Genomic DNA, 71230 nt, shown 5'->3' with positions numbered 1-71230 from the left:
TCACTGTTTAACACACCGCACCCTGTGGCAGCAGAGCAGCCCTCTGCCCACCCCACACTGTGTGACCACTGATGAGTGGTGACACCTGCACCAGGGGGTGTAAATATAACCAGCTCTGCAGCCACGTGGATGTCAGCTGCTGCCACGGGAGCCTACCCAAGCTGCAGGGCTGTATGCTGCAAGAAGTTCCCCTCAGGGTGCTTTGAGAGTAAGAGAAATAATGGCACTGAAGCATCCCCAGCCTGGAAGCGTTCTTGGATTTGAGCTGAATCAGTGCAGAGAAACACAGAGCTTGCAGCAGCACAGCATCTGACAGCAGCTTTATCCCCTGCATCTCTCAATGCTAAGAAAAAAAGAGAAAGTTTGGTAATTAAGTATTTCTTTAATGAAGAAGGTCATCTCAAATGATGAGCCACGTGCACAGGAACTGGGAGCTCTGCACCCTGATGCTTGGCAAGGCAGTGCAGCAGGATTCCCTGTGCCCATCAGACTCGATGGCCTAAATGCTGAGAGCAGTCTCAAACTCATTCTTATTCCCTCATGGGTATTTCTGAGGGCCAAATCCCAGAGGGCTGGAAATGAGAGGAGCATAAATAATTGCAAGAATGAAGGAAGGGAAATGAGACTCCTGCTGAGAAACAGCAGCACAATGCTGCCCTGAGACTGCTGCCACAGGATGCTGCAGAGGGGAGGGAAGAATCTATTCCTCACGCTCACGGTAGGTTAGGCAAGAAATAATGAGATGAAATTACAGCTAAGGAAACTCAATTTGGACATCAGGAAATACTTCATAATGGGAAAAGACGTACACCCTGGAACAGATAGCTTAGAGAGACTGGGGGATGTATGGTGCTGGTGGTTTTTCCAAGAGTCAGATGAACTAAATGGCCTCCTGAGGTCCTTTCCAAGTCCACTGTCTTTAATTTAGAGTAGATCATCTCCACATTTCTCAGACTCTGGCACCTGTACAACCTCCATCTCCCCAGACCCTGTGGATGTGCTTATTTCTGAATCCACAGTGCCATTTGGGTTTTCAAAGAAGAGTATATAAACCGAGTGATAATAAAAGTGCATTAGAAAATATCGTAATTAACAGTTGTATATGAACTATAACTCAGTTTGATCCAAGAATAGCATTAAGCATTAGGCCACACAGCCTTCATTCAGTCAAGAACATCAACCCCTGCAAATGCTTTCCAACTGCTCCCAGGCAGTGCTCAGAGGTTACACAGCATCAGACTCCATACTTCATCAGCTCAGATGCTTTAGTGCTGCTAATTGGAAGGGCTCTGCTCAGCATTCCTCCAGGTGAACAACTCATCTCTCTGCATAAGCTCCTACATTTTGATAGCATGCCCTGTAAATATTCTGCACTTTCAGGGGGTGATTTATTAGAAACCATTGCTTATTTTTATCAAAATCCCAACTTGAAGAGCTGGCCTTAGAGGCAACAAGCAAAACCACACAGATCTCACACATCCATAAAGCAAAGCAAGACCTCAGTGCTCGCTATGAACCCAATCTTGCCGTCCACTGCACACACTGGCACCCACCCAGCAAAGCACTTAAGTGTGTGCTTAAAATTAAGCATACAGGTAGTGCCATTTAGGCTAATGGAGATGCTTAAGTGCTTTGTTGGATTGGGGCCAGTCTCCTCAACATCTTGCAGTGTCGAGTACACCGAGCAGGGGTTCCATTTAATCGCATCAGACTTTAATTGACAGAATCAAAGTAATGCAGCATTTAGACTGAACCCATCTCTCCAAGGCAGCTATTATAATTACAGTGAGTAGGACAGGGATTATTCGTGCTGTCCCGGTGCCTGGAGTACCCTTGTGGATTTGATCCACTTTGCCTCATCTCTTATAAGCCCTTTATCAACAGTTCCCTTTTATGCTTTCATCCAACATAGCTCTCACTGAGACATTGATTCCCCCCCCCCCATCCAAAAATTACTCCAGCTTCTCACATAACTGTGTGGCTCACCACATCAGGCACATCTCATTCACTACCCTCTCCTAATACACACTTGCACCAAGGCTGCAGACTCTTTTGGAAACCTCTTTTGGAAAGTGCTCTCACAAGTACATCACAGAGTTTAAGAGCACAGGAACCGACCTGAAGTTTGACTCAACAATCCTCGTAAGTCCCTTCCAACTCAGAACGTTCTACAACTCTACGTGTATGAGAGCTCCTACTGATGCTGCCCTGAGAGCAAATCACCTAATGGACAAGCCAAACATCCCCACGGCCTTAAGAATACCACTCCTGAAATATTTAGTTGATTCAACTCCTGGGCAGAGGAACTGTGTATATAGGGAACCATTAGCTTCACCTCATCTCTCTGCATAAGCTCCTACAGTGAGAACGCAGCAGTCCTGAAACAGCCACTTCAGAAAAAACAAAGAACAGAACAAGGCACTTCATGCAGCACGGGTGCAGAATGAACTTCTCACCATGGTGTACTGCTATGAATAGTTATGGAAGGAAAAGAAATGACAACGTGCTGAAAGCAACAGTCACGATCAGCAAGTTGGAAGATGTCAAAACTAACCAACTCAGAAGACATGACCATTTCCACAGTGCAAACAGACACCGCAGAGAACAGGTTTGGTGTATTTGTAGGTCCTTTACTAGACCCACAGAACATGCCCTCGATGCCCTACCTGAAAGCTTCAGCTTCTAGCAAGTTTGTGAAGAGTCCCATCTTCTACTCAAACTACACTGTTTCCCCAGTGCACCTACACCTCCAAAACAAGTGAAAGTGAGGGAACACCAACCACCCCTAGCAACTACCTGATGTGCACGATCAGGTCCCAAAACACACGGGCAAGACAAACAGGAGGATATAAAAAAAAAAATCAATTTCAAGATAAAAACTGATCTTAAAGTGTCAACAAGAGCGTCTCCCATTGTTTCCACAGCCGTGGCTGTCTCTGCCAGGGTGTGCCCCCTGAAAATAAAAACTCCAGTGGCACAAAGAAGGCATTTCTCCCTTTTGTGACTGCCTGATAAACAGGAACTTTACTCAGTAAATCTGCATTTGGTTTTTAATTGCATCTGCTCCAATCAGGGTCGAAGCAGAGATGCTAAGCACAGCTTCCCTGCACAGCACATCATATTTGGGAAGCAAGTGGGAGGGGAAGAACGACAGACAGGAAGAGGTTCAGACTTCTGCAGCCTCGGGTTTGCACTGCATGGTAATTACACTGAAGAATTCATGACTCACTTCAGCACACTACTGTGCACTGCTAAATTAGAACTTTGGCAAGGACACCGGACAAATGATGAAAGATGTAACGCTGGTTTCTCTGGTGTAACTCACTGCTAAACTCTCATGACACTTCAGTGGTCTTTCTTAGAATGCTAAATTTATAAGGCTAACGTATCTAAAATACACACTGAATGGAAGCTTACAGATATAGCAGTATCCCTCTTAAAACAAACAAACAGCCTTGGAGGTAAACTGGTCCTTAAAGCACAGCCTGCACTGAGCATTCTCACACAGACTGCTTAGAAGTGTTGTGTGTTTGAGCAGAAGTGTGAAGAGGAGATGAAGCTCTCCCGCGATGTAACACGAATAAAGGAAGAAAGTGTTCTCATGACACCAGCACACAAATGTGCGTTGTCAAAACGATGTGCAGAAAGGCCCCCCATCATCTGACAGCTGCAGCAAAGCCAGCCACATCGAAGCTGTACATATGCACTGAGAGAGCACTCAAATTAACTCTTAAAGACAAATCCTCTTCTCCCAAGGATCGCAGCCAGCCGGGAGTTATGCAGCACGCTGGAATTAATCCAGTTTTGCCAGATGCAGCCAATCCCCCCCACGTCATGCTGAGCTAGCTGCTGGGGTTTATAACAAGAACCAATTGGGACCAGCCATAGAGAAGAAGTTCTCCTCGTGACCATGACTTCTTTACCCCAGCTGCAAAGCAAATACCAAAGTTCCCACCTTCCAGGTAGGACAGTGGTGGGAGTTGATGTACTCCTTCTCTCAGAAGCTGCTGCAACACAAGTAGATTTTCACAGCTCCCTGCAGTTAGAGAACAGAGAGACAGCTCAAAATGTTTGCAAAAAATCCGCCTGCAAAACTTGTCATTAACATCAAGGCCCCCTGCACAAACCTGGCAAGCTCTCAGGAACAGCAGAGGCAATTATTAACATTAACGTCTTCATACGCCAAACAACCTCCCCTCTGCATGTTGGGTATTTTGTTTTAAGGCAAGCAAGGAGATGGCAAGCAGCTATTTTTAACTCTTTTCAGCATACAGTACATCTGTTGGGCTCTCGATTTCCATGAAAAGTCAGAGATCTTTAGTGAGCTGGCCGCCAGCCAGGATCCTCCATTGGACCGCATGGGCTGAGCACAACACAGAGTTGCCTTGCATGCATGGCTGCATGCACTGCATCCATCTGCCACGAGAATAAGGGCAGCTGAAAGTGCTGGGGAGGGGGGTCTTGAAGGAACAGACCGCCTAACTGACTTCCTCAAAGTCTCTGGATTAACAGTGTGAAGAACGCAGCCATGAAACTTTAGTGCTGCTGTGACACATGGCCCATTGACTTCACTCTCTTGAGCGGGGGATCTGAGGCTGCAGAAGGGAGAGGGATCGGGGCGTACCCGACCTCTCAGGCAAAGCTCGAAAGAACACACATTGAGGAAGGCCTCCAGCAGAAGCGAGCTGCTAAAATACCTGCCAACGTGGAGCTGGGCCAGCAAGCTGAGCAAGTTCAAAGCTGCCACCCCTTCCCTGACAGTCCTCCAGAAAACTGGGAGGTTTCCAGTTCCTGGTGAAGAACAGGAGAGGATCAGTCCGCTCCCAAAGGGCAGTAGGGTCAGACCATCTGAACCCAGCAGCCTCACACCAGCTCCATGTAATGCACCTTGCACTCCTTCCACAGCCCCTGGGTCACATCCTGCCTCCTCACCGCTGGTTTTCAAGGTGCCAAAGCAAGTGAGAAGAGGGAATCTTCTACACAAGTGCTGAAATGGGGCTTGAGACATCAACAACACTGCTCTCACTGAGACTCAGAGCCGAGGCAACGACAGAGAAAATATGATAGCCATTAGAATTTGAAAACAAATTTCCAGGTCATTGTCTTGGCAACCTTTCAGCATTGTTTCCCATGCCACGCATGCATGAAGAACAATTTCTAACCAAAATCCTTGCAAAATCAGCCAACCTAAAACATGAAAGGCCAGATGTTCAGAGGAGATGAAATTCAAGTTATGTATTTGATTTCTGATGTGGCTACACAACCTGTCCAGCAAGAAGGAAGGGCTGATGCCCCACAGCTTACGCAAGCAACCCAGATGGAGCTTCACTTGTACAGCAACTCCTGTTAGTATCAGCATAGACACATCTGGCTGCCCAGGCCAGCCCCACCACACGCAGGTCTCAGCCCATGGCAGGCAGAGCTCTGCAGGGTGGAGGAGCATGATGCAGAGATGCCCAGATTAGCAGGAAGCTGCGTGAGATGGGATGGTTCTGCAGAACTTGTCAGCTCCAGCCCAGGCAGAGCCCGGCTCAACTCCTGCAGAGATGCGCAGGAACTCAGACACCTTCCAGCAGAGTACCACAATGCATGGATATCCCTTTGCTGACACGAATTCAAGCTAGCTTGCACACAGCCAAGGTGGAGGTTCTGCTCTGTGCCCCCACGCCGTGCTCCAATGCAGCATCCCAATGAGGAAACCTGAGCACTTTCTGCATCTCTTCCCATGCCACGCATACCAGGTGCCCCCATCCCAGCAGCAAAAGCTCCACAGATCTGCTCACCCACAGGCACAGCAGAAAGCAGCATATCAACACACATCACTCCACACTTCCCCCTTTAAGGGCAAAGGGATCATTTCTCTCTGTGACTTATCCCTCCAGCCTTCGTAGGGAGGCAACACAGTACTGATTTCATACCCATTTTCAGAGGATGGGATGAAATTAAGTGACAAGGCCACAGCCACACAGGGGTGGCAGGGTTAACGTGGACTCTGGCAAGAACCCATCCTTCTTCTGGGTGCAGGTGTGCCCTTTATTCAGGGCTGTGTTACCACCCTGTGACCATCAGGCTTGCCAGGCTGAAAACACCATTGTGTTACCAAACATACAGTTGTATTTAATTTGAGTGTCCTTCAGAGGTTAAGCTTCTGTATTTCTACAGAAATAACCCACGTGGATGTTTGTGCCAAGAAAGCTGTTTCTGCTGCCTTCCTTCACAACTGCAAAGTGCATGTTGTTTTTTTTTTTAATGACCCAAAGACTAAATAAGAGTATGGCTTAGGTTTCAAGAATGCAAACGTGCACGTTGAGCACCCAGAGCAAGTTCCCCCGTGCTGGCAGCAGCGTGCCCCAGCCAAAAGCACAGCACTCGCAGAGGATCCAGCTGGCAGCACTCAGAGCTGCTGCCCTTTGAACACCGGGGCTGGAGCGCAAAGCAAAAGAGAAAGTCATTTTCCAGATCTTTCCATTAAAAGACTTCAGAGGTGATCACCACTGCTGTGCCTCTCATCTTTCTAAGCCTCTGTTCCTTTTTCCCCTCCTTGCTCCTTTCTGTTTCTCAGCCGCTCTGGCTGCCAGTCAGCAAGGAGCTCAATTACTCCAGTGGCACTTAGTGCAGGGTACAACAGGAGCACGTCTGCAGCCTCAACCCATTTCCTTGCTGCCACTGCAATGAAGAAGCAGATGAGAAAGTGCTGCTGCATCAGAACACAGCCTCTATAAATTTGATGGAGGAAGAGAGGCCAGCGGGGCATGCAAGCTGCCAGCGCTTCCGTCTGGGTCAGAGATTTGTACTGCACAGCCCTGCAGCATCCTTATCCCTCCTGAAGTACTTTGCAGCAGCACCAATTTCTCCCTTCTGAGAATAAGCACCAGGGAGGGAAGGGGTTTTCAGCCAAGTGCTCTCAAGTCCTTCACAAGAGAAACAGTTTGGGTCCTGAAATCATGTGGGAAGCAAAGTGGCCATTTTGCCACAGGTTTGTAACACAAAAACAGGTGGGGAATGGCCCAATTAATCTCTTGACTTTTGCACTGGCTCCGTGATGGGTTCACCCTGGAGCATGCTTTGGCATCTGTCACACGGTGCATGCGTGCAGCACACTCTGAAGCCTCTGTGCTCTGAGCAGCAGAGCAAGGGGAGCTGGCTTGCAGAGGCTGCACAGCACAACCTCACAGCCTTCGTTTGTATGCTGGCCTCCATACCAAATTCTCAAGTACTGAGTATGTGCCAAGGCAGTGGGAAACAGCATCTTCCTTGGTGCATAAAATAACCCTATGACTTCATTGGCAATGGTACTTCATACGTTCTTCTGCACCTCCGTAGGTGGCAAGACAGGACCAGTCATGCTTCACAGATCTGCAGGGCTCCCCCAGGGAAGGCAGCCTCCTCCCAGGCCTCACTGAGCCCCCCACCATCACACACACCCCACTCCTAGCACATGGCAGTTCTCTGCCCTTTGCCACCCGTGCCCCCCAGCACAGTTCTGCCACTGCTGATGGCACAAACCAACCTCCGAGCAGTTCCCCCCCTACCCACAGGGCTGCTGCCCCACAGACCAGAGGTGAAAGGCACAGCCTACCTGAAATTATCAAAAGGAACCTGTAATTACCTTCTCTAGGGTAAAGCACAATAAAATGAAAGACAAAAATAGGAAGTATGGTGCAAGTGTTCACATTGCACCATGAGCACCCCTGCTAACGATACTCGAAGCTGCATCTCACTGTTTACCCCTTGTTTTATTTCTTACCATCCTTCATTCTCAGTCCTTCTGTATAAGACATTGTGTTTTTTCACTTCATAATTTTGTTCTTTTTCTTTGATGTTGATCCTTTTAATATTTCTTTCTAAAGTCTTCTTAAAAAATAGAAAACGTTACCAGTTTCAATGCTCTGTCTTTGAAGCATTTTTTGCATTTGTTACTACTTCTCTTCATGGTTTTTAGATCTTGCTTGCTATCTGTGGACCCAGAAGCCACCAGGCAGCAGGAACCTGACTGCGTTACTCTATATCAGAGAAACACAAACATTCAGTTCTCAGCTTATTACCCCTCAGTCCTCAATTCACATTTGCATCATTTCCATTTGTAGACCAGAATGGTACTGCAGTCCTTTATGGCCCTGTACTCTACGAATGTCTCCAACACTATCATTGAACTCAGCAATGCCAGGCTTAAGCAGCCCTCTCTTCCCACTGCTAACCCCAGGCATCACCTCAAGGGCTCCACCAGCCTCTCAATTCAATATGCTCAATCATCTGGTATCAAACTGCCAAGCTGAAGACCAGCAATGGAGCTCCTGCAGCTCCAGCAGCTGAGAACAGCTGCTGCTCTGCCACCTCCAACACAGGACCCAGCCACTCCAGTTCTCCATCCCATCAAGGCAAGGAGCACCCTGGACATGGCACTGCCCCCTTGAAGATCCCAATCATTTGCCTCTTCCTCGAGAGTTTTCTGGCTCTTTCAGTGCCCAAAAGAGCAGCACCCATGGAAAAGGCACAGAGCAGTCCAACCTTCGTGCCATAACTAACCCAGCAGGTGAGCACAGCCTGTATTTGAAGACAGCTGGAAAAGGAATGGGGAAGGATTCCTTCACACAGCAACTGCAAACAGAGCACTGCCACTGGTTATGGAAAGACCCCTCTCACCTTTCAAATTCAAGCTCTCATAGACTGAGCAGATATGTCACGTGAAGAAATATTAATACAAAGATGAGTCACTGCATAATAGAGTGTTTGAATACAGTGTCTGTATTTGTATGTATGGCAGCTATGTTTAAGAGGTCTGGACCACACCTGGCACTGCTCTAACTTCCCTTCAGCTCCTGAAATATTTTACAAATCAGCAACTATTGCACTGGCTTGTTCTGCATGTTTTCCTATGAGAAAGGACAGAAATCAGAGCAGACAGCCATGTGCAGAACATTGATCTAAAAGATAATGGGAAATGCTTTGCAAGGGGAGAATTCAATTCGCTTCAATAATGAGAAATGTTCACTTCACAGTGACATCCAGAATGGTCAGCACTGGGCTCCTGCAGGCTCAGCTCCCCATACAAAGGTCATGGTGTTCTGTCAGCAAAGAAAACAAAGGTGCTGAGATGGGCTAGTCAATAATTGACTCAGCCTTGTTACTCACTGTGCTCTCTATCTTGTCACTCTGTCCCTGTTTCAGGGTTTCAGCCAAAACCAGGGGACCACTCCACTGAAATGGACTTCTGGGGGGGAAAAAATACCCTCACCTCCACTGACAACAACAGTGAGATCCTGTCTGTTTTGGACAGAGGTCACCAAGCACTGTTAGGTCCATTTACACTGTGACTTGTGATAGCTGTGAGGCACACAGAACAAAGCACACGAACATGCACTGCTTTGGTTTCAAAATTTCGATGGAAATCTTTTATTTGTTTCTTTACTTTTAAGACATTGCCTCTGATCTTCAAAGAAGAAAAGGAAGAAGCCTGCACACAAAACCTCTCCCTGTGCACATGTCCAACATCCCAGCACAACCCACCTGGCTGGGAGTTATAACCTCAGCACATCCTCTGGCAACTGCTCAAAGTGTTCACCCTCTGACACAGCAGGTGAGCAAGCAGCTGCTTTCCCCATCAGACTGCTGGGGCTGTGCACACAGATCATCCCCATCCTCATTGCTGCTCCACCTGAGGACACTGCTCCCCTGCTGCAGGCACTGTGCAAATGCAGAATAAAGGACAGGCACTGCTTCAAAAGCCTCCCCACTCTGCAAGAAGTGGATCAGACAGGATGTACTATGGGTGGAAGTCTCAATTGAGAGAGACCAACGCAGTGGACAACCCCAAAAGCAATCAGGTCTGACTTGGAAGAGATGTGGCAATTACACTTCCATCTCAGAGACTTAAACAGAGTCAAGTGTTTGAATCCATCTCCAGGAGAAGCCCAAGGCCTGACAAGAAACAAGAGGGCAAGAAACACATCCCAACACACTCCTGCACCCATACATCATCCCTGCCCTGCAATAGCACAGCTGCTTCTACAACAGGGGCCACACACATCCTCCCACCTCCAGCAGCAGAAGCCAAACAATTCCCTTTAAGGGCTAGAGTTTATTATTGCAACACATCAGTAGAAAAACTACCAAGACAGTGATAATGTGTGATAAACCCCTTAGGGAAACAGACACATTTAGTATCACAGGACGGAAATCACCACCACCAAAGGAGTTCCAGGAAGACCCATCCTGAGAGGAACCAGAGCTCTCGGTTGAGGTATGGGGAGTGCAGCAGAATGGTGCAGGCTGCTGGCAGCCACACTCAGCACAGTGACAGCAGCACCAGCAGGAATGGGCCAGGAGGGCCAAAAATCCCTTAGGAAAGAAGCTGACACCAACCCTGTTTGTTAATGACTGGAGCACAGAAGATGCACATTCTTAAGCAGCAACAAAAGCCTTCACACCAACATCTACTGAGCCAAAAGAGGGCTGCTGGGAACTCCAAGGCCCTCCCAAGCTCCTGCTTTGCTCACATTTCTCTCTGCTTGCTGTGAGCTTTGTGGTGAGGCTTGATTAGAGAACAAAGTGTCATCATCTGTTGGGAAATGGGGATTCCTTATGCGATAATTACTGTACAGGAATTCTCCACAGCCAAAGTTCTCGGCTGCTTTCATATCAAGTCATCAGAAGCAAAGCTGTGATTATTCTGATCAGCGTTCAGGAAAGCACTTCCGTAGGGACAGCAAGCAAGAGAAGCACAGGAGGCCAGACTGCTCTTGCAAGCCTCTGGCTCACTGTGCTTTGTGCTCCCAGTAGCATCACACAGCCCTTACATACAGGAGCAAACCCACAGCCCTGAGGGCTCTGCTGAGTGCAAGAGATCTCTTGATCCAGGACTCACACAGAGCCCCAGTGTTTCACGTTTCCCCTCTACAGAAGTACTCTTAAAGGTTTGAGTTCCTTGAGAGGTTGAAGTCAAGAGCGTGAATTATACTCCAAAGAAGAGAGGCAGAAAATATCAGCATCTCTCTCCTGCACTGACTTCCATTAACACATGACACCATGCTCTCAGGTCTGCCTCCAACAAATAAAAAGAGGCTGAAGTGACTTCCAAGCATCACAGAGCCAGGAGGAGCCCTGGTGTCCCCCAGGGTGGAGGAACTCACAGCCCAGGTTACACCACCTGGCTGCAGGGATCTCCCATGAGATTTCCCTATTAGTATTTTAATTTCTATTCCAGGCTGTGGCATGCTCAAAATGTCTTTGTGGTTTACTCTCACTTCCTCAGCTTGTTTTTTTTAAAATGATCTGATTGAAAGCTTAACCAGGAAAAAAAAACCTCAAGGTAAGAAGTCAAAACATCCATAGAAATCCAAATTAGACAACAACAACAAAAAAAAAGACTCCCAAAAGAGTTTTTCCAGTGTACAATTGAACTCCTCATGTGTGCATCTGTTCATGTATTGGCACACTGAAGTGTGGCTGTGTGACCATGTACCCAGTGCACACAGGCTTTCCCATGAGGATGTGGGCTGCACCTTGTTTTTAGCATCAGGGCACGTTTTCTCCAGACTTAAATCACATAGCTCCCTTAATTTGAATGAATCTGCAAGATGATCATCTAATTCAGGTCTAAAACACAGCTTGCTTTTTAAAGGAGTCACGTACTGCTACCTGAACACAGAAGGTCCACGAGGAATGCAGAATATTGGGAAATAATCTTTTTAAGGGAATCAGTTATTACAGGAAGATGAAATTACATTACAGTAACTGAAATAGCACGTGGCCTCGCATCTTGCAAATTGAGATAACTCATTTTGAGTTAAATAATTTTTAGATAAGAACAGTTTTTTTCTGTCATCCTTCTGCTGGAGGAGGGATGTGAAAGAGCTGCTGGAGCTATACAGAAGATCACTGCTCTGCCTGAGGGACTGGAGCAAATGCAGCACTGCCACAGGCCAACCCCATCGCTGCAGCACAACAATGCCAGGTTTTGTTCCCACGTCGCCAGGCAGCTCTCTGTTCCAGCCAACAGAAGAATGGAGCATTGTGGAGCAGATCCTCAGCTGATGCAGTGAGATGGCATTTCATTGAAGCCATGGCCAGCTGATACCAGCTGAGGAGCTGACTCCTGATCCTCAACAGCTGAGGAGTAACAAAAGGGACAGGGAAAAGCCTGCTTCGTGGTCCCAACATAATGGGTTCTCTGCTTTCAACAGCAAGCAACTCCTGGGGGTCACACAGAGCATTTGAACCCCAACGTATAGGACAGAAAGACCCCCAGAAGCTGAGGCTTGAAGCTCAGGCTCTCCACAGTCAGTTGAGGCTAGTGGTGCACATCCAGGCTGTGCTGACAACAGGGAAAGCCTCCTTTCAGCACTACCGAGCTCAAGCTCAGCGTGTTTCCAGTCAGCCTTAGCAAAGCCATGATGGGAAGGAAGGACTGGCCTCGCTGCCTCTGGGTTTGGGAACGGACTGGGTCAAGATCTGGACTAAAGTATCATCTAACTCACAAATCTTGGGCTGGAAACCAAGTGGAGAAATTTAGAAGAGATAGACCTACAATGTTGTTTCAACACATTATCATACTGCGTTAAACGAGTCCCACTGGTCTTCCACACACCAGTGAGAAGCCGACCCACACGGTGCTGACGGGCTTGCCTTCTATGCAGGAGGCAGAGCAGGCATAGTTCTCAGCATTACAGGTGGTTTCCATAGCGTGGGAGGTTAATACACAGGAAACCCTGTTTTCCCATCTGATGGAACAACAAAACCACATCAACAGAGCTGTGCAGCCAGGCCTGCCTTGCAGGCTGCCCTGCTGCACTCAGGTTTTACATCAGAAGGCCATAAGCAGTTACAACACAAAATAGCTGGATCTGTTTACTCACCCAAAAGCACGCTTCATTTATTTACCTGAATGCTTTATCACATACGCTGACCATTGTTGCTGCTCAGTGAGGTGAGCAGGCAAAGTGGGGGAAAACAACTCCAGCACAGTTCTCCCCAGCAGAAAAGCTATTAATTCGTGCACAAAACAATGAAGAAATGCCAGGATACGGCTGCTGCTCCTGAATTCTTGATTGTATTGTTAAATAAAAGCAATGCATTTTTGCATGTCCTGCCTTTAAGTGCTAATTTGAAACATCAGAAAAAAGCATGTCAGATCCAAAGCAATCCTGGCTTGCGGTTGTAGTGGTTTAATGTCACATTTCCAACAGCATTCAGATAGTTCCAAGAAAGTGAAGAAAGAGCCTTTTAATTCAAGAATCAAAAAGGAATGAAGTTGATGATGAGGAGCTTGATTTTATTGAAATTATGAAAATGAGCTGCACGCAATAACTTCTTAATTGAATATTATGACATTGAGAAGTTATTTCCATGTTAACATAGATTAGCTCTTAAGAGTAATGCTGGCCCAACTAAGCACAGCCAAAGTGAAAAAGCTGTTGGCCGCATTCAGAACTCCATTTGAGGGTATATGGAGTTTAAATAAGGAGAATCATTACATTTTCGTTACTGGGTTTGGGACCTCAAGACTGGGGTGTTATTCTTGCACTTATTTCAAGGAAGAAAGTCAATAAAAAAAAGCAAGAAAGCTACTGTTACACTGAGATGTGCTACAGATGGAGCCCACATTGCAGAGAGGAAGCTGGAGGCACCCGAGTTTCATTCCCTTGCATTACCAACCAATGCAGCTCAGAGGGAATATGAAATAATACTGATCCCAATCATTAACAGCTTTCAGGATAGAGGATGGAAGATTAAGGGAATACAGCAGTAGGAATTACACAGTGCCCTTTACTCTGAAGCAAAGCCATATATTCACCCTCCCCTAGTGTTCACCTTAGATGCCCATGCACCTTCCCCCATCCATGTCACACGTGAAACAAAGCATTTCTAGATACCAAAAATCAAGAAACCAAGAAGGAAAAAAAAAAATCAGGTAATTCTAAGTTTGTCTTACTGCACTGACTAAGAAGACCAAAGACAGATTTGATCCTGGTAACAGGATCTGCTCATCCCTGCTGGGAAAGTCCAAAGCAGGAAAAATACTGAGAAAAATGTAAGGAAAAACACCCACTGACTGACAATGGGAACAGGGAACTCCAGGAGGCAGCCCAAGTTAACCAGTGCATAGCATTACCCAATGCTTCCAGGAAGCCAGGAAGTCCAGGACCAGAAGCAAAAGTGTCTCTTAAAAGCAATTAGCTGCAGGTGAATGGAGTCCTAACTCCACTGCAAACCCTCAGAGGAGACTTTCCAGCTGGCGTTGCTCAGCATTTCAACACCTTGACTTGACTAGCATATGGGTGTTGTCTACACTATAAAAAGAGTTGCTCAAAGAGGAGTACATCTTGCAAAAGAGACTTCGTTTTTCTGAAAGCCACCAAAGCAATTGAAAAAAGAATAAAGAATTAAGCAGCTCTCCTTTATGCACATCTCCTGGGAACTTCAGAGCTGGAGAAACCCATCCACAAAGAGCAGTTGCAGAGAGAATGCCATACACCCACCCAGCAGCCTCCCATCCCCACACAGATCTGCACTGCTTGGAAGGAACAAAAAGAACGAGAAGTCCAGGGAGGGATTCAGTCACTAAGTAGGTAAGATTTAGATAAAATCATATTTAATATCCAGTATTCACAAAAGCTCATTCTGGTGAGGACAACAACAAGCAGTTTCAAGGAATCAGTTGCCTGTGCATGATACCTCTCTTCCCTTTCACCTTCCAAAAGCCATGTAATTAGTTACACTTAATTCTCTGTGTTATACATCAAAGCTGATCTCACATTATGTAAGTCTCCAACACGCAGTCAGGATATGTTTCTGCAAAATATCACATGCATTCAGACAACTTCACACAGTTCAGTCTTTTTCTACCTCCCTGGTGCCTGCTAAGGGCTTCCCCTCTGGCCTGAGGGGAAGCCAAGAATCCCAGCAGGTACAGCCTGTACTCTCTAAGCCCTATTGTGCCATACCGAAGCTGATAACACACTGCACTCCCCAACCTTACAGGGACCCACAAAGAGTTAGAAGCAACTCACTCAGAAAGCCTGAGAAAAACCACAGTAAAAGGGAACGCAGTTGAAGCACTGCTTGCACTCACCTCCCCTGGAGCACTGCCTGCTCTCCTCCATCGCTGCCCTCCCCAGGACACAGGTGCCAGCTCCCAGCTGCCTGCTTTTTGTCTCCCTGGGCTTGATGGTTAATGCAGCCCAGCTGGTGGCCTGGAGGACGGCGCACCAAGCTGAGCAGGAGAAAGGCTATGGCCAGAGGTAGGTAGAAAATCACAACCAAATGCTTTTCCAAGTAATTCCTTCTGAACCCCTCCTTGCATGTCACACTCAGTAGAGGTGGGTTCCTCGGTTGAAACAAAGCAATGTGTTTTTCCTGGTGGGATGAGAATTGGAACTTCCTGAAGTAGGTTAAAATAAGCTGGGTTTCAGCTTGCTGCATGGAAAGGCAGTTAACTTACAGCCCAAACTCTGCCAACCATACCAGTGTATTGGTATTGAAGGGTCCCGTGTGACACAATGGGAATCAGTGTGCTGCATCTGAACCTTGGTACCAAAATGTCCCCCAAGACACCAAGTGGGTCTTGCTCCTCAAGAAGGCACGCATTAAGCCCATAGGATGTGGCCCTGTCATATTCTTGGTCACTTTTTTTTTTTGCCCCTTAGAGAAGCTGTGAGTTCCCTCGTGCAGAGCACAGTGATGCTGTTAAGCACGTGGATGTGCTCCAGGGGAGCACGGTGGGCTCTGTAGGAGCTCCCAGTGAGGGAACAGCACTGGATGGATCCAGGGGTAAAAAATACTTCTGAAGGGGGCAATATTAGTTAATCCTGGGAAAAAGGAGCCATCACAATCAGCTTTGAGAGGAGTCTACACGAAGGCGGCTGGGGAAGGAGTGTGTGCCGCTACCCTTCCTGCTATAGCTCTGATTATCGAGCCTCGCTCAGGACCCCGAGCACATCAGCCTGGTAGCACACAGCAGTCAGCAGCCCTGAGCACACCTGACCAGCCCCCCCACCACCACCACCGCAGTGCCCCATCCCCTCCTCCAGCGCCCACCACCACCACCCGCTGGGCGCAGCACCAGCAGCCGCAGATTACCCCGGGATTATCACAACCCACGGGATCCGGGATTAAAAAATAAAGACTGCTCGTCTGCAGGAAGCCGAGCACGGCTTTCCGTCCTGACCTTGCCACGGCGAGGGGCTGGACGCGAGGGGAGCCGTGCCCTCCCTGCAGCCCCGGCAATGACGGAGCAGAATCTCCGCTCCCAGCCCGGCACGGAGCCCGTGCAGCACTTTACAACGCTACTGCAGATTCCCCTCTCCTCCGCCGCTTGATTGTGATGATCTTTTATTTTTTAAACGTTATTTTGCAAACCTTCGTGGAAGAGACGCCCTCTCCTTGCTCCAGTTGGAGCTGCAGCAGAATGAAGGGGGGGGGGGGGGTGGGAAGGAGGGAGGAGAGGAGGAGGAAAAAAAAAACACTTTTGGTTGAGGTTTTCCTGTTACTATCACTGTAGCGTTTATTTAGCCAATCTCCTAACTGTGACGTGAGGAAGGCAGGAATCATGGCTCGCTCATAATATTTAACACACCCACTGGAAGCTGGAGCTGCAGAGCTACTAGTCCAACCCGTCCCCAGTACCCAGTGTGGCTGAAAGAGGTTTTCACTCTGCACCTGCCAAAGAGCTCTCCCCCCCTCTCCCCTTCTCTCCCCCCCCTCCCTTCGTCTCTTCCTTTCTCTAAAGGCAGATCTGTAGGACCCAGCAGAGATCAAAGACGGGACCTCTTTGCCATAAAGAACCGCTACCGAATTCTATTAGTTTCTTTCCTCTAATCCTCCCCCTCCCTCCCCCCCCCTCTTCCTTTTTTTTTTTTTCCTGTGCCATATTTAACCTTTATGTTGCAGTTGTGCCATCCGACAGTTTTGCAGCCAAAAACAACCAACCCACGCCAAAGGCAAAGCCCGGCTCGGATACAGCAGCCGCCCCGGCTCGATCTCAGCTGAGCGCATTCATCTCTCCCGAGCGTTGGACAAAGCGATGGATGAAGGAGCTGGAACCGCTCGGGGAAAATGATTTTGCAGCCAATGTTCTTAAGCGGTCTCACAGAAGAGAGGGAGCGAGCGGAGAGCGCTTCTGCTGCATCACTGGGCAGATTCAAAGGAAGGAGTCAGCGTTTCCTGCACTGCCAAACGTTATGGATGATTTTTTTCCTTCTGTCGCCTTTCCGTACAGGTTTTCTTAAGATTCTTCTTCCCCCCCTCCTCGCCGTCGCTTTTTGAACGATTATGATTTAATCGCGGCCAGCGTCAGACGCCGGTTTCTCCTCAAGAACCGGCTCTCGCTATTTGTTGTGATCCCCGTAATAAAAAGCGAGAGAAATCGCGAACAGATGGCTTTAGATATTGCAGTGCCGCTGGCTTTGTTTTCCTATCGATTTTAAAGGCTCCTTTTTTTTTTTTTCTGATTATTATTTTTTTCCCCCGATTTTTTTTTTTTTCCCCCCCACCTCCCCCCTTCCCCCTCCCAAGTTCTTGATGATACTGAGAAATGAGGACCTATCGCTTTTAGCCTGTTTCCGTCGCGGCGCCTATGGAGATAACTTTATTGACTTGATCGCTCGCTGCCCGACCCTCGAGGACAGACCCCGAGCCCCGGGGGGGTCGGAAGACCCTCGCCCGCTCCCGGCCGACCCCGCCGCCTCCCCTCCCTCCCTCCCCCGCTAAATTCATCCACCGCTCCCGGCCATGAAAATGCTCCTGGTCCGCAAGTTCCGGGTGCTGATCCTCATGGTGTTCCTCGTCGCCTGCACCATGCACATCATGATCGACCTGCTGCCTCGCCTGGAGCGCCGCGGTGCCGAGGGCCGCCCGGGCTGCTCCTGCCCTCCGCCCGCCGCACCGCCCCGCGCCGCCCCGCGCTGGCCCAGCAAGCACACGCTGCGGATCCTGCAGGACTTCAGCGCCGAGCCGGCCTCCAACCTCTCCTCGCAATCGCGGGAGGCGGCGGAGAGAGCGGCGGGAGGCGGCGGGGAAGCGGCGGCGGGCGGGGATGGAGGGGCTGCGGCGGGGCGGCCTCGGCGCCTCATCGCGCCCGGAGCCCCGCGCCCGCCGCCCCCGGCCCACGCCGCGCCGCTGGCCGCCCTCTTCCAGCACCCGCTGTACCGCTCCGCCCTGCCCCCGCTGGCCGACGGCGACCTCCTCTTCAATGTCAACAGCGACATCAGGTTCAACCCGCGGGCGGCCGAGCAGAGCGAGTGGTGAGGATCGGGGGGGGGGGTTGGGGGGAGGGATGGGGGTGCTGCCCTGCCGCGCTGCCTTTTTGCGGGGGGTGTTTCCGAGAATCGGGGTCGCGGCTCGGGGTTAGAGGGAGAGATGTGGGCGTTGGGGGTGTGAGAATGGGAGCAGAAGCACGTCTTGCGGGCGTCACTGCTTGTTTGCCTTCCAAATTTGCACTGAAATGCGGGACGTAACGCGGCAGCCCTGGGAGCAGAGGGTCCCCGGGATGCTGCCCGAGGCAGATGCTGGCAGAAAAGCAGTGCGAGGCCGAGGTTAGGCACACCGCGACCCCTGCTGCCCCACTCCTTCTCATTTGCAGGGGCTGAGCCGTGCGTCCCACCACCACCATCAGCCCCACTGCTCTCCAAAGTCACAAAGTTCTGCCTTTGGGCTTTGATCAGCGCTCCAATTTTCATCCTCAATTAATTCCCTGTGCCCTGGCACCTCCGCTGCTCTCCAGCCTTCAGAGCACTCCATTGCCTCTGTGGACTGTTTGTTGGCTGGTGAGAAACGCTGGGAAATCTCAATGAGTGAGAAATCCAAAGGCTTGTCTAATCCAACAGCACCCTCTTCCCAACATGCTGACACTGTAGTGTTTAAAGAGCTGCATTGTACCGTGCAAAAGCTCTGTGAAACCCCAGAGCAGCCAGCAGGATCTGAGTGTTCAGACATGAAGAGGATAAATAAATACACTTTTGTGTGGGAGAATTGTGGCTGTGTCCGACAGGTGAAGGGTGAAGCTGTCCCCGATGGCCACAGCACCACTCTGCTGTGTGTTTTCCTCCCAAGTTCCCCGAGCCAACGTGAAATGTAGCACTCCCCTGTCATCCTAACATCCCTGCTCCGTATGGGTATGGTGCACTGAGGACCCACCCAGAGTTACTCTCCAGCAGCTGCTTTCTTCTCCTTCCCTACGATTAAAAGGAAGGAGTGGGAAGGTTGGGTCCGAGAGCTCAGGTTCCTCCTGCGCCAACTTCCAGCCCCGGCTCTGTTAAATAAAAGTTGAGGATGATGCTTTTCTTTGGGTCCAACACAACATAAAGCCTGCAGCTCCAAGTTTCGGCTGTATGAGGGCCTCCACTTGTGCTCGGTTATGTCACTGTCAGTTTTCCTCCTGACTTTTATGGGATTTAAATCAGGCGTGAAGAGTGGAGGTGCCAATCTGGCTGCACTGCTTGGGTGGGAGAGGGCTGGGGTGTGCTGGGCCTTCCCCCCACCCAGGGCTCTCCCTCTGCAGCCCCACTTCTTGTGACATTATTTCTTTCTCCTCATTTATGGTTTTCCTTTCTTTGTTTTCTTTTCCCCTTGTTTTTGGTGGTAGGCATAACGAAGAGAACGAAGAGTTTTTGCCAACTGGAGAAACCTCCGTAGACTCCTACCCGAACTGGTTAAAATTCCACATTGGCATCAACCGGTACGAGTTGTATTCCAGACATAACCCCGCAATCGAGGCTTTACTACAGGACCTGGTCTCCCAGAAGATCACCAGTGTTGGTATGTTTGGTCACTAATGGATTTTAGGATGATTTGCTTGTAGTTCAGATCTTGCTGCTGTTTGAGTATGAATGGCTGTTTTGCACGGCTTCTCACGGGTGTGCCTACAGCATTGCTTCTTGAGTCCTGTGCTTGTTTTCCTTGTTAAGCATAAGGAGATCTTGCTAGCTCTGTATTAACTGAATAATTGAAAAGTCTGCCAGCAAGGCAAGCCCCATTCATTTCTGATGTCCTCCGGTTATCAGGCTGTAAGAGCCCTATTTAAAAAAGAAGAAGAAAAGGTTAATGAAAAATTCACAGCCAAAAGCAGATAGCATCCTGCCTGAACAAAGTGTCTGCTGTCTGCTGGTCATTATTTAAGGCTGTGACTGGAGGGAGGAGGGCAGCACAGAGCCACAGCCATGCAGGGAGCATCAGGTGTGGGGGTTCAGAGGGGCTGCACCCCCCGGCCACAGCTCAGCTCTGGTTGTTCCACTTGGAAACCCACCCAGGGCTGTGGCCCTGTCAGCCTTTGGCTCTGGTTAAACAAGGTGACAGAGTCTGTTGGGTTTTTTTTGTCTTACTTTTTCCCTCTGGGGCTGTTTAATGACAGCATGTGTCTCTTCGGATTTAGCTGCTTTAGCTGCAGAGGGAGCAAAAAGAAAAACCCACGGCCTGAATGAAAGCCCTGCATTGCTGAACAAATGCACAGCCCGTGGGTGCGGGGGGAGAGCTGCACAACCGCCGGCCTCCGAGCAAATGGAGCGCCTTGTGCTGACCACAAAGTTGCTAAGTCTGTTTGGGAGGCATGAAATAGCAGCTCTGTAGAAGTGCTGATTGCACGGTGCCGCTGTGGGATGAAGTCACCAGGTCCTTAACCCCGCAAGGCAGAAATTCCCCTGGCTTCAGCAGGAAACAGGCCCTGCAAGAATAGCACCCAGAAGGCCCACGGTCGATATTTCCACCACGTGAATCCCAGCGGCTGCTGAGGAGAAATGAGAGGAGAAATGAGAGCTCTTTGCTCATCGGGGGTGGGCTGAGTGCTGCAGGGGCCGGGGGACACCTGGGCTCAAGAAAGAGGACAAATGCGGGCTCGTTTGTTGACGAGTGTTGGGTTCTCTGTCCCTGCAGCTCTGGACTGGGATGATTAATTAAGGAGCACAGGTGTGGTGGTGAAGCCGTGAGTTTTCCCATCTCTGGCTCAGAGGTGGCAGTGCCCGTGCTTTGCCCCACATGCACGTAGCCTGCAGTAGTAATGATGTGTGAGCAGGGTCCATGCCTGCTTTTTCCAGCATTGGCATTGCTCTGCGAGCACATCCCTTAAGGGAGGGGAGGAAGAGGTGCTCTGCCCTTCCTTGCCCTCTGCACTGAGTGTCTGTGCCCAGGTCCTTGCACTTGGGATGCTCAGCCAAGCCACCTTCTGGCTCAGCTACTGAGGCTCACACAAAACACATCAGCCCCAGCCATGGTTTGGACTGCGTGGCTGCTGGGTGTCCCTCCTGCAGAGCAGTGAGATGGTTAAGGCTGATGTAGGGATGCTCAAGAAGGGAGATGGGAAGGAGAAATAATAGCTTAGTACTCACTCTTTGCTCAGTGTGTGCTTCTGGGCATGTTGCTTAACCTCTCTATGCTTCAGTTAACCTAGCAGCAGCATTGTTACAATAAAATATAGGAGTGAAACCCTGACTGTGGTGACGTAAGTGGAAGTTTTGTCATTGGCTTTCCTGAGGCTATGATTTCACCTAATGTGTCGTATAGATGTGTCATGAGGTTTTCATTAATTATGGTTTTGGTAGAGCTTTGAGATCAATGTGGGGAAAGGGCCAGAGCCCGCAGAGGAGGACTGATGATTAACAGCCATTTCCTACGGGATTGTCTCTTTGCTAATGTTTGAACAAGTTAGGGCCTCTTGTGCCCTTAACATGAAAGCACGGAGCTGTGGTTTCTATCAACGATTCAGTATTATTTCCATAAGCTGAAGTATGAAGTACATTTGATATAGGTATCAGTCACTGTGGGAACTGACAGAGAGTGATTCCTGGACAGAAATCCCAGCTCGGGGGTGGGAAAGGACTCCTGCCCAGCTCAAGAAGCCAGATAGGAATGTAGCTGGTAGCTCTGTGGGGCTTCAGGGGCCCTCGGTCGGGTTGCAAAGCAAGAAGAGCATCTTGGTAATATACGTTTTTTAATCCATCTTTTATTTCCCATCACAAATTCTTTGGATGTTTAAAAATATGTTTTAAAATAACATCTGCCATTTTTCAGCTTTACTGCAGAGCCACAGCAGGGATTCAAAAGCATGTAAGCTGATTAATAAAGAGTAATATATTTGACCAAAGGACACTTATAGGACTTTTACAGTCTTTTGAATATTCCTGCTTACTTTCCAGTTTGACTGTGTTTTTCTTTATCCCCTTTGCTCTCCGTTCATTTTCTTTTAAGGCAGTGGCAAAGATTCTAGGTTAGAAGCAAAAAATAAATGGGACTTTTCGAAGCACCCAATCTTCAGGCTTCTTTCTGTAAGCAGGACAATTAAATACGCGGGCTTACATTAGATGAAATGGGATATTGCTCCATCCACTCTTTTCCCAGCGTTCAGATTTGCTGTGGCTCTAATAGAATTAGGTGATGTGCCGTGTGGGTTTTTGATACCTCCAGTAATTAGATCCAAACGGCAGCTAAACAGCTTTCTTACCCACGTTGTGATTTCCCTGCTCTGCTCGCATTATTTATGGTGGTGTGGTGACCGGGTTGACCCCATCTATCTGCACCACTCACACAACTCCGTAATGCACGGCATTGTTTCAAAAGGAAAACGGTGACAGAAGCAATTCCCGAGAGCAGGGAGCACCAAGGTGACATTTTCTTGATGTTAAAGTTGAAATGGAACAGAACCACGGATGGGAAGGAGCATCGCATTCAGCTCCCACAGTGACACCTAGAGCTGGCCTTGAAAAGGACAAGGTTACGCAGGGCTTTGAAGCTGAGGATGCGTTCTGTGCCCCGCATCAATATATATAGTTCCTGTTCATTTTGAGCAGCAGAAAGCTCTTAATTTGATTTAATTCAGTGAAAATTTCCCCCTGCCATAAATAGGAGCCTGGAGAGAATTGTTTTCCATTGAGTGCTGAAACCCAGTTGTTAGAGGAAGCACACGTGCAGGCAGCGCACGCTTCCTCTGCCTTTCATAACTGTTTACTGCACGCATCAATAACCATAGTTAGCTATTGCACATTTACAAAACGTCTGTGTGTAAGTGTGCAGCACCGTCAGCAGTTTAACAACAAGTATGGCATGGTGCACTGCAGATCTTCATCTCTCACGTGTTGCTGTCCCAGAGGGCTGTGCCGTGGGACAGAACTGGCTTTGGTGGTCGCTGGGTTGAGTGAGGTGGGTGTTAGTTTTTGATTCTGTACATTCTCTGATTGGAAAGATTTGGGACCGTACCTGACTGAGTTCAGTTCTGAACCGGCAGCAGCTTCAGTTTGTGCAGGCAGAAATTAGGAAGTAAGCACATGAGGTTACTCATGCAGCGAAGGAATGCTGCAGTTATAAGCAAGGCGGACTCTGCTTCAACTCAGGATAAAAAAAAAAGAAAAGTAAGGAGAAAGGTAGGCAATAAATATTAAACCTAAATTCTGGTGCTGAAGGAAATTATAAAAATCTCATCAAAGGAAAGGGAAAAGTGCTGCTGGAAATGTAATGCAATGTAGCACCATTGATTTACTGTATAAGGAAGCAGTGAATCAGCCAAGAGTCAACAGATTGATTAAATGTACAATTCCGGATGAAAAGAGAGGACTTAAAGTGTACAACAAAGCCGCTGAACGGTTCACAGATCTCTTCCCTATCAGAAGTCCTTACTATCTTGACTAAAGCGAGAAAGGTCTTTAAAAACAAGTTAGCAAAATTGACTGAGCAGGAACAAATTGAGAGATGATGATGGTTTGAACTCGCTTTGAAATCCGTTCTTCACAGCTTGTATGGGGCCATGTCTTTAGCCCAGGGCAGAGTATTGCTCGTGGAAGCTACAGAATCACAGAATGCTTTGGGTTGGAAGGGACATTTAAGATTATCTACTTCCAACCCCCTCCTATAGGCAGGGACACCTCCCACTAGAACAGTCAACGTGTTCATGCTAGATTTAAGCTTGATCTGTAAAATAGGGATCCAAAATGGATCTGAACATCTATTTCAGGCATTTGCACATCCCAGGCTTTGACTGGATCTTGCTGCTCATGCATTAATATTGCATAAATAACAAAAACAAAGCATTCAGAGCTTCTTTTGGAGCTCTTGCTTTCCATCAGGAGGCCATATAGGCTAGAGGTAAGATTTATCATACAGCAAAAGTGAGGAGCTGGAAAACCAAATCAATTCCAAGTCCTTTTGGGTCAAATCATGTTGGGCATCATTGGATCTCTACTCAGTGAGTACCAGGGGATTTAGAAGAAGGAGATAGAAACCATGCAGCATACAGGTGTAAAAACAGGCTTGAAAGTTGATGGGTAGTGCATCTTTTACACTGGTAGTATCTGTGGATTGGGAGGGGAATTTATTGGGAAGTCTAGTATTGATGAGTTTTCAGAAGGAGTAGGAGAGGACAGGATGGGGGAAGTAGCAGACACGGTATGTGGCTACGTCAAAAAACTCATTAGGTGCAAATACTGAAGGGATTTTTAGAGGCTTGGTTCAAAGTCCATCAGAAAAAAACAGAAAGAATCTCTCTGATTTCACTGGTGCTTGGTCCTTATTCCCTCGGACCCTCCAGGAAAAGGATATCTCAGGGGATTTTGTGCAAAGCCTCATAAAGTTAGGAAGATTTCTAATCACACCTAAAAGATCTCACCCTGGGTTAAGAGGAAAGTTTAATGGTGCATTCCCTTTCTTTCTACTTTGTGTGAAAAGGAAGATTTTGAACTGCCTGGAGGTAAAATAGCAGTGGTCCTACTGGGATTTAGTTTGAATACTGTGCCAGTATGTTCAGAAGCTATAGAAGAGGGAATTTGAGGTATTCCTTTTCCAGAGCAGCTCTCAATGTTACAGCATCTTCAGAAACCTTAAAAAAAAATAACAAACATGAAGTCAGAGTTTGACTAGAGGCTGCCTTTGGAATCAGAACAGCATGACATTGTGAGACCTTTTAAAAATTATATAAGCCTGCTGATCATAGAGAAGACAGATTGCAATGGCGTAGCTCTTCCAATTTCTTGAAAAATTGTGTATTCTGCTCCAGGGAATTATAAATTCTTCAGAAATGTTCTTGCGGGCAGTAGGTGACAGCACAAGGACATCTCCAGATAAGCGAACAATGTTTGTCCAGGATAAGGTCCTGGAAGATGACGTGGCTACCGCTGTTTGCCTGAGATGGCAAAAGGGATATATGTAACTGAGGTTAGAGCAGGAGAGGAATACAGCTCAGAAAAGGAGAGGAAAGCCAGTACTCAACTGTAACAGTAAGGGACACGGAAGGCAATCAGGCCTCGAAGTGTGAGTGAGTGATCTCCAGTGAGACCTGCTCTTCTCCAGCATTGCCACCCCCATGAGTTGGGCACCTGCCTCAGGCTCCACTCCCCCTTCAACTTTAATATTTAGAGATGCGTGAAGGATCTCTCTGAGTTCAGCAGGATGGTCTGGGCTCAGCACCACGTGTTTCCCTCTCTTTAGGGAAGGAACACTAGGTGTTGGACTTGGTGGGTATCTCTGGATCACCTCTGGCCTGTCCAGTGACTAGCTGGAGGGGGAATATCTGGGAGCCTTGAGAACATGGAGGGAAGCCAATGAGGAGCTCTTGTGGCATTGGCCACAGTGCCTGTGGCTGCTGGCACACTTTGTCTCAAGGCCCCATGCAACGCAGTTCCCATCAGTGTCACCCTCTGGTTTGGAAGAGCCCAAAGTTTTCTCCTGGCAGCAGCAGTGGGACAGCATCCCAGCCAAACTAATGGTTCGAAGCTACTATTGCAACCAATTAAGGCAATACAATACGATGGATCGCAAAAGACCAAGAGATGCTTTTGTCTTACTTCAGCTCAGTTCTTTCTGACAGGAAACCAGGCCTCTGTGTCTCATGGAAGAATCATGCTGAATTGTTAATCTTCTTCGTACATTCCCCTTCTTGGTGATGACACACTCTCTGTTGAGTTCAGCTGCTAACAAAATCATTATCTGTCGAGTGGCTTCAATTGCTGAGAAACCAGTCGGCTTAATGCATTAGATGCTTTGTGCTTAGAAATAGGCATGCTGGAACATCCTTTTTCTTCTCTTTGCATTCCTGTGGTTTCCCAAAGCCTTGGCTTCCAAGCTGTACCTCAAAATAGGCTCTGTCCTTCCCACTTCTCTGATGGCCTTGCAGGATATTTGCTACGTTTTCAACTTACATGTCTCAGGGAGGAGAGGGAGCCAGGGTGTAAGCCCTAAGCCTATTCCAGATGCAACCAAGAAGTGCACATTATGTAAATTTTAAGGAAAAAAGCACTCAGTCTTCATTTGCTGCAATCAGTTTGCAAGCAGCTGCACTGAGATCGGTGAGCTAGGAAGGGTTACACCTGACAGAAGGGACAAAGTTCTGCCCTTTTGTTCCAAGGTATATCACTGACCTAACGGAAGACATCCCACATGAATGGTGTTGCAGGTACAGGTTATGTGTTAAAAAAGCTGGGTGAACTCTGCTCCTTTGGCAGCAGCTGGGCTGGGATGTCCATGGAACGGTGGATGGGCTGTGTGGGTCCATTTCCAGAGTGCATGGCTGGGCCGTGGTGTTTCTGGAGCAGCATGTGTGGTTTGGGATGGACGTTTGCTGCTCTTCATCGCCTTCAGGCTCTGGGCTTGGTTGAAAAAAATACCTATATCCTTCCCTCAGGTGCAGATCAACTGACCTGCTCTGCACAAGAGAGAGTTTGATCCATGAAAACCACATGCTTTTCTTGTTTGGTGCGAGTTATTTAATGCCCTTTACTTACTAATTATTTATTTGTTCCTTTGGGATCGGCTGGTAATGCAGGAGAAAGCGGGGGTCAACAAAACAGCAAGGCAGAAGGGATTTTGTTCTAAGGGAAGTGTAATCACACAGGCCAGATTTACATAGCATTTTGTTGCAAGAACGTGGATTACAAGGGTTGAAAGAGAGCTGTTGACCTACCAGTAATATGGCACAGAGAGGGGTAATTAAAAATGGAGTACAGCTAGTGGCATTGCTTAGGGTAAGAAAACGTACTGGTTATATAGGTTGAACTCAGGCTTTTTCAGAACTGCATAGCAAGGGATTGATGATGTGATCAGCGATGGAAGCGTTTTGATTGACTCCTCCCCACAGATAGGACTGTCATGGCTCTCCCAACACAGAAGTGAGTTGAACAGTTAGGGTGTAGGTCATGTCATTTATTGAGAGCAGTTTTGACTGAGATGGTGGAAAAGCAGCTGGTTTGATAAAGTATATATTTACCTTTTTCAGTAACCTTATCATCAAGTAAAATGCATTTTAGGAACTCTCATGATTGAAAAAAGAGGAAGGCTTTGACTTAAAAAAACACTATAATCTGGCTGTTAATGTGATACTGTTCAAATTGTACAGACTGGTATGAGTGAATGTCAGTGTTAAGTTCCCATTAGCTCCCAGCTGGGGTGTGAATTCAGTGTCTGAGCCATCGACTCCGGGTGCACGGGGTGGACTGCAGCCCCTGCCACCCCACGTCCTCCTGTCCTCCCAACACAGCCAGCAATCCTCTGTGCAACTCTGCTCTCCTCTGCACCACTGTGGGGTCCCCTGAAAATTAGTGGGTGGTTTTGGATAAATCTCCTTGGTGCAGAGAGGAGGTGGATTTACATACTGCTCAGCGGCGATGATTAAAATTGCAGCAGAGATCAGAGATTGCTCTGGTGTCTGCTCGTACTTTTAATTAAGGAGATGTCTGCTGCGCATCGGACCATAATCCCAGCCACAGCTGTCTGTGAAACCATCCGACCTGCCTTCCCTCTTGTTAGCAGGAAGCCCAAAAGGAGTTGAAGATGAAGAAAACAGGACTCCACTGAGCTGTTCCTATACCTGCTCCTCAGTCAGGGTGCTTGCAGAGCCCATCGTGGTTGTGACCGTGACCAGACGTGTCAGGGAGTACTGTCCATTTTTAGTCCCAGCCAGCAGCTCAGAGCTGTCCCCTGCTCTCTGCACCCCCACCCACTGAATAATCTGTTATCCAGTTAGGATTGCCCTGCTCGGTGGCTCAGATGCCTCCGTGCTTCAGCTAGTACAGAGCAAAGATATGTGCTTTCATTTCAAGGAAGCTGAATGTAAGTAGATCCATACGTAGCATTTTAAAGGGGTTTTGCTTTTTCCCACAGCGATGAAGTCAGGAGGCACCCAACTGAAGCTGATCATGACGTTCCAGAATTACGGACAAGCATTGTTCAAACCAATGAAGTAAGTGAAAAAAAAATGTCTGGATGTGTTGTATAGCCTATTGCCTTTTTCAAAGCCATTAAAAAAAGCTTGCTCTGGTATTCCTTGAGGTTGGTGTGGCTGGTTGGCTAGCCTGGCTGCTGAATGTAGGGCTGTAGGGTGAATGGAAACCTTGCCCTGCCAAACTGGGCTTTGGAAGATAAATTTCAGATGTATTTTAGTCTTCTCGGGAATGTTACTCACTCTGATCTCTGTTAAATCTCCCATCATAAGTATAGGGTGTTTTCAGCGTTTCTTTTTTATGTAAATGTATTCTGCAGGTCTGAGCTTTAATTAATGTCAGTTCTCCTCTGGAATATGATCACATGTGGGGGATGGCTTGAAACAGTTTTGGGAAGACCTGAATAGTATTTGTCTGATAAATTATAACGTGATCCACTGATTTATTGTTGTTTGCATTGAAGAGCTGTGTTAGTCATTTGGCTGTGGCTGTGCTGACAGTGAAATGTGTTCATTTGAGAGTGGTGCTGCAAGGTAATAGATCTGGAGAAAAGGGGAAGGACTGGGATGAGGCAGCCTTCATTTGCACCTGCGTCAGGCTGGCCAGATCCCACTGAGATCAGAGAGGTTATTAAGACATAAAGTAGATGTAAAAGAGTTCTAAACCCTGACCTCTGTGTTTGTGTTGTAATAAGGAAAATGACTCTGTGCTTGTTGTAGATGGTTTAGCAAAGGCTCTGGGTGTTGCAAAATGTTTAATGAAGCTACTCGATATCTGTGTCAAGGGTGCTGCTGGAATAATAAATTCATTTCCTTCTTTTGTTCCCGCTGTAGAGAAGATACATTAATTATCTCTAGGATGGTCCATAAAAGTGTAAAGTAACTCCGAATGAATGGTGTGGAATACATTCTAGCATTGAGTTATGGCTCTAGTGGGTAGCACAGCTCGTGGGGTAAGCTGCTGGCTGGGGCCTGAGAGAAACTCCCAGCTTTACTACAGATTTTGCTGTAGACTGACCTCAGACAGCTACAGACTTTGCTTGATCTTATTTGACTGCCAGAAGGGACAAGTAATTGGTTCCTGCTTCCTTCAACTCAAGCCTGAGTAGCAACTTGTGTGCATTTGTCCCAGGGTTTACATGGAAATCCTTTGAGTTTCAGGCACAAGGATATTGTGCAAATGCAAGATGCCTCCGTGTTGTTTCCCACATTATGAACAAATTCCTCCATGTTTCTGATGGGTCCCAAATTCCTGGAAAGGGTTCAGACAGATCACAGATGACACAAGTCAGAGGGAAGGTGCTATCAGAGAGCATCTACTCCAGCATCTTCCCTTTCCCTCTCTGCCTCTGCTCTGAATCCTTAGGTCATCAGATGTAGGGGTTGGTCCACGAGTCTGTAATCTACATCTGTAAGTTTGGTGCTTTTAAGCACAATTCCTATTCGTTTTCCATCCTCCATGGCAAACCAAGAACTGGGCACATCTGGGGAGCCTGTAAGAAGTAGGAAGAATCACAGTGGTGCAGTTGGCTTTTTACATGAGATTTGTTTCTTCTCTATTTGCTGAGATGCAGGTAATTTCTATCTCTATCTTCAGCATGACATTGTAATTCTGGGAATGCTAATGAGGTTAAATCAAAAGTTTACTGCTTCTACGCAGCCTTGGCAAGATGATGGATGACAAGGGATGGATAGCCACTTTCCTGTACAGAAGCAATTACTACCATCCACCAGTGCAACAACAAAAGATGACGATGTCTTAATCATTCCCTTTGCTTAATGCGAAGGGCAGCAACATCTTATTTTCTCCCCGATCTTTGCATTAAATACACATCTGGAAAAAGCAGCTTTAGAACATTCAGCATCTGTGTTCCCAGGCACCACACCTTACAGCGGCAGCGCTGCTTCGTGTCGGTCGTTGCCGAGCACATTAGTGATTTTGAATAAGGATGTTTGCAAGCATTTGTCTTCATTCTGCTAACAGTGAGCAGGGAGCCAGATGCTCGCCTAGTGTAAATCTTCTGAGCTGCTTTGGCATCTGGTCCCATTGGCCCCTTTCACCAACTTAGAGAAATGTTTGTAGCATCATTTCTTGATATGGAAATGAGCAGCCTAGAGCTGAAAATGAGCAAGCAAACAAAAAAGTCAGGCTTTTAAAGCACTGAGACTCCTTGTAGGACCTCACTGAGTGCACAGCCTGTTTCTGGTGCTCCCTCTTTTCTGCAGGGTACCCCTCTGATCCAGGCTTCGCACAGTTGGCTGTGCCTTCTCAGGGCAGCACACCAGAGGAGGCTCACAAATCAGAGCCATACATCTCTTTGTCACAGCACTGATGGTATAAAGGGGGTTTAAAAAAATAATCTAATTTGAGAAGCGTGAAACCTCATCTTGGTGGTTACTTCTGAGATCAGCTGGTCCCTGGGTGCACTTGGATGAAAGTGAGGAGGTACCCATGTAGTGCATCCCGAGTTCCAGTTGTCACTGTGATATCAGCTGCTTGGCTTTTCATAGTAGCAGAAATTACGTTTTCCTTTCTCTGGAGATAAGAAGTCCGTTCATACGAGCAATATTCATGAATCCCAGGTCATATAATTGTTAAATGGCATTAAGTGCCCAGCTGCAAATGAAAAACTGGAGCTTGAGTTCATCCCTTCAGTGCTGGAGGAGGCAATAGGAGTTACTTCTCTATATTGGACTGAACTGCATTTCTGATTTTCAGGGAACAGAATTGGCATCAGTGGTATTTCAAGCTTGATTGCAAAGAATATTGTTAATCCTGCATTTCTCACTCTGTCTGGAATCTGAAGTTCTGATAGCTGAATGGTGTGAGGTCCACAGAGGGTAATATGCACGGGTGGGCCTGTCTGCTTGGTTTTGATTCGTTTCAACTTAATGGAAAGCTGGTTTTGCTACATATAGCTGTGCTCAGCATCCCCCAAACTGAGCTAATACCTGTTTGGGCGGGATACCTGCACAGCAGGAGACATGGGAACCCTTCCCTGTCACAGCCAGCTATCTGCTTGTGGAAGGAGAGATCTCCATCCTGCAAGCAGTGCTTTCTGGAGGAGAGTCACAGCAAAATGTCCTTCCTGGGAAATCACTTGAAACCTGCAGAACTCACAGGACTCGTTTTGCCCTGTCCCAGCCTCCTAATTCTGCATTGCTTTCATCCAGAGGGCAAGCCAGCCCTGGAAACACCCAGAGGGCTTTGGAAATCAGGGAAACAGAATCTGCCTTTGGCACCTTTTGTGCTCCGTGCTTGGCGTTAGTTGACAGCTCTTCATCTGGTCATCAACTCAGGGAAGTGAAGCAGATGAGAGGCGGGGAGCTTAGCAGCCAGGGAAATGTGATAATGGTAAATAAAGCCCCATCAGCTGCAATTATTTTATTTATCTGTGGCTCTGCATCTTCGTTGCTGAAATAATTGCCCATAAAGGATTGCAGAGGAAGCCAAATCTATTTATAAATCCTATGGCCCAGTGTAGATCCCTTTGCTAGTTCCAAATGCATCACAGAAAAAGTGAATATTTGCTAAAACTCCAGGGAAGATTTAATGTATTTGCAATGTATCTTACAGTTAATGCGTAGTTTTATTTAGCTCACAATACTTCAATCATACAAAATTATTACCATATGGGACAGGAAAAAAATAGCAGCCTCCTCTTCTCCCATGATTAGTGTGTCTAACTTCATTAGTATTGTAGAGCATAAAAAAAATGTATGTACGTGATTGCTGATAACTGCAGCCACAGCTTTCTGCGTGACTTAGCAGCTGAGGGTGGTGTAGAGCCATAAATTTCAAAGGGTTTTGGCTTATTTGTCCAAAAAGAACATGTGCTTTGTAGTTGTATTTGGTTTCCTTTTGTTTCTGGGAGCTGGTGGAGTTAAATAGCTGTCTCAGCAGCAAAGCCAACACACTTTTTTTCCTTCCCAATGCTTTATTCTTGAAGAGGGAGATTCTGCGCCAGCGGTCACTGTCAGGACTCCTCTCAGAGCCAGGATTTTGAGAGAGGTTTTTACAGTTCCTTATGGAGAAGCCAAATAGAATTGAAAAGAAAACGTTATCTTGTGATGGGAATGGTGAGCAAAGTGTCGTGAGGTCTGCGTTCAACAACGGCATTTCTCACTGCCACTTTTATAGGCAGCTTTGTGCAAATGTGGAGGAAGGGCATTCATTAGGAAATCTTTGAGGTTTATACTGTACGTAGTGAAACCACTTTTGACTGTAAGAGGTTAAAGCCAATTCTGTTCCAACTTCAGATGTTGCCTGATGTTTTTAACATCTTCTTCTCCTCCTGTTTTTACAAGTCCTACTGCAGGACTGGTGACAGCCACGTGGCTGCTTCTCCCAGTAACTGCTGCTCACAGTTAAAATCTTTAATAAAGCAGAACTAATTAACGTCAGGGTGATATCAGGCCAGAAGAGGCTTTTAGGGTCATGAAGTCCAGGTTCCTTGAATCACAGGCAATCATCTCAGGAAATCTCATTCATAAACAGATCCAACCTTGCTGACACCATTTTCGTACCCTTTGTCCCTTCTGCTCCTCCTGAAACCCACTGCTGCGGTGTCTTTGGTCATTTGCAAGCTAATTATTAATTGCAGTTCAGCAGTTTAATCACAGGAGTTTGTTTTTGTGACTTCGAAGAAGAAATGCTTCACACTGGCACCTATTTTGCTGCAGTGCCAGCAAGCAGGGTGCACCTTTCAGCATGGACAAATCTCCAGGGCACAAAGGCACCACTCTTCTTAGTGCCAGCTGCAAGATAAGTAGTCAGCATGTACAAAGGTGGTGCCTTATAGAAATAAACCCAGCCTGCTTGCCTTCTAGCTTCTGTAACATTCCTGTAGCTCAAAGTTGTAGGCACTGTTAGCTGGGTTGAAATCTACCAGCCAAGGTCATGGGAAAGATAATATATTTGCTTCCATTGGCAAAGCACTGCTTTTTATTGACTTTTAAATGCCATGCTTACAAAGACAAAGGATTAACAGCCTTCTTGAAGCTTCTCTTTGATTTCTTTTTAGGAGTGCTCAACAAATAATGCATCTTTTGATAGGGTTATTAAATAGGGCAAACCACCCCCATGATACAAACAACTGTTTATTGTCTTCATTTCCTACTCTTATATCCCCTTCTTGAAGCTGCAGTGTGACGGCTCTAGGCCTGATTATCATATCAATTAGCTCAGTGCAACTCTTACGACTTAGTCAACTCCTAAGTCAAGGCATAGTCCAAGTCAGAAGAGTCAAGCTCAGCATCGGGGCGGCTGGAAGATTGCTTTCCTTACTACGCTGCATATCATGCTGTTTTGAGGAAATACATTTTGCAGACCTGTTGCATTTCATCTGGCAGGCATCCAGTACAAACACGCCGTTAGAAGTCAACGTGGCAATTAAATCAAATTGCAGTGTTTTCACCGAGCTGCTGCAGTAAGCGAGATGTGCGTACAGTAGCTGCTACTCTAGAAGCCTTCCAGGATTAACACTTGGGCAGGCAGGAATGTGCTGTGTGAAAGCTGGCAGCGCGGTCAGTGGTCAAAGTGCAAACGCTGCCATTGGGATTTGTAGCCTGGTTTTGCTGCTGAGCTGCGTTGCTCTGCTGCTCCCCAAAGAACTCTGTTTCTGCACAAGGTGGGTTGTTGGAGACCTGAGGATGAGGGAACTGCTTGGGAAGGCTGGAGCTAAGTAATCCCAACATTCAGCTTATATAAGTGCATCTTAAAATCAAGAGAAGTGCTGTTTCATAACATCGTAAAGAAGGAATGCTTTTTCTTTTTTTTTTTGCTGCTGGAAGCAGCAAACCATCATCAGATATTCTGTGAACCCCACCCATGAGATTTTTGTCTTTATAAAGATATATCCAAATCCTTACCTACCAAATCCCTGCTGAAATGTTGACCTCACTCGGATTGACAGGCAGATTCTACCTCAGGAATAAGCCTGGAGTAAGCTAGATGAATTGCATCACTTGATATTTGAATTGTGTGAGATCTGAATGTGGTACTTAATGAAGACAGCAGAGGTTGCCGTGTAGCGTTTTAGCTCTTCAACATGTTGTGTATTATGCATGAATTGTTTTTCTCTTTTCTAGCTAATCCTGTTCCCCAAACCATCCTGCAGTATCTCAGTGCAAATTGTGTTTTAGCACTCAGCAGTGCCTGTGGTCCATGTCTCATTTATGCAAATTGGAAAATTTGCAGTGACTTCAAGGAGAGTTGGATGGGGATTGATGCTGACTGATAGCACTGGACAGTAATGAAACTCAGTCTTTTGTCTGCCAATGTGAGCTGCATTCCCCCTTGCCACAGTTCCGCAACTGCTGCCTGAAATATTGATCAATCCCATCCAGCCCAAGAGCAATCTGTTCTCCAGTTCTGCAGGCGTGTTTACGAAATGACCCCGGAGTCAAAGTCTGCGAAGTCCAGGTAGCTCAAAGGTTATCTGCTTGGATTATGGCCTGTAGGGACCAATGTCAGAGGCATTTCACCATCCAGAAAGAGGAAAACAGACCTTTTTTCCTCTTTTTGGCAGCAGCCCTGGGTTTCTTCTGCATATGCTGAGATGGTGCTCAGTGTCTATTCTAGGCTCTTGTCTTGTACACAAATGGCCACAGGTACAGGCTGTACCTGTCCCTTATCAGCTTTTCAAGAGGAAGCTGGGTGGGCAGTCCTATTTCTCAGTTAAGCATCTGCATGTATGAAGCCATCGATCAGCCTTCTATCTGGGTGCTTATAGACCTCGCTAATTAGTCTTCAGGAAGAGAGACACGCTGCTGTATTTTTTCTTCTTTAACAATCAGATATTGCTGCAGCTATTTTTTTCTGAACCTGTTACTATAATGTATTAGGAAAGAAGCATTTTTAGTGTCTGATTTTAATCAAGCTATTTCTCCATTTTAATTTTCTACATCCCGAGAAGTGCAGTCCTGCGGATTTGTCTTTTAATCAGAGGCTCATTTTTAGTTCCTCACTTTCCTGTCTAACACATCTTGCCCTATGCTGGCAGAGCAGAAAAGCAGCAAATGTAACTGAGGGAAGAACTGGCATGAAATGCATAACCTGTGATTTACTGCAAAGTAACAGGGCTTGGCACCTGGGGGACTCGGTGTAGCAGTGAGGTGAGATGCCCTTAGTAAATCTAAGCCAAAAGGATGTGTTCAAAATGTTTTCAGTGGGATATGCAGATATTGCTACCCTGAAATATTTCATGGGAATTTTTCTCCATTGCTCTGCAATTTATAATCCTTAAACTAGGCTCAAGAGACTGAAATTCAGGAAGGGAAAATGATTTGTGCAGGAGTTGTGGCATAAACCAGAGGCTGAAGCCGCTGGGCTGTGCCGTGTTTTATCTCTGGAGCAGTATGCACAGGTTTGTCCTGGCAGTGAGTTGGGTCGGGCTCATCTCTTCCCTTGGGAGGAGTACATCTGGGAGGCATTTATGGAGCAGCATCGCTCTGCTGCAGGTCCCTGTGCTCCAGGCCACCACTTGGAGGATGCAGGTGGGGATTTGACCACTGCTGCTGAGACTGGAAATTCATTTGTTCTTCTAACAGTCACCTTGTTCCAGCCCTCAGCATTTCTGCACTTACCCTGTGATAGGGCAGGCTTCTTGCAGAGATCTGCAGGAAGGGGCAGGGAATAAGCAGCAGTGAATTGAGTTTGATGAAGCAGTTTCAGTGTCTGAGGCCCCGTGCTGAGCATTGCCAAAGGGCAGCGGTTCTGGTCCCACGGTCAGTGTCAAGGTGACAGCATGGTGACATTCGGGGGGGACCCACAGCTGAAGTGGCAGTGTCTTGCAGAAGGAGGCAGTGAAGCTTTGGTGAACTGAGAAAGTGCACGGAGTACATCCAGATTATGCCACTGGCACGGTGCTGTTGGTGACTCACTGCTGTAAACAAACGATGTATGTTTAAAATAGCCCTAATAGCTGCTAATAACACAGCTTTAGGACATGCTGAGAGCCTCCGGTGGTTGGTTTGGTTTTGCTTTAGTTTTCATTTTCAGCGTCTGATTCAATAGTCTTCTTCCTTTTTCTTTCTAACTTAACATTTTCTACCCCGCATGTGGGCAAATGAAAGTGAGAAAGCCTGCAAGATTCATTTACATGTGAAGAAACGGCAGAAACCCAGAGTAAATAGCATCTACAAATGTGTGGGAGCTGGAGACCAGGGAGGGAAGCAAAACTGTTGTAAACAGAAGCAATTTAAAGAGCTGGATTATGTGCTGTGGATAACAAAGTACCCCCAGCAGCAGAGTCCGGCTGATCCTGTTAGCACTTCGAGCCCCTGCTCTGAACCTTTTTAATCGTTGCTCTGAGTCCTCCGTGCAGGGCTGGACTCCCAACCAGAGGATGAGCAGTGCCATGGATGTGCGTGGCAGCAGTGCTGCACAGGCTCCAGCACACCGTTGGTCTTTGGATTTGGAGCTGCTGTGATACATTGGCACAAAGCAGCAAAGGAGATGCTGTTGAATTAATGTGTAGGCTTAGAGAAAGTACAGCTGTGATTGTGATCATGATTTCCTTCAGTTTTCGGTGTAGCCTCGTTGTATTTTGTTTAGTTCTATCTCGCGATACGCAAGAAGAGCTTTTCTACCTGGTGTGTTTGTATTCTGTGTCTGCCCGAATCACAGCAATATGACAATCTGTGCAAAATTTTCAAACAAGACTCTTTTGCATCTGATTCTTTAGGGATTTATGAAGCAGAAAATCTGATTCCCGGGGCCTTAAACCCAGAGGGTTTTCAGCCTTTCATGTTGCAAGCCCAGGTTTTGTGTGGGGAGGAGGGGAGCACAGTGCTGCCAGTTCTGTCTCCCGGGGCTGCTGATGGCAGAGGCAGCTTAAAGCAGAATTCTGTTTTCTCCGCATAAGATTGAGATGTGGGTCCTGGCGGGGACCTCAGATTGATGCTGGCATGAGGATATGGCACAGCCAGGAGGGCTCGTGCCAGCTCCGGGCAAGGTGGCTGTCCTTTACCACATGGTCCCAATGCCACCCCAGGCCTCTGTCTCCCTGCGTCCACACCAGCAGCCAACCTAACATTTCAAGTCTCCAACACCAGCAAAACAGAATGCCAAAAGAGAGGAGAGCTTCCCTTCCTCACTGTCTGCCTAATTACCCTGTCCTCGGAGCCAGCTCCAAGTTAACGCCATCTATTTCTGCAGCCTCCTGGCCTCGGGTACAGGAGGAGCAGGGTAACTGGGAGTTTAGCCCAAAACGTGCCCTTCTGGCTCTGCCTGACCTACTTGTCACCGCCTGCGGCTGCCGCAGAGCTGTGCCCCTCTCGCTGCTTTGCTTCGCACTCTGCCTACTGCATCACGGCGCCTTGAAGTCGTTCCGCTGCGCCTTGGGTGTTCGGGGACAGGAGTTGCATTTTATATGCTTCTGTAGCACCCGAGGTACTAACACTGCCCAAAGCACTGGTAAAACCTCCGCTGTTTTCCTACAGCCCTGCAGGGCAGCACGGACCCGCAGTGAGCGTGTGGCTCCAGGAGGTGTGAGCCCCCTCCCCCAGGGGCTCCCGGGCTCTGTTGGCACTCAGCGAGGCCACATGGAAGAGCAGGGTTTTGCAGCATATCCAGGCCACCTATTCAAACCCAGGCTCTTTTGGCACCCGTGAAATTGTCTGACAACTTGCAGGCAGGCACGGTGCCATGCGAGCAGATGGGCACGGACAGCCCGGCAGCCAAGAGCCCGGGATGTTCATCTGGCGGAGGGGACGCAGGGCAGAGCTCCTCGGTGCGTGTGGCCAAATGCCAGTCCCTGGGAAGTCACCAAGGGAAAAGCTGGCACGGTGGTGGGGCTCTGCTTGGGCCGTGGGGTGTTTTGCAATGGGGTGATGTCCCCACGGCTCCGTCCGGCTGCACTGACACGGGGCTGCTGACGCGGCGGGTTCGAGCAGTCTTGGTTCAAGCAATATGAAGAGAAGAGAGGCTTCCTCAGTTCAACACGTCTTTCTGCAGGGAATTTCATCGTTATTCGTGGCTGTAAAGTGCCTCGAGGACCGCTTAATTCTGGTTCATTTTCTGAGGCAGAAAGAGAGGGAGAGAGGTTCCCCATGCACACCGAAGTGCTGCCCATGCTATGGCACGGCGGGTGGGAGCCCAGACCCCTTCGTGGGCAGGAGGTGGCAGTGGAGGAGCCGTCCTGCAGCCGGTGTGTGACACGGCACTGCCACGCGTGATCTGTCAGGTCACGGGATTGCCACGTCCTCCGTGGGGCACGAGGAATTTAGAGCATAACTCCAGCGAAGGCCTTAATGCTGATTGACCTCACGCAGGCAGGCATTCCATGGCAATTGACAGGTCATTAATTAACTGTTATTAATTAACCCTCTAATCTGAAGGGAGGGAGACAGGGAGAAAGGAGCTCCTTGCAGGCCTGGGTCCCGTCCTTGCTGTGAGCATCTCTGCCTCTGGGGCTGAAGGAGCTCCCAAGGACAGCACGAGGAGCGGTCCTGCTACCACCTTTCCCTCTCCAGCCACCTTTAATTCCTGACTGCCACAGTTCAAACCGACGGTCTGCAGGAGCGAGGCTGTTTGCGTCTATTACTCTGAATGCAGAGGAGGAGAAATGTGTGAAAGTAAATCTGTTGTTGCCTTTGAGCCTCCCCTCATCCCCTGCTGCACAGGGTTGGAAGGGGTCAGGGTCTCTGTGTGGTACAGCCTAGCTCTGCTGGTGGATGGTCACGTAGCTCCTTTAAGGCTCACCGTGCTACAGAAGGTTTCAGGCTGAAATTAGGACAGGTGATGTCCCTTCTGTCTGCCATAGCCCCAGCTGTGCCTGAGCCGTACTGAAAGGGGCCAGTGCCTCTCCTGCTGACTGCAGCTGGACTTCGCTGGTGTCCTTGAAGATGTCATTTTGCTCTAATCTTCCTGAGCCAGCCCATATCTTCTGCCAGTTGTGCCTCTGTCTACCTCATATGTCAGGCGATGGGATGGCGATAGCTTTGTTTCACTTGGTCTTTCAAGGAACAACAGTGCGGCAAATCTGCGGCCTATGTGCGGCCTAAGAGAAGGAACCGTCCTGTTTATCCACAGACATCAGAGCCTTAGCAAGTTCTTGGGGCCGTGCCAGCCTTGATAAGACGTCAGTAGTGCTGATAAGCTGGTGGTCATCACCTCCGATGAGCGTTTTGCTGATGGCTGTGCAAAGTTTTATGGCCAATACGGGACCCTATAGGGCTGTTTGGAAAAGCTCCCCGATCCCTCTTATCTCACTGTACCCTTAATGAGATTATTGGTTTCTCTCTTCTCTCCCTTCTCCTCAGAATTCATTATACAAAGTGGGATTGCAGTGTATTGAACCACCAGTTCCTTACTGCAGTATCTCGCAGATTTTAAGAGCTAGCGTTCTTCCAACTGTTTTGGTATTAGTGAAAACTTGACTTCTGTGAGCATAAGGAAGGTATTTTCTGGTGCTCAGCAATGGCTGCAAAGACCCAAAGAATTACACTCAGCAGCCCCGAGTTTCAAAGCCTGACATCACTGCGAGCAAGGAATACAAATCCATCAACAGGAGCAGGATTTTAATTGCTTTTGAGTGATTCTATAGAAATCTAAAATTGCTTTGTGGGATGAAAAAAATCCCCACTTTTATCTGTGAAGAGGTTTTAATTCTGGTGAATAAAATAAGTGGCTGCAGTAATAATACGAGATTTTTTCCCTCTGACTGTGTAGCTGTTCCTTCAGCCCCTGCCTGCTGGGATTTTATCCTTGAGCAGTGAGACATCAGAGTTCATCAGATATTATAGGCAGCAATTGCCGAGCCAGGAGAGGCTCTTTGGTGGCTGGAAGATTTGTGCTTCTATTACACGAGCTGTTAAAAAATGAGACCACCTGCATTCTTTAGCAATGTGACCTTCTCTAGCCAGTCACATGCTGTATTTTCTCTGCGATCTGATCTGATTTGAAGGGTAATCAAAAGGCCAACAGTGCTTTCAAACACCACGATAACTTGACTGTTGCTTTTTTTCTTCTTTTTTATATGAAAAGGACCCAAAGTTTTGCAGACGTGCCAACATTTCGCTTAGCTTCTGGGTAAACGTGTCCTCAGGGAGTGCTTCAAAACATTACTTCTGTTTAGAAGAAAAATAAATGAGCCATATTTTTCCAAACAGTTTTCAAGGAAAGAGATATCAGAAGTTGTCTGTATTTTCCTGTTTAATAGATAGAGGGAACAGCTGAACACGGTCTGGGTCCGACATCACCAACAGTCTGAATATTTCCACTGCTTTACTGAACGAAACAATTATTGAGCTCACTTTAGGGATGCAGCAAAGAGAAGGAGAATGTAGGATTTGTTCTTGTGGTTAATATTATTGAAAAGAGACGGCTGGCAGTTGCACCTGAAGTTCTGCACCCATGTTTTTCCTGTGCTTTGAAGGATGACGATGCTAACACACATTAAGGACAGAAAACCTTCCTATAGCGGGCTTGAAAATATCTTTAATTATTTGCGGGAATAAACCTAGCCAATTATTGTATTTTTCAAGGACAATTATTTTGTCCCTTCTTGCATAACTACACGTTTAAAAATGCATTTTAAAATAATTATTTTTAAATTGATTTTCTTCAAATTGACCATAGCAAACCAGACAAATCTCTTCGGGATTAATTTTCCACCTAGCTGAAGAAATTAGCTATCGCTTTCTCCCTCCCTCCTCAACACTGTGGCAGAATGGTTACCTGGATACCCTGCCTGGAAAGGATGTATGTGCTGAAGCAATTTAAATAGCCTGATTTGTCATCTAACTGCAGACATCATTAGCAAAGCATTATTTGGCTGGAACATTGTAGGCTGAGCAGGGAGAGCTCCTCTGTGTCGAGGAGATGGGAAATTTAACCACCTTGTGACCAAAGAGGACCTGTCCTGAGAGCAGGGCTGCAGCAAGGCCAGCGTGAGGACCTCTGTCTGGGGGGGAAATGCTCTTAGGATTGTACGCAGCTTTTGGAAACGTACTCTGCATCAGAATGAAGTCAAATTCGTTCACATTTATCATTTTAGAACTCACTTGTTTGGGGGCAAGGATTTAATTTTCGTATAATGGGGTGAGGGAAAGGAAGGAAACGTGAACCTGGCACCTGCTTTTCTTCTCTATAACTTTCCCACCTGCTCAAGACTCCATTTCAACATATTCAATGACGATTACCTCAGGATGGAAGGCCCTGCAATGATGGTTCTTTGAGAAGAAAATAAGTTGAATGACAGCCGTGTCTTGTGATTAATCTTACTGTGTATGACAGTGTGCAAAGCAGAAAATAGGCAGCTGCTCTGATCAATACCCAGTATCAGATCGCTGCTTAGGTCTGGGCTCCACCCAGCACGTCATCTCCAGGCTTCATCCCAAATCAGGTGCTTTCTGATTTATCCTGGCATGATGTGGAAAATTCCCCTAGGGCCGGGGGATTTGTCAGGTGGGCTCAGTGACGCTGCGCCCTAATCCCGCAGCTGTGGCGGTGTTGCAGGAGCACGGCGATGGCACGGCTGCCCCGTGCATGTCCTGAACATCCTTCTTGGCACATCGACTCCAGGATGGTGTTCAGGAATCATAGCCTCAGACGAAGAGCAGTTGCAAAGTATTCTGTCGATCTGCGGCGCAAATCTTTTCCCCTTAAGTTATAACTGACGTTACAAAATCCGTGTGGCTCCTGTCATTAGTATTCCCGGTTGGCTCGATCTACAATTTATTTCATGCTGTAAAAATGCTACGAATTTTCTACTGATTAGCAGCAGCAGTAGGGCGTGTTTCGGGGCTTATCAACAGGGGCGGGCACGGAATCTTTTGTCTTTGAATTAAAATGCATCTAGGCAGTTTTTTTGAGACAAATTTAGCAAAATGAAGATACTTTCTAGGTAGTAATTAAATTCCTTCAGTGACACGGAGTCTATTATGCACAAGGCTTTGGTATAATGAATGTATTTATTTCCAGGAATACTACAGTCTTTTCCTTGCCATTTGTAGGACTTGGCATATAAATAATGCAGGCCATGCTGTGCTGCTTTTCAGTTCGTTGTAGGAAATTATGCCATTAGAAATGCCGCGGTTCTTTCAGGCACACACAGACACAGCAGGTAAAAGGAATATTCATGTGATGAACAGTGACAGGAGCGGCATCAGCCAATACAGAACACAGCAAAGCACAGCTCAGGCAATGAAATCGTTTGCAGTAATTACAGCGTGGAATGAGACTGTTGTTTAACTTAACACCACAGTAGTCAAACTGTGATCCATCAGAGTGGGCCCTGAATTTACGACCGAGGTTTAGGACTCGGAGGTGCAAACTGAAGGGAAATGGAGAGCTCTGCAGCTCCCCGTGCCACTCCAAACATCCACCGCCAATAGCCCTAGTGAAAACAAAACTTCGTGTGAGCAATTTGGGAACTACGAGGTCCCCATAAATGCCTCCGAGCTTGCTTTCCTTTGAGAGCACACGTTGCTGTTTGAAATGTGTGATGCAGATGTTAAAATACCTCCACTGCTAAACTGGCAGTTGCTCCTGCTGTGTTCGGACAGCAGAGATCAGGCCGTGTGTAGAGGCACGGTTGCATCCCTTTTCCCTCAGTGAGGTGGGAGCGTTTCGTATGACCAGGAAAATTTGCCATCTACCATTTGCAGGCATTCCTTGTGCATAAACAGAGCTTCAGAATGCGTTGCAAATGGAAACTGAGTACTTTACGAGCTTGGAAAGAGTTTATCTATCTGTTTGTGGGCTGATGGCGTTTTGAGCTGGAAGTGACTCGGTTATTTTTAGTGAAATATTTACAGTAATAGGTGCACTTCTGCAGGAGCAGAACATTTCTCCTGTCACGTGGCACTGCTGCATGGAGCGACTCTCAGACAGTTTCCAGGTCTGATTTCTTCGTGTCCCCCAGCTCAGTGTTCCTGGAGGAGAAGCCAAATCCCCATTTCTGCCTGGCTAAATGCAGATCAATGAGCTGCAGCTTAGAGCCAGACTTAGGTCTCTCTAAATCATGCTGCATGCCTTTGTGCTTTTCTTTGCCCTCCAGCTATGTCCAGAGGACTTGGTCAGCTTTGGCCAGCTGGGAGCCCTGGTTTGTAAGGGATGCATGGCTGCTGCTGGCAATCCAGGTTAGGTTTTTCCACCCTTAGAGTGCCCACACAGAGTGCATGTATTTGTTTGCCCCATGGTTTTGGAATGGATTAATTTCCAGAGCTGGGGTTAGCTGGTACAAAGGAACTTTGTACAGGAGTAAGTTCAGCCAAGTATGAGGCTCTTGGATGCAAAGTTTTTGTTGGACCTGTTGGAACAGTACAAAAAGCCAAAAGAGTTCACTGTCCTGGGAAAAAAGGGCCTCAGTCTGCTTTCTAACTTTTCCTTTCATGACAAGAATCAATAGTTTCTCTCAATTGCTCTTTGGTAACAGCTTCAGAAACATCAGAGATGCGAATATAAAGCAGCACATCATTAGCACGAGTGACTACCCCTTTTTTTCTAATATGAAATGCATGGAAAACCATTAAAACTCCTGAAATAATAAGGCAGAAGCACATAATTTAATATGGTCATCTCTTTGGAAATGCACATTGTGCATGAGTAAGTGGATGTATCAGCAGGGAATCTCTAGCCATCTAGCAAGTAAGTTGTTCTGCAGTTGTTCTTGCCATCTGACCTGTAGATAAGCGCAATGTCTTCATTAAACTTACAAAACTTCACGTTAATCATTAGCAAACTCAGCACTACAAGATGTAGGGGAAGTCTTGCTATGGTCCAGGGAGCTGCAGGCATGTACCTAATAAAAGGATTTAATTGTTATGGTCATATCCAATTTTGGCATGCTGTTGGCATGAAGGTTCGAGCCACAGTGCTTATGTGCTCGCCCTGAAAGAAATCCAACGTAGAGTATAATTTCTAGGCTTATTGTATGCTGGGAAGGAAAAGCTGTAACTATAAATATGTCCTCAAAGACTTGACTTCACAACTGGTTTCCTATGAAGATGATTTTGGGGGGAGGAATTGGGCTGATGCTGCACTAAATGCTCCATTGATCCTCATCCTTTCCAGCAGGCTGTGAAGCAATCTGTACTAGTGCAGAGCTTTTGGAAAGCATGTTTTCCAGCTCCACCTGAGTCTGCTTAAGTCCAGTCTGATGTGTAAAGGTTTCTCCAGTGCCTTCCAATAGCACAGAGCCAGAAGACTAGTATGTGTCAGGTGTGGTTTGTTCTTTTTTCCTCTTACCCTCCTTGGAGTGTAAAAGATTAAGAACAATGCAGAGCTTATTTTTTATAGGCCTTTCCAGAAGTGTTTTGTTTCATATTCAGAGCTCACAATGCTCTGTCTTCTGTTCCCTTTTAGAGGAGGAATGGACGATGGGGCAGGAGGTGGTGATGCCCCAAGATCTGTGGGGAGTTCACCTCATCCTCCTGGACCACACGGCCATTAGTGGAGGTGAATTTTCTGATGTACAGACTATCATTGATAGGCTGGGATGGCTCCTGCGTGTGCAGTGCTGGAAATCGAAGAGTGAAGCTAATATTTGTAAACACAACTAAATAACTCTACCCTCTGTGTAGGATACAGAATGGCAAATCTGATCCTGCATTCCACCCTTGGGTTATTTTGCTGGTATTTCTGTAGGTGAGCAAACCCTCTTTATGTTGTTTCCTCTGTTTACCTCTCCTGCTTGTTTCAGACAAGGAGCTGATTTAGTGCAAAAGTGGTCTGTCTGTCTGTAACTAATCCTATAATGCTTTCCTGACATTCATATTGCTGTTGAGCGTTTTTGTCGATAAAGTCTTTGCCTGTGAGCTGCGTGGAAAATAGTGTGCCCAGGCAAAAAATGCAGGTGTCGTTCTTATCAATATTTTGATAAAATGAAGATCTTCACTCAACTTCACTGGAATTTACTCGGGCATTTGATAATAGCAGCCTATTGGCCACGGCTGAGGAGGGAATTTCAGGGATCCATACTGAAGTACAAGAAGGCCTGCATATTCTTTTTTATCCAAGATCTGAGTCCTGAAAGTGTCAAACACGCAGTGCATTTTGGACAGAGTAAAGAGTCCAGTATTAATTTAAGATGCTATGCTCTACTTTTGCTTAATCCTACACATCTGCCTTCATATCAGCAAAAGAAGATGTCAAGGACAAATTTACACTAAACACTAAGAACAGATTTTACGTCTTCTTTCCTCCACATTCAGCCACAGACAAGAATGGGGAGTTTGCCATCGTAGTTGGCTTGTTTTGGTTTCTTCCCTTCAATCTGCATCTGACCACACTCCACTGAGGTCAGTGAGGGCTTTGCTGGCCTTTGAATTTCAAGCATGGGCTGGCTGGGTCGCATGGCTCTGAGTTTCCTGATCCAGGTCACCTTGATCTCAGCGTGAGACCTCTCACTGAGTAGAAGGAAAGTTGGATCCAACCCAGGGAAAAAAAATCTTAATAAGTACTACAGAAAAGAAACAATGAGGTTCAGTGATTAAGTCCTGGGATCACTTTGCTCTGCCATATACCTGTCCTCACAGTTCACATTAAGAGGCAGGAAGACTGGGAAATGCGAGGTCCCTTGCTTTTGGAAAAACATTGTCCTCTTTGAAAGCAGGCTCTCAGAAAACTCATGTGAATTGAGCGCATATATCTATCAGACTGTACAGGAGATAAGCTTCAGATTTTGTTGACATTTAAACACGGTTAAAAATTCAAGGAGAAGCAGCCAGACATGCACGGTTGGAGAAAAGCAGCTGCATGTCGTAAATTAGGTCCATAAAAAAGTTGGCCGTGGTGACGTCTCACACAGTGTTTTACTGCACATCTTGTGCAGAACTTTCCTCCCCTCATCCTCTGCTCTTCTCCTCTTTCCCACACTGTTTTCCTGGGCTGTGCTTTCATTGCCAACCTTTGCATGCTCTGTCGCTGTCTCACCTTACTGATCAACCTGAACGTGGGTAGGCTCCTAGGTTTAAATTAGGCTGAGCTAATTCCTGACTCTTCTCAGAAGGTGCACTCCTGTTTCCCATGGAACATGGCTCAGCCAAGTCACGGCGGTGAGATGTGTTCCTGAGCACACACGTGCTCACAGGCACATGCATGCTCCTCTGGAGCTTCACTTCAGGTTTGCATTTATGCATTTGGGTGATCTGCGAAGTATGTATCTCGCTGCATCTTGAGCCTGGGAGTTCACTGAGCACGGTGCACTCAGTGGGAGGTATTTATACAAAACAGCAGTTGCCCTGTGAGTGCTGCTGGGAGCAGCCAGGCCAGCCAGGGTCTTTATGTGGGGTGTTTTTCGAAGGATTCAAGAGATCCTTGCTTATGTGTTACTTAAAAGCAGAGTTAGGCCAGGCATTGAAATGGCTTGTGTTGGAAGGGACCTCAAGGATCAGGTTCTGACCCCCGCCACCGGCAGGCTTGCCAGCTGCTAGATCAGAGTGCTGGATCAGATTGCCTAGGGTCCCATCCACCCTGGCCTGAAAACACCTCCACGGACAGGGAATCCACACCCACACTACTGAGCCCTTTCAAAATCCTGCTTCTGCAGCCCTTGCAACAAATGCAGAACCTCCAGCTGCAGGTTTTCCATAATGCTCTCTTTTTGGCCAAGATGAAATGAGGAGCCACGGCTGCACGGGGAGCAGGGCTGCTCTGCTTCCCTCACCCCGCTGCAGCCTCCAGCTCTGGCCCGTGCCAGAGGTTAGAATACTCCTTCCCTGTGCAAAGGCACGAGAGGAAGGAGATGCTAATACAGCTCGATTTTCCCCTCAGAGTAGTGCAGGGACTCCCTGGGGGCTCTAGAGCATTAACCCACTCCTTATCCAGACATTTGCAAGCTAGAAGGACCCTGATGTGTAATTTCCAATCTAATCTGTGAGTCATGCAGTGCCCTTAATAGAAAACACAGATTAGCGCTGAGAGTTTCCAGCCTAGAAGAGGAGAGGTTCAGAGGAAAGTGAGATCTTCTCATAGTTTCATAAGGCAGAACAACTGATCCATGAAATAGCCAAAAAAAAAAGAAGTCTCCCAACCTATCTGTATCATTAGGGAATGGCTTAGTGGGCATGGGTTGGGTTGACAGTTGGACATCCTAGTGGTCTTTTCCAGCTATGAGATCCTATGATTCTATGCAATATATGAACAGCCAAAGCAGAGAGGAACATGTCTGTGACACATCTATGAAACCTGCCTCAGAGATGTACTGACCATTTCCTTGTCTTGGCAGTGGGATGGAGCTGGTGCCAGTGAGCAACACGAATCTGGTCCCATCCTACCCAGGGAAACAGTGAGCAGCAAAGTGATCTTCTCTATTCCTTGTTTAGGCAAAATCATCTGGGGGAAGAAAATACATTTAAAAATTTGAAGAAAGCATATTAAAAAAATAAATAAAAATGAAGGGTTACTCATGGACCCCTGATCCAGCTTAGGGAAAAGTTCAGTGCTCCTCACAGAGATCATGGTTGCTGTTAGGTGCAGTAACAAGAAAGGAGTAAAAATTGGGAGGAAAGAAAGAAGAGGGAGGTGGAATAGTTTCCTTTATTGGGGCAATGAAATACCTCACCATATCAAAGCAATTCCCATTTCTTTTGTAACCACAAAGTAGTCTGAAACAGTCAATTACATCTTCTTTCCAGCTCAGAGAGGCACATCACCCTTTGCCACACATTAAGGAATGTTAATAGCAGCAGTAACGAGTTCAGGGGTGCGTGTGCTTTATTGGGAAATCACACCTCCGAGGAATTAGAAACACTCAGCCCTGGGGAGGGATTAGCTCACAGTAACCACATGCCTGCTATCCTTTGTGACACAATTATTCTTGGAGTTTGGCACTGAAACACGATGGCAAAGCAAAACTTGCAGTTCTCCAATGGAATAACTCAGCACCCAGATGTGGCACAGGGTCCTCAGGTGCTCTGTGCAGCTCTGACCCTGCTGCTCTCTGTTTGCCTCGGGAGGGAGAGCAGCATCCAGACCTGGAGAGCCTCAGCTGGCAACAGCTGGGCAGCGCAGTGCTCGCTCCACAAATGGGAATTTCACACTTTTCTTTTTCTGTCTCTCAGTCCACGCTTGTAGATTCTGTCCTCCTAATGAATTTTGATGATATCGATTTATCTGCAAAATCTTAGGTGCCTGATTCAGGGTAAAGTAATATCGCTTAGCTCTCAACTGATAAATGGTGAATAAAAGCCGAAGTACTTGGTGTCTGCATGGGGGAGTGAGGACAGAGAAATGTTAGATCAGTCTTGCAGAACTTTGCTGTTACTTGTGCACTCAAAGTCATCCCGATATTAACTGGAGAGGTGACCTCTGGGTGCCACAAAAGCCCATGGCCAAAGCTGATGTGTACTTCTGGTGCACTTACATGCTTTTCCCAAAGCAGTCATTGTGATGGGTGGAAGAAGAAAGAAAAATAGCACTGAATTTGGAAGCGAAGGGGGAGAGCTGCTCCTGGGATCCCGCTCATCACTGCCTTGTTTTTGCAAAGTGCTGAGCACAGAAGAGCTCCAAGGAAGTATTAAGTCTGTGCTTGACTGTCAAGGACACACATAGTTCACTGACTATATGCGTGCCCAAAGTTAAGCATGTGCTTAATGAGGCTAGAGCACTTTGCTTGGGGCAGAGCTGAATCCTTAATAGCTCCATGTTTTGCAGCTTTTGCCGGAAAAATGGGGCTGCTGTTTTCGTGCTTCCTGAGATATTTTGAAGACAAGCTTACTAGAAATGAGTAAAACCAATGAACAACAACAACAGAGAAAGAAGTTATGTATCATCGCTTCAGGTTCAGAGTAATAAGTTTTCCAACTCACTGTGAACCCTGGGGATTCAATGGCATTTACATCATGTGCAGAATGAAAAAAAATAAAATAATTTAAAAAAAAAAAAAAAGGATCCAAGAAATCTGTGCTCTGTGATGCTTCTGATGAGCTTAATGTTATTGTTCCTTGAGATCCCTTCCCCCGATGACCGCAGACATATTTAAAATCATTCTCAGGGCAGAAGAAATGCTTCTGACTAAGAATTTTGCACCTCTTTTTCCTCCCGTGCTCCAAAAAATGTTAGATATTGAAAAGGCTTCTCTGCAGAAAACATGCTGTAGCCTTCCTCCTGAGGAGAGGCTGACAGTACCTGGGCTCACACTGAACTCTGCTTGCACTGACTGCTTTTTCAGAAATAGCTTTTGCAGCTGGATCTTTTTTCACATCTTTATGGCCAGCAGGCAGTGTAAGGCTGAGCCTCAGAGGGGTAAATCGAGGGGAAGGATGACAGATTTCATGGGCTTGGCATGGCAGAAATGCTCACACCGCTCTTCCAGGAGCACAGGCAACTCCAGGACGGAAGGGCTGGGCAGGAAACAGCCACAGTGGTACAGCTTCTTAATGAAGAAACCTTAAAGAACAGCACAGACTGTCACTACAGCACTTCATTAATTATCTCTCCTGCTTATTTAATCGCTGTGAGTCTTTTCCTCCCTGCTGTGGCAACAGCATTGGCCATGTTAATGTTGGTGCTGGGAGCTGGTCTCTAGTGCTGTTAAGTACCTCTTCATCTTTCAACTCCCATACACCGAGGCAAGTTTCTATCTCAGGGATGAATCAAACCTTATTCCTGCATTAAGTATTTTATATATATATATATATTATTTTTTTATCTGCAAAGTGAATTAGTGACAGGAGCTTCCCAGAACTTTCTGTTCCCTGCATACCGTGACTCATTTGTTTTTCTGTGCAAGCTTTTCATTTTCTGGATGGGAGAAAAATGGTCCTAGGCAGAGTGCTACTGGGACAGTGACATCTGTTCGTTCCCCACCCCATGTCCCCTCTCCCCATCAGCATCACAAAAAAAACAGGGAGAGGAAGGGGAGCTTGCAGCGAGTCCCTCACATTTGCACACTTGCAGTTTCTGCTTCCATGTCACCTCCTGCACCATCGATGGCACGGAATGGATTCTATACCTTCATGGACCCTGGGCTGCTTTAAATGAACGTGTGTGGAGATCCAAGCTTCAAGCTTTGGAAACACACAGTTCAGTCCCTGAAGCAGCCATGCATGCTGATATGTGCAGCAGAAGCAGCTCTTTACACAGCTTTCAGAACAGTCATCCAAAGCATGGGGGAAGATCTTTACTTACCCCAGTGTTCAGTGACGTTCGTTTTGGTAATAACCAAGATCACATGTTATCCAGGAAAATGAGATGAGCTAGAAAAACTCATCTCATTTTAAGTCTTTTAAACACAGTGCCTGGCTTTTGAGATATCTCGGGGACAAGGGGGAAATATAAGCAAGTATTACAAAGAATGATCCTGCCTGTCTGATCACACTGCATCCTGTACCCCAGCAGAGCTAGAAGACATTGATGAAGATGTTGGGCTATAAAGTGCACCTATGTGCATGGACTTACGTGCATTTACCTGGGAGTGCTGGAGATCTGCTCTCACGTTGCCTGCTTTGTAACAGCATTTTGCTTGGCTTTCTTTCCAGACATCTTCTAACCACATAATAATAAATAATAATTAGTAGCAACACTACTACTACTAATAAAGAGCTGTGAATCAGATATCTGGCCCACATCCCTGCTCTTTAGTTGAGGAAGGGGAAAGGGACCACTGTCTGCTGCTCCAGGCAGTGCAGGTGGGGATGGCATCCTGACAAATGCGCTTCCACCAGTAACGTTTCTGCATTTGCTGTCCCCATGTCAGGCAGCTATTTACTAGGGAGGACTGGAGGTAATATTCTGAATTGCTGAAAGAAATTTTCCTGGTTGATCAAACTCTGTGTGTTGTTTTTTTTTTTATACTGATCAAAGATTCTCTGCATGTTGGAACGTTATCCTAATGAAAGATTGAACAAAAAAGAACTTCTGAGCCGGTAGACAATGAAATGATGACTGGGGAGATTATGCCTTGACTCTACTGTCAGCACTATGTCAGTAAAGGCAACAGTGTAGAGAGGGTGCGTTTTGAGACACGAGTGCCAAATCCAGATCTCCAGAAGGAATAGAAAAGCCCCAAGGTGGAGGAAAATGTCTGGTTTTATTTATTTATTTTCTGTATTTATTGGAGAATAGAACAAATCTTTCATCTTCCCAGATCCTACAGTTACTCTGATTATTCGTCCCCTCATATCCTATCTGCTGGTGTAGTCTGGAGGGGCAGCTTGTGTTTTGCTCAGGTGGAAAAGTCAATATTTCAAGGCTGTGGGCTGGAGAGAATTTCAGTGAATTAAAAATAGATGAATGGCTCTTAGTAAAGAAGGGGTCTCTGAGCAGAGGAATCTCAAGGCATTAAGGTGTAGTTCCCAGGTCTCGGCTGTGGGGTGAGCTTTTCAGGAATGGGAGCCAGTCCCTGTAAGTCTATTGCATGTATTCCTTCACATATGCTGCAGTAGGCCCTGTGTGATGGCTTTGCCTCGGTCATGGGGCGAGGAGGAGAAGGGAGAGGGGAAGTGTGCCAATGTGAGGCCAACACGTGGGGATGAGGAGAGGGCTGCAGCCATGGGATGGGGAAGGGATGTTCTGAAGACTGTGTTACAGCGACGTCTGTCAAGATTGGTTTGGGTCAGGCTGATCTTGCCTTGGGGCCAGGGGCTGGGGTAGGTGACCTCCCCAGCCTTTTTCCTTGGACTCTGCAATTGGAAATAGAAAAAACACCTCTTCAGCATACCGATTCCCTGAGGATTTTCTCTCCCTCTTCCCCTCGGTACCCTCCTGTGCCAGGTAACCAGGCACTCATACATACAAATGCTCTTTTTGAAGCTTATTGTTATGCACTGTCTTAGAAGTTAGCGATTTCTGTGGCACTGACTGGTCCTTGAGCATGTGCTGCTGTCAAGCTCTCCTCATCTTCTCTGGAGAAAAGCACTCCGGGGCTGGCATGCAATAGCATCATCTCGATATTTATCCTTTTGGCGGTTTGCTAATTATTCCTATTCCTAGCACATCCCTGTGCGAATTTCTGTCTTTCTGCCACAGTAAATACTCTCTGGTTTTTCTAGCTGCAGAAGTGCTAGCTAAACGGGAGAAGCCTAAATATTCTGCAGAGGCCCATATTGTCGTTTGGATGAGAGCAACAGCATGGGCCAAACATCTTTTCTGTACCACTTAAAGCGCATGTCTTTGCATTCCTGAATTGGCCACTCATTTTCTGGACTGTATTCTGCTCTTGTAAACAGCTCATATCGTTCCTGGGAGTGCTCTTTGCAGCACAGCACTTTGATAAAGCCAAAGCCATCAGCTGCCAAGACTCCATAAGGAGTCGGAAACAGGCACCAGATAGCTTTGCTACTGTAGATGTAACTGCATTAACAGTGTCATTTGTCTTCCTAAGGACTTATTAAGCTACTAAAATGTATTCTAAAATTAAGTGGCATTTTTTCCACCTGTTCCAACTGGTGCCAAATGCATAGGAAGCTCTCCCTGGTGATAGGGCTCTGCATTCACAACCTAAGTGCACTCCTAAGCACTGCAGAAGCCTCAGAGACGTTGTTTTGTTTCTCTTTTTTCTTTCTTTCTTTCTTTCTTTCTTTTTTTTTTCCACGGGCTGCCTCCTTCAGTTAGAATAATACGCCTTAGATTATCTCAGGGCACTCTGGATCCCAGTGCTGCACAATCCAATTTGACACAAGGGTTGCAGTGGGGGGAGGAAATCCTGCAAGCAGACACCGGACTCTCAGTCTGCGTTTTCTGCAGTACAAAGAAGTTCACAGGCTGTGGATTTTCCTGCCTGCCTGTGCTGGGAGAAGGGCTTCCTGGACTTGATGGAGCATCTGTGGTTACATCAATTGATTGCTGGAGCAGAAGTGATGCCAAAGAGCCATCTCTGAATGCAAAAAGTCCCCAGTTCTTCCTGGGTTAGCTCAGGTGCTAACTGTATTTTATCATTTAGATATCGCTGCATATTAACTGTTAAGCCCTTGATTTGGCTTAGGAACAGAGGAAAGCTGCTTTATATGGGAAAAGAACAGTGACCTGTAGCTGTGGCTAATCTCCTGTTCTCTTTTCCATATTACTCTCTTTCCAGTGTTAGCTGCATCCACGGCAATGCACGTACTGTGCCCCCTTCCCTTATTACATTACAGCTGATTCTGTAGCTGCCAGAGTTCCCCAGCAGGATCAGGGTCTCTGTCTCCCAAACTGACCCCTCTCTGTTGCAGAACCATGATCTGTAATCATCCCTAATCCCTTTTGCTGGTTCCCCTGATTATGTGTGGGAGCAGGAGCACAGCCTCGTTAGGAGGAGCTGTTTCTAGTCATCAGCATGTCCCTTGATTAGCTGAGGTACGTGCCTTTGAGACCAAGGTGTCCTGAAATATCCTTGGACTGCGGCACACACAGGAAGGCGGTGTGTCTGTCGGAGTAGCATGTGAGTCAGGCTGGGCTGTTTGCCCTATTTTCTGTCTTTTTGGCTGCTGCACAGATAGTAGGACCCCTCCAGTGCAGGGGAAGTCTGGCACTGAGGCAGAATTCTTTCGAGCAATGCATGGCCCTGGTGGGGATCAATCCAGGTAAGTTAGGCAGGTGCACGCAGGGGACCCTGAAAGGTGAACAGGATAAGCCGCTATGTTGGCTTATCCAGAAACTCCTGAGCACCACAACAGGTCCCAGCCACGGTCAGAGGGAGCTGCTCACAGGATTTACTCACGGCTGCGTTCACTTAGCAGAGTATCTCCATTGCTCCTGTTTTCAGGCATGACTTACTCTTCCAGCCGCAAGATCAGACAGTCACATCTCATCACGCAGATGTGTTCTTACCCCATTTGAAATCCTTCTTTACTTCCTGTGTTTTCTCTTGAGTTGGGAAATTTTGCTTTCCCCTTAGTTCTCATTCCTCTTACTTCTTCCCTACGAGTGCTAGCGGTGCTGATTTCTCTTTTCCTCACGCAGTAATTGGTCTGGTGCCACTGTGTAATTTTTAACTGTGTGCAGCACCAACAGACCTCCATCTGTCTCTCCTCCAGAGCTTCCCAGCCTGCTGTTAGAAATATCTGCCAAATCCTCCTCCAAAGAGAGGATCACCAGATTCCAACTGTTTGCAAAATAAGAGCCGCAGCCAGAAACGCTCTCCCACCATCACCCGCCTGCGTGGGACCCCACTCCTGTGTGCTGTGGGTTTCTGTTACTGGTGCTGAGGAGCTCAGACCAGTGCCTCCAGTTTGCTGTCCATCAGATGTGTATCGCATTCGGCAGATTGGTCTGTGTGCTCAAATATTTCACTGCATGTGTCGTTTTATTAGACAGTAACCTTCAATAACCACCGGGTGATAAAATAACAGAGAGGGGTTTCTGGCTTGGGATTCTTTTTAGGTTTGTTTCTTTTTTTTCCTTAAAAACCCAGCTCTGATTTAAAACACGCTATGGGATGGATCAGCTCCAGTGTTGTTTTATAAGTTATTTTAATTGACTTTGCCTCAGAGTGCATGCTCCTTTCCCAGCCTTTCCAGTAGGGACTGAGGTTGTTGTACTAGAGTAACTGCTGTGCTTGCTGACTGCCCACCCACGTTACTGAGAGAAGAGTTTGGTTCATAGAGTCATCGTATTTTCCACCTCTCCCTACACACGCATCAGGTGTGCGTGTACAAAGATTGTGTGTGTGCGTGTGAGAAGATGATTAGAAGAATTAGCAGCAAGCCGGGAGATGACTAGACTGCACACACTGAAACCATCAGGTTTTCTAATACAATAAAGTCACGTACAAATATATTGAAACTAAAAAATCAAGACTATGCCGTGGGTATCCTGCAGAAGCTGCCCTCCTAATGGTCCATTGATTCCATCAACTGAACACAGCATTGGGCTGTTTAAACATGGTGTTGTACCAAAGGGGATGGTCATCACACATGCTAGCATCTGCTGGTGGTACAGCAGCTCGCTCTGTGGGGTTCCCAGCAAATCTCTTTAGGTGTTGTTGCAGATATTGAATTAATTTGTTTAAATAAAACTGTAGCCAGCTCAGGTCAGATCCAAAGAGCAAGATTCCACTTCTCTTAAGTGGAATATTGGATTCTGTCATGAGAAGGGATTTTTCAAGGTTATTTCTGAGAGTTGAACCCAGCACAACTTAGTTCTGCAGGGCTTTTTTATTTTTTATTTTTTTATTTTTTGATAAATACTCCTTCCAGGCTGCATTCAGAAGTACCCAGCATCTCCCAGAAACAGCAGAGTGTGTGCCATGCCCATGGGCACGGCCTGTGGTCACTGGCTGGAGAGTGTTGGTCTGTCGATGCGTGAAGTGAAACACCTGAAGCACTGAAGAAATGCACTGGTCTGTTTCATGATCTAAAAGATACGGTATTTCCATTGTTTAGATTGCACTGCTAATTTGGTATCCATCTTTGGAAGTTTCAGGGACAATCAAGTTCGTGATTTCCTAGGAGGGTGCACCCATGCCACCATTTAATAATACATTATGACAGGAGAGAAATATGTACAAACAAGTCGAAGCCTGCGGGAGAGCTGTACTTACAGAATAATATCCCCAGCCATTGCCAGGGGTGGCAGGGAGTAAAGGGAAAAATGAAATTAGAGAGACCAGAGCATCCCGGCAGTGATGTGCCGACTGCCTGGGAGCCATTGCAGGGCTGTGGGGAGAGCTGTGCTTGCAAGATTCACATCGACCCTTTCTTGAAGTCTCATTTTCCAGAGCAAGATTTTCTTGTAAAGGAACGACCATGGTTTGTTTAAAGAGATAAAAAGCAGATGGCATTGATTAGCTAATTAGTAATATTTTCTGCCGCTTATCAGCTGTGCTGATATGTGTAAAGTTTGCAGAGGCTTTTTTGATTTGTTGAAGCAATTGACTGTTTTAAAATCTGGAGGGGAGGGCAAGTTCAATACAGACTCATAATCTTCTGCCCAACAGAAATATCTTAACCTTCTTCTTTGCATGTATGTTCATTTTTGAGGGGAATGTACCCAGCAAGGCTGCAGCTCTGCTAGCTTCCACCTTCCTGACACAGCACGTGTGACTTGCCTCAGGTTTTTGGACTATCCTTTTCCTCCTTATAGGTGCTACCCCTTCCCTTTGCACGTATGGTGAAGACAAAGCACGATATTATATTTTATTTTCTGACCTCCTGGCCCTCTGACCTCCTGTTATACTTTGCCCATCGAGTCCCTTCATGCTCACTCTCTGATGGCAATGGTTCAGCATCTATCATGGAATCACAGAATCATACTGTGGCTTGGCTTGGAAGGCTTAAAGGTCATCTGGTTCCAGCCCTCTGCCGTGGGCAGGGAAACCGTGGTCTCTGTGGAGTGAGCATGTGTTTTAATTGCTGGTGTGTAATAGAGGTGATGCACGAGCTGTCAGCTGGCCACCTGTGACAGCAGGGAATGAGAAAGAGCTTGGGAAAATTATGCTTGCCTCTTCTAGGGAACTCTCCTCCCTTGCAGATGTTTTAGAGAAGAGCTTTGCAGTTCATTTTTCATGTTTAAGACTTCCAATAGAATATGGTGCTGATTTTGGTGGGGCCCAGACATTGTATTGGTCAACTGCCTGAGTTGCACTGCATCCAAAAGCCAGCAGCACTGGAAACTGCCAAAAGTGAAACAGATTTGCTCCTGTCACACAGAACTTTCTATTTGCCATGGAGTTCGGTGTTCAATCTTCACCCTTTTTTCTTTCCATCCGAATGGCATTTTTTATTGTTTCTTATGCTGAAGAAACAACAAATTCCACGTCTTCTCTGGAGCACGGTCTTGTTAATGTTCTTTGAAACATGACATGTGTCGTGGCCGTCAAACTGCAATGATCCCATTTCTTCTGAAATGAGAAAAACATGTCACTTTTGGCTCGAAGAAATGCAGAGGGAGAGTCATGTTTTAGATAGGAGCTGCACAGCTTCCAGAGATGAAAGAAAAATGTTATTACTTTTGGAAATTTCATAATTACAGTTAATGATGATTTAATGAAATGACATTGTCTTCACTGCTATCGCTAATGAAATGTTTGAGAGTGATAAAATAGATCTTGTTAAATAGAGTGAGAGCCTTGAGTGGAGGAGCTTTGTGACAGCAGCCTGCATGCATGAGTCTTGGTATCCTATTTTTTGTTCCAGTAATTAAAAACAGAACTTGAAGTGAAGGCTACATGGCATATAATACACACATGAAGTATTTAAAGGCCTTTCATTAAGCGATACTGAACCCCTGAACAACACACTGATGGCCGAGTAGCACTCCTTAGAAATGCTAACCCATCATTAAAACACTTCCTTTGTTTCTCTTTGCAGACAAACCAGAGAACAAGAAACCCCACCTGATTTTTTTTATTTCTCAGACTATGAAAGACATAATGCAGAAATAGCAGCATTTCATCTGGACAGGCAAGTAAATTGGATTAGCATTAAAAAAAGTGGAAATATTGCGATGAGTTGAAGCACTTGCCCAGCTCTGTAACTGAATTTCTTTTAGAAAGGGGAAAAATGGAACAAAAGTGGGCAAAAGCTATGAATAAAAGAAACGGAAGATGATGAAATGGTAGATTATCAGTCAGGAAATGTGGCTTGCTCCGCGAGTGAGAAACCGAGCACTGAGTAATTCTCAAAAAGAAAAGAGAAATGCTCTCAAAAAGGAGGCTGAGAAATTAATTTTCTTTGTGATCTCAGAGTGCTTGTGGGGAGGAGCCATCTCCTGGGAATAGATAGCATGAGCACAGTGGGAATATGGCTCCCCCCAGTCAGCTCCAGGATGGGCAAATCCAAGTGAGGCATGGGGAATAGCCTGAGTGTTCAGTGTAACTGCCATAGGAAAGGTGCCCTGGTGTCACTGCCAAAAGCTGGGGCTGTCCTGTGTCAGGAGGATATTCAGGACAAAGAGGAGGACACTGATGGTCATCTCACGTTCCTGTTAGCTGAAAATGCCCTCCGAGCAGAAATAGCACGGGCTCTGTTGGGAGTGGAGTGGGGACAGTCTCAGCAAGCCCACGTCAGGAGCAAGAATTAATTACTCACGAGGAATTACTAACAAAAGGGCTTCAAAGCATAACATTTTGCAGGCTGAGTTAGAATTGAAGCTTCTTTCACAGTCTCGAGTGCCGAGAAAGATCCTTGCAAAAGTTTGAAGCTTTGGGCACAGGTTGTTTAGGGGTGTGTGTAGTACTGATGCCTCCTGATTGATGGTCAGGATGAGGGAACGTCTGTGGGTGGCACAGAGTAGATTGGCCATTAAGAGCCATCTCGGTCACGTCCTTAAAGGGTCTTCTGTATTTTAATGCTGACCTTGGTGTTGGTCCCCTCTGTTTTATATTTTATATTGCCATTTTAAGCAGATGGTGTTGTAGGAAAAAGCATTAATGGAGTTCCTGCAGGGAGTTATGCTAAACATCCACATGCTAAGCAGAAAAAGCAGTTGCTACCCAGTGTAGAAAATCTTATCAGTAGAGTGGACATAAAAATCCCACCTATTGGGAGGCTTTGTATGGAGACTTTGCTCTTTTACTGTGTCTAATGGCACTGCTTCATAGGGAGTTTTTAATGATCTACTAAAGCTGGGGAGTTTGTGGTTGAGAAAGGCTCTTTCTCCAGCCTTTGCCTCTGGGAAAATGTTTAGTTTCAGGGAGGTTGTTTATATTGGTATGAGGGTACTGAAACAGGGAGGAGCAGAAGGAAATAAATGAAACAAATACTGTCAGGAAAAAAAAAAAGGCCAGTTTTTAGATTTATTAGATGATGTTCATGGAAGAAAGAGGCTGAAATCCCATTCCTCAAGTCACTTAAACCTTTGTGAGCAAAAGGCACGTTGTGACAATCCTGAATTGGCCCAAGGTGAAAGCCAAGTCTCTCCTGCCCCTCCTTTCTGGAATGTTATGTCACTTTTTTTTTCATGGGGCAGCATGTCTCCCACTGCTCTATGTCTGCTCCGTACTATGGAGGCAAGTCAGAGCTGGTAATATTCATGACATTTTATAGTATACTGTCAGAAAGATAGAAGTTCAAAGTCAGTGAGCTTTTCACTCCTTAAAGGCCCCAGCTAAATGTGCCTTCAGGGTGTAACAAACCTTCCTGAAACCCATCACTGTCATCGTGTTGCAGTGCTGTACGTAATCTGCCCCTTCTCCTTTCCTCCCAGGATCCTGGACTTCCGTCGCGTCCCACCAGTTGCAGGTAGACTGGTTAACATGACGAGGGAGATACGGGATGTCACTCGTGACAAGAAGCTGTGGAGGACGTTTTTCATCTCACCAGGTAGTCTTGGAAACAACACTGTGTTCTTTCTATCCTGTTGAACGCGTACTTAAGGGAGCAGTGTGTAGATTGCTTAATTGCTCAGATATTGCTAATAGAACCGTCTTCTAAACCTTTGAATAAATATAAATGTGGAGACATAGCATACAAAGAAGACTTTATTGTTTTGAATTGAGTGCCTTTCCCCTTGACAAATTATCCACAGAGACAAGCTTTTATTTTCACAAAAGCAATGTGCTCAACAAATGTTTTACGCAGAGCAATTTCTAAAGCAATTTCTTCTGTTACTCTCAGTTTACCCAAAACCTTATTACTCAGCCCATTAGTTATTTAGACCTTTTTTTTTTTCCTAGTGCTGTGTGAGCTGTCACTTTTGGTGGTCGTATGCATTTATTTCTCATTTTTTACTGGAGGACCCAAACCTCCTTTTCTCGGAGTCACATATCTCAGTTTTTATTACAAGGGGAGTGTGAAGCAAAACCAAGCAGATGTGTAACGTGTTCTGCTTCCAGCTCACATTTTCTGCTGCGCAGAATCTGGAGTAGAGCTGATCTGAATTGGTCCCAGTCCTTGAACCTGCTTTGAGGCCTGGCCCCAGGATCCTTTACCACCCCCTGCTTGTAATATTCTTCACTCTTTCACAACATCTGGTGGCCCTTGCCAAGGACAGAGCACCACAGGGTGGGAGCTGTACAAACACGGGGTAAAAGCTTACCCTGCTCCCAGAATAAACAAAACTAGGTAGAGAAAGTCAAAGGGGTCCTCTGGGGTGCTGAAATGTTGAGGTTAAAGCTCTGAATTAAGGCACAAAAATACATGCTTAAGTATGTTTGTGGAGGAAGAATGTAGAGGGAAATCCTCGATGTAAAACCTGTAACTGTGTCCGCAGAGCTTAGCTTGTATTAGTTCAGCTGTGTGCAAATGTGCGTTCCTGAACTTGGGTTGTGACTTGTGGAAATCTGGAGTAGGAATCTCTGGGGGTCACTGCTTTGCTCGCTGTGCCTGGCCAGCAGCTTAGCCCAGATCCCTGAAAGCAACACCCAAAGCCTTCAGCACAGACTGTCCCGTGGCAGCAGTGTGTAACTGCTGTTAGCAGGAGAGCAGGGCCACGTCTCTGCCGAGCTTCTTAAAGTGTTTATCACACTGTTGTGAGCACCAAGAAAGTCAGGATTGTGGCTGTTATTTTTAGCTTAATATTTATATTTGGCTCTGCAGGACACAGTCGAGCAGGCTGTTATTTATTCCAGTAACTACGCTTGTGCAATGCATTACACAACTACGAGACGTCTCACCTTGCTCATGTTGTATGTGCCACAGTTGTGCCCACATGGGTGACAGCGTTCACCAGTGTGGTGTGCAGGCATTCTGTGTGTGCCACCCAGGCCTTCGTCTCAGTCACTTTCCTTCTAGCTCTCTCTCTTTGTCTGCATATCCATATATATTTTTGTTTTGTTTTGTTTTGCTTTGTTTTTGCTTGATTTGTTTTCAGGCAAGTAATTACCTGTGAAAGAGGATGAAAAGCTCTTGCAGTTTGTTATGCACACAAGATGCTTCGTCTCATTTGAAATATAAGGCGTTTTGCTCACATTTTAGCCAGTAAGACAAGGGTTAGTGGGGCTTACTTGCTTTTTAGTCTTCCTGGGTGATATATTGAGGGGTAGGGGTGGATTTGGAGTGCTTTCAGACAATTCCAGAACTGTGCTTGTCTTTGGAGCAGCTGCAGCAGCTGCAGCCCAGCAGTGCACAGTGAAGGCTGCTGCTGGATGAAGATAAGGATCTTGTCACTACAACATTCCAGACAGCCAAAGGATGATCCGAGTATAATCCTTTATTCAAATATATTTGTAGGCTTTCGATAAATTCAATTAAAATATTTGATGAACTATGATGGAGGCTTTCCTGGAGAATGAAACGCTCAAGGAATTATTTTTTCTTTCCAATTTTACGTTTTCTAAATCAGTATACTTTGTGCAAATCACAGTGGTTACTTGTCAGAGCCCTTCCTTCCAAAGCTCCTATTTAATTAGTAAGGTTCTTATTAACATATGCCCAGCCTCCATCTTGTATTTCATACTGACCTTAAAAGGCAGGCATTAATTAATGCCTAATGAAAAAGTGATAAAAGTCCTAAATTAAGCAATTAGTTCTGTAGTGCTATGTGGATACTTGCAAGAATCAGTCTGCACATGGCCATATGGCCACCAGGGCTCCCTTGGGACTGCCTGGTGTCTCTGCATCCCCGTCCCCAGCAGTGTCTGCTGACAATGGCTGCTCATGGGGACGTGTTGCTTCTGCCAGCAGTGTGTTCCTATCCATACATCAAGCACTGAATGTAATTCACTATATATAGGACTCTCCCCTTGGGCTGGGAGACCATCATTTGCAGTGAAAACTCTGCCTAACCCTCAGGGGTTCGCTGCGAGCATCGTGACTGCTCACCAATACACAGTGTTTTTCCCTAGACCAGCATGGGGGTATGTTAGAAGGGACCTTCCTGAATTTACACACTTGTTCCATCAGAAATAGAAATGGAGGTCTGTTCAGGCAGCTCAGGCAGGTGCTGCTGCACAGCACGTGGCATCCGTCCGCCCTTCCCTGCGAGCAGGCAGGGCTAGGGTCGAGCAATGCATTAAGCTGCATTCAGAGAGAAAGCAGATTGCAGCATAGTGCTCTTCTAGGCAGTTTGGACTGAACATGAGAAATGGAATTAGGTCAGTAATTATTTAAATTAATTTTACATCCTTTGCAGTAGGGCAGACTGCAGTAGCTCTGCTACTCTTACAAATGAATGGTAATTTGCTAGGAAAAAAGGGACATATTAATGATGTCAGCCTTCGTTTTGGAAGTAATTGAGGCAGCAGCTTAAAGAAATCAATGTTGCACAGCTAGTAAGCACTGTGTTTTTGTTCATATTAACCAATTCCAAGGGATTCTGTGGTTTTTTTTTCCTCTCAGCAAACAATAGCAATTCTGAATTAGCTATTATTTTGAGCAGGTAAATGAAATATCTTTTCATGCATTGCATCAGTAAATATTCAGGGCTCTTTCCACTACTTGAATTGCACAGGCTTGCTAAATGTCCTCTATTAAGCGTCATGCAGCTCTCAATAAAAGAATTGCTCTGCCAAGCAATTTGCTTTAAGGTATCTCCACTTGTTCCTTTTCTTCCTGAGAAGAATGATGGTTCAGCTATCAGGGTGACGCACAGAAAATGTGCAGATGAGAACAGACACTCTCTGCTTCCTAACTGTCTCAATTAGTTCGAGTTTTGATCACCGGGCACAGTGAGTTTTTGTTGGATTTCGTTATGAATTGTGTCCATCCATCCTCAGATAATGGAAATCAGACATTTGCAAGACCATTCAATATTCTCTTGCCTCCGTTGTGCTTTGAGGGAAACAGTTTTTTTGTTCATTTTTAATGAAGAAGGGGTTTACATGTTACAAATTCAAAGTATTTGGACATTTTCTTGTATGTAAACATCCCTTTCTGCTTTGGCAGTGCTGCTGCAATGCCATTCCTGCATGCAGCCTCAGTGGCTGCTCCTGCTGCAGCTGCTCTTCAGGTGTGTCGCTGCCTTGCAAAGGCCAGGTCCTGCTCCGTGTGGGACTCCCACCGAAGTGCTGGGTTTGTGTCTCTGGCTGGAATTTCCCACTCAGCATGCCCTGCAGAATGTGGGTCACCTACTTAGGCTTCCAAGAAGCTTGCTGCTGCACCTTGAAGCCCTAAATGAGAGCAGCATTTTTCTATCTTTGGTACCTCTTTATTTCTAGGTTTTTAAGAAGCCTTAAAAGTGAATGTGTTTCCCTAGATAATTTAGGCTGCTTCATCTCCCTCTCTGTGTATAAGAACCTGGATAGACATTTCAGCGTGTCTCTTCTGTATCCATCAAATAAGTTAATTTCTATAATAATCACTCGAGATCCAGTACCCTGTCACCTCCACTATGCCCAGAAATCAGATAGAAGTGACGGAGGGTGAGTGCTGGATGTCTGGGAGAACACCAGCTGTCAGAAAAGGCATTTTGCCTTTACTGCACGCTTGCTGCCCTAATGACGGGCTGCATCCTGCTGTGGCTGCACTCCTGTTGCAGCAATGGGGCTCTGTGGGAAAGTCAATAGCTGGAGGGGCACGGCAGGAGCAGAGCAGCCCATGTGCCAGCTGTGTCACCCCGCAGCAGCAGCATGATGGCAGAGATAGCCCCTGAGCCTTCCTGAGATTTATCTGGATTCCAGTGTGTGATTGCTGTCAGATGGTTAGTCCCAGTTGCTCCCGTTGACAATACCAGGCAGGGTTTCATTGTTCCCTGAGTTAAATTCTGAAACAAACTATTAGGCACAGTATATATCTTCCCCGCTGTGCAAAATGCTGTGTTTATTATAATTCCCTTTTTCTGAAAGGTCAGATTTGCATAGCGTGCAGCAGAGGCTGCAGGAGGGGCATCTCCGTGTGCCTTTTGCTCACTACAGAACCCGTGCAGCAGCAGATAACCGAGTGCTGGCCTCCTGCTGCCAGCTGGGAAGTCAGATCACCCGGCCCCTGAGAGATAAATTGTCTCTGGTGATCAAGATGAATAGGAGCGGGTTCCTTCCCTGCGCAGAGCAGCAGGTGATGCTGACACAGGCGAACCAAACATGAGCCTGCTTCCATGCAGACACTGGCTCTGGCTGCAGCTAGGGAGAGCCCTGCCTTCCCCCTGTGTCAGCAGGCACTGGGAAATCAGGCATCTCTTTGTATCTCCTGATTCTTCTGTGCTAGCCCGCAGCAGGCACAGCATCTGTATGTGATTTCTTGTAAACCATCCCTTGTGGCAGCCCGGAGCCCCTTGAAACACTTTGTCTGCAATCACTTCTTTTCAAGGTATAAAGCACAGATGTTTTCCTCCATTCTTTACTGGCTGAGCATACCCCAGCCTCCCTCATGACCCACCTGCTCCTCCCATCCGCAGACCCTCTGCAGCACTATGCTGCCCGCAGGTGCTCCACAGCTCTGTGCTTTCATCCTAAGAGGTTTCCACGGAGGCATGGAGCATTTTTGTTCTTTCGCCAGGATGATCAAAGGCAGCCGAGGCACCCGCATTAGCCCAGGGATAAATACATCGAGGCCATGCTACAAGAGCCCTCGTGGAAAGGGAACCCTCGAGTGATCACAGGCCGCAGGGCCGCCAGCCCGCAGCTTGCGTCACGTTGGGTTTTTTCACATGTTGACTTTGCACTTCATTTTAGGCTAACAGAACCAGTGAGGGCCACTGAGATGGTTCTGGGGCTGGAGCAGCTGGTGTGCGAGGAGCTGAGGGGTTTTGGCTTTGTTTGTCATGGGGAGGAGAAGCAAGCCTGGTCTGATGGGCACGGGGTCAGCCTGCAGGCCCAGTAGGCCGCACTGCCTGCTCCCTGTTTGCCTTCGGCTCTTTCTGATCTTCGTTTTCTCTTTTCCCGTGTACTTCTCTTTCAGTCACGGTCAGCAAGGTATTTGATCACAGGGTAGATATTTTTGGAGTGCATCAGGCTTGATGTGTGAATGTAGACATGGTGTTTGGGCAGGAGTTGTACCTGAGGGCGGACGCACGCGGCCTCGGAGCCCGTCCCAGCAGAGGGGTTTGAAAAGCGTGTGCCCAGAGTGAGGTAACGCACTTCAATGGACAAATCGATGACCATCGATAGAGGCTGGAAATGAAACCCTGGTTGAAACTGTCGAGTAGTAAATCGTCAGCCTTTTAGTCCAATTATTTGAGGTAATTCCAGGGCTAGCAGTCAGTCCTATGTAATACAGCTAATTAAAGTGGTCGGAGCCATCACGAGACCTTATGGCTCCCACTCCTCCCCCAGCTGCAGCCTCACATCATTTCAACATTCCTCCTCTTATCCCTGTGCCACAAGGCCCATATTGCTCCTTATTCTCTTCACTCCTTATCTCCCTCGTGTCACACCAGCAGTCCTCCTTTTCTTGGTCATGGTCCTTTGGGATGGGTTCTTGTAAAGAGGTTCCACTTGTTACAGAATGTGGTGGCAGCTTTGGGGATCCAGTTTTAAGGTAACACACACTCCAAAACACGCTGCAGGTCCTTTCTCTGTGGTTGCTGGGGTAATATGAAGTGTGGAGGAGAACATTTCTGTTTGGGACGTGTGATGAAATATTTACATCTGTGCTATTTTCACCTTCCCCGTGCGCCCCCACATGGATCTACATGCTACATAATTCTCCTTAGTAAAACTGCCAGTTCTCATCCCACCAAGTAAATGGACAAAATGCTGGTGTCTGTTCTTAAAAACACAAGCCAAGATTTTAGAAGGTGGCTTAATTTTGGTCACGTGTCATTGCTCAGCTGCAGGACTTGGGGCTCCAGCCACCCCAGTTGGCATACGTGTATGCAAGAGGACGTATCAATCTAGGGCTGGAAGGAAGAAAAAAACAGAATATATATTTTGTTGTTTTGGGACATAAATAACGTGGAAACAGTCACAGCTCAGCATCAGTTGTGATCCCAGCATGATCAGTCTAGTGGTTTCAGTGGAAGAGAACTATGCATGGTAACAGCAGGTTCTGGGTCAGAGCTTTACCTCTTATGCTTTTCCACATACAGCAGTGTTTTTATGAATTCGTGAAAACTAATTTAAGAGTAGGCTTTAAAACTGTTTTCTTTTATTTGTCAGCCAACAACATCTGCTTCTATGGCGAGTGCTCCTACTACTGCTCAACCGAGCATGCCCTGTGTGGAAAACCAGATCAGATCGAAGGGTCTCTGGCTGCTTTCCTTCCTGATCTGTCCTTAGCTAAAAGGAAAACCTGGAGAAACCCTTGGAGGCGTTCCTACCACAAGCGCAAGAAAGCAGAGTGAGTAGTACTGAGCAAAGTTCACCTGTGCAAATGCCTAGAGGAATATTAAGCAGTTCTTCCTCTACCTCACCTGATGTGCTGTGATGTAAGAGGACATTTGCCCTTCTTCAGTGGCTCCAGCTCCTGGAAGGGGACAGAATATTTGCAATTGCAAGGAGCTCTGGACTACAGTCCTGAACCTGAAGTGACCTTCAGTGTCATAGTTCCCTTGTGGGATAGATACGTGCAGTGGCTTTTGACAGGATGCAATGCAATATTTTGTCCCATCAGGAAAAGAAAGATTCACTGCTCTCAGCAGCTGTAAACAAATCCCTAATGTTTTCACCTGATGGTGCAGCTGGTCTCCTAAATCCTGAACCTGTTAGCCATGTAGTTTTGAGTCTTGTGATTTTCTTCCTTTTTCATCAGTCACAATCTTTACTGGTTGCTTGCACTACTGAAAGCAGCCTGAGGAGTCTGCTGCCTCCTCGTGATCCTGCCCTCAGTCAAACACGATACAACTAAATCCTTGAAAAACAGCAATTTATTTTTTCTTTAATACTCAGTAAGCTTTGCATGTCACATAAAATATTGAAATATTGGCTTTTCCAGATGGGAAGTTGATCCAGATTATTGTGAAGAGGTTAAACAAACACCTCCATATGACAGTGGGACCAGAATTCTGGATATAATGGATATGACAGTTTTTGATTTCCTAATGGGTATGTTTCATCTCTTTCAAAAATTAAATGCAACAATTAATTAGAATAAGAACCACTTCTTTCCACACTGCTCAGCAATTTGTTAAAGCATGGTTGAAGCTGCATTTATAGTATATGCCATTCTAGATGATTATGAGAAAATGCACATTTACATGGTGGTGTATTCCCATCAGTGCAGATTAAAGGAAAAAAGATGTTCAGCAGTGCACAGTGATAAATGCAGGTCATGCTAGTCTCCTTCACAGCTGCCAAGGGCTTCCCAGTTTGCTGTAGTGAGCACCTTAGCACTGTTATGGACAGCTCCTGCATACCCCTGCAAAGGCTGTTCAGTTTTGGCACATTGCTTTCATCCTGCAGTAGTATTCCCTGCTGCTTGCTCAGTAGACTTGGAGGTTGGGACTGGGGGGTGGAGAAGTACTGATTTGACAACAGAGGCATATATCAGGAAGGTGGGTTTTTTTTTTGTTAGGTAACCTGCTTACAGTAAAATAGTTATAAACAAGTATTTAGCAGTGGCCTATTCCAGGCCTACTCAGAGGTCAACACTGAAACATTTGTATATGTAACCTGCCCTGCTGCATCAATATAAATGCAAGGTGCCAACAGACACACTTGGTCCTTGAAGACATGCCAACGAGGACATAGCCTCTGCCATTTCCACTACTGAGATCTCTGCAATAGAGTGCAGCAGGAGAGGCCAAATCACTGCTCGGGAGCCATATGTGGCATCTAGAAGTGACTCGGGATCCCCACTATGAAGATAAAACTCCAGCTTGGCACTGATAATCCACACACTGACCTTGAAATGGAGATCACACATCTGTCTGCCATGGATGCCCAAAGCAGTACCAGGAGCATCCTACTCCATATGTTAGAGACATAAAGTTTTTTTGGCTTTCCAGGCAGCCAGAAATTTGGAGAAAAAGTTCTTAACCAAGAAAAAACAGGGTGTTTCATTGTGGATCAAATGAGCAAAGTCACGTGGATTAACATCCCTACTTCAAAAGTCCACTCCCCCCTGCAAAGCCTTAACAAGAGTGGTCATTTTTCTCCATAGGGAACATGGATCGACATCACTATGAAACCTTTGAAAAGTTTGGAAATGAAACATTTATTATTCACTTAGATAATGGAAGAGGGTAAGTACCTTGAATAATCTTTTGGAACAAGGAAACAACTTTGGCTATAGTTGCCATTATGAGACATTTTTTTGCATCCTGTAGTTTATGAATTATTAGCAATTATTTGTATAATAAGTCAGTATTAGAAGCCTCAAAGGGGAACCAAATTCTTGGCATGCTATCTGCTGCTGAGAAACAGGTTTGCCTTGTCCATACCTCAGAGTTTATAAGGAGAACAGCTTAGCAGAAGGGAGTACAAAATAAATATTTGCATCCCTGTTTCAGAAAGACTGAAACCCACCAGAACTATGTCATTTATTCAGAATAAGTGGACAGACTTGGAGTCCAGATTTCCTCAGTGCCAGTCCAGTTAAGCAAAGCATACACAGCTGTGAATTTTGTACTTGCATTTACTGAAACAATAAAAGAGGTGTGCGTGTGAGTCTCTAAAGCAGCATTTGTCAGATTCTTTTTCTTACCTTTAAATAGGTTTGGAAAATACTCCCACGATGAACTTTCCATATTGGTGCCTTTAAACCAGTGCTGCAGGTATGTTTGTTGTCCTCCATTTTGCACAGATTTTTCAGCTAGTAGGACTGAAATGTTTGAGTGCATCTTCCATTGCGAACGACAGAGACAGGGGATGCTGTGATCCTGCCTGGTGAGCCTGACCTGAGCTGTCCCTGAGCATTGGCACTGACATGCTGAAGTGCTTTACTGAATTAAGATCTGCCAGCAGGAGTGTGGCTCTGGGCTGTTGTGAGAGGCTCTACTGAAGTCTGGCTTTATTCGGGCAAAACTGAAGTCAGGGGTGAACTCTTCCCTCAGTTTGAGTGTTTCTCAAAGGCGTGTCAGTGCCCAGGTGCCCTCAGTGCCCATGGCCAAGAGTTGTGAGGATGAGTGATACCTAGAGTTTTGTTTTTGCACGACAGCTCCTTCACTGCAGGCTCCCAAAGATCACCAGCCAGGTGACAATGGAAGCACACTGCTTCTTAGCATTTCAGATCACGTCATAACATCTTTTTGCTATTACCTCCATGACTGCTACCCTTGTTGAGATCAACAGCGATGAAAACACTGACACAGATATCTTCTTTTCCTTTTTCTCTTAGAATAAGGAAGTCTACCTATCTGCGATTACAGTTGTTAGCCAAGGAGGAATACAAACTCAGTCTCCTGATGAAGGAATCTTTGCTAAAGGACAAAATAGCCCCCATTCTCTACCAACCTCACTTGGAGGCGATGGACAGGCGGCTGCGGATCGTCCTCAAGGCTGTTAGTGACTGTATAGAAAAGGATGGCTATGACAGCGTGGTTGAAAATGACTTTAACGCTGATGTTAACACTGTTGCGACCGAGAGGTAGTGAAATGGCAAGACTACGTTTTTATCAGCCAAGTAAAGAAGATTCAAAAAGGAGAAAAATAAAAAATGAAGTCTTGCAGAAGACTGGTACGCCACTTCGTGAATTCAGTGAATTCAGCAACAAGATATAATTGTTCCCAGAGTAGGTAAAGTGTAGGCTCTGCAAAGGATTAGCTCATTAAGAAAAATAAGTCTAACGTGATGCTTTTCATTAGTTCCTGAGAAGAGATTATGAAAGGGTTGAGAAAATACTCGAATCGTCAACAGACAGTGGTCTGATAGCAAAACACCTCCTGTCCTTTTTGTATAGCAAGGAGGCCTTTACTTAATATTTTGTATTTATATATGGTATATCTATGAAACCCCAGACCTACCTGCCAAATCTAACGAAGAGGGAGAGCATAGTTTTGTGACTCACACTTTATTTGTGGTGACAGTCCACTTAGGATTTTGTGTTAACCCTTTAAGTGCCCTAATCCACTTATTTAAATTGAACACTTTTTTTTTTCTTCTTCTTTGTTTTTGCTACTCAGCATTTAAAGGGTTAAGGCATTACAAACTTCTAAAGGCAAAAAATAATATTAATGATAATAATAAATACAGTGATTACCAGAAGGGAATTTCACTAATCGTGCATTGACAGGAATACTTGAATGTTGGTTTTACAAAGTGATGTAAAATGACAAGTTGTACTATTTATCCTTAAGGAGGTGGCAGCTCTTATCTTTCTAGACTATCATAGCTGAGCTGCTACTTTTCAACTTTGCTTTTGATAGTTTTGTGTAAATATATACATATATGGGTGAAAAGCTGTTTTCAGCAGCTCTAGGCTTACTTTTGCAGCATTTTTGTGGAATTGTTTGCAACGTGGTAAAAGTGCAATAAAGATATGGCAAAATGTGTAGCCACCACATGTAGGTGAATTCATTTGTCATTGCAAATGTCGTTCAGAGCACAGCATCTCTAAAAGACTTGACACACCCCCAGAGGGCATAAGTACATCACTTCCCTCTGACTTGGGGAGCAGAAGCTCTACAACAGCCTAGGAAATCTCAAGTCTATCAAGAAACACAATATTCTCAGGAACATAGTTTTGAATCGTGTGCATCTGAGCTTGTGTTGAGACTTTCAGGCCCAAAGCTGGCTGTAAATTGTAGGAGAGGCTGCATCTGACATGTGAAAACACGGCGTGGTACAGAAGGAGTCCCTCACCACTCCTTTGGGCAGAGGGCAGGATTTATTATGGCAATATCCATCACAGTCTTCATTCACAGCTGTCATTTCTTTCATTTTATGTCTCTCTTCTCAGGTGTTGGTAAATACACGTTTGAAAAGCTTGTACACAGCCTCACAGGTCAGCACAGCAACCCAGCGCTCTTAACACTGAGTGAGGACAGCCATATAGCCTCATTCACTTCTTAAATCGATAGATAATGACTAAAAAATGTCTTTGTTACTATTTTTCTCCCCATTTCCAATTCCCACAGCCCTCACAAACGTGGTATGCGAAGAAGACGGAGCAGCTTAGCTGCTCTGTTCCCCTGCAGTGTTTTACGCTTCCTGAGATCCAGCTGTGATCTGAGGGTGTGCTCTGCAACACAGCACTCATATTGCCATTCCCTCTGCCTTACCCAAAAGGATGCAAAATATGGGACTGTAAGAAGGCCAGGTGGGCGATGCATATTTGTTTGTATCCTTCATCCCTCAGGGGTTACAGAGGACTGCCTGTGTGTCCTTACTCTCTTTCTCCATCAGCAAGATCTCAAATCCCCTTCCCATTCTCAATCCGCAGTTCCTGGCTGTGGTTTTCCTGCAGGTGCAGCTTTTTCTCGCTGTGAGATTATGAGACAGGGGCAGTAAAAGCATCTCCTATGGGAGCAGTTCTGCTTTCTGCTCCTGGGGTCAGTGCAAACCTGATGTGCTTTTGGAAAGCAGCACTCGGCAGCCTCTGAGCTGAGA

General features: G+C 46.4%; 1 protein-coding gene and 1 long non-coding RNA gene across 2 annotated transcripts; both read left to right on the top strand.

Moving 5' to 3' along the window:
• The first annotated feature begins 16488 nt into the window (after positions 1–16488).
• On the top strand, positions 16489–17375 carry LOC136046480 (uncharacterized). Its single transcript, XR_010621985.1, has 2 exons — positions 16489–16641; positions 16888–17375. It is a non-coding gene; the product is annotated as an uncharacterized LOC136046480 (long non-coding RNA).
• A 305-nt stretch (positions 17376–17680) lies between these two features.
• On the top strand, positions 17681–70175 carry FAM20C (FAM20C golgi associated secretory pathway kinase). The gene is made up of 10 exons (XM_065732963.1): positions 17681–18239; positions 19580–19752; positions 28066–28144; positions 57299–57391; positions 59136–59251; positions 65902–66082; positions 66677–66786; positions 67844–67925; positions 68397–68456; positions 69020–70175. The coding sequence occupies exons 1-10, from the start codon at positions 17728–17730 to the stop codon at positions 69270–69272; spliced, it is 1659 nt and encodes a 552-aa protein (XP_065589035.1). The 5' UTR covers positions 17681–17727; the 3' UTR covers positions 69273–70175.
• Positions 70176–71230: the final 1055 nt, after the last annotated feature.

The sequence above is a fragment of the Cyrtonyx montezumae genome, unplaced genomic scaffold (assembly GCF_038088225.1).
Source record: "Cyrtonyx montezumae isolate F1298 unplaced genomic scaffold, pur_monq_1.0 scaffold_16, whole genome shotgun sequence".
In the NCBI taxonomy this organism is placed as follows: domain Eukaryota; kingdom Metazoa; phylum Chordata; class Aves; order Galliformes; family Odontophoridae; genus Cyrtonyx; species Cyrtonyx montezumae.
This window is presented reverse-complemented; position numbering and strand designations above follow the sequence as displayed.

Coding starts and splice junctions, on each gene's coding strand:
- FAM20C (XM_065732963.1), top strand. CDS start 17,728: ATGAAAATGCTCCTGGTCCGCAAGTTCCGGGTGCTGATCCTCATGGTG. Junction 28,145..57,298: donor GCATTGTTCAAACCAATGAA/GTAAGTGAAAAA, acceptor TTCTCTTTGCAG/ACAAACCAGAGAACAAGAAA. Junction 59,252..65,901: donor GACGTTTTTCATCTCACCAG/GTAGTCTTGGAA, acceptor TTTATTTGTCAG/CCAACAACATCTGCTTCTAT.